Genomic DNA, 72,089 nt, shown 5'->3' on the forward strand with positions numbered 1-72,089 from the left:
CTAAATGTAAGGATAGACACTATAAATCTCTTAGAGGAAAACTTAGGCAGAACACTCTATGACACAAATCACAGAGAGATCCTTTTTGACTCGCCTGTTAGAGAAATGGAAATAAAACAAAAGTAAACAAATGGGACCTAATGAAATTTAAAACCGTTTGCATAGCAAAGGAAACCATACACAAGATGGAAACACAACCCTCATAATGGGAGAAAATATTTGCAAAAAAAGCAACTGACAAAGATTAATCTCCAAAATATACATGCAGCACATGCAGCTCATGCAGCTCAATATCAAATAAACAAACCCAATCCAGAAATTGGCAGAAACCCTAAATAGACATTTCTCCAAAGAAGATACGCAGATTGCTGACAACACATGAAAGTATGCTCAACATCACTAATCATTAGAGAAATGCAAATCAAAGCTACAATGAGGTATCACCTCACACCAGTCAGTATGCCCATTATCAAAAAATCTACAAACATTAAATCCTGGAGAGGGTGTGAAGAAGAGGGATCCCTCTTGCACTGTTGGTGGTAATGTAAATTGATACAGCCACTATGGAGAACAGTATGGATGTTCCTTAAAAAAATAAAAATAGAAGTACCATATGGTCCTTCAATTCCACTACTGGGCATATCCCCTGAGAAAACCATAATTCAAAGAGAGTCATGTGCCATAATATTCATTGTAGCACTATTTACAATAGCCCGGACATGGAAGCAACCTAATTGTCAATCGACAGATGAATGGATAAGGATGTAGATAATGGACTTAAGGACATGTGGAGGGGGAATGGCATCCTGGAACAAAGTGAGAGAGTGGCATTGACATATATGCACTACCAAATGTAAAATAGATAGCTAGTTGGTAGCTGCCACATAGCACAAGGAGATCAGCTGTGTGCTTTGTGACCACCTAGAGAGGTGGGATTTGGAGGGTGGGAGGGAAACAAAAGAGGGAGGGTATATGGCGATATATCTATATGTATAGCTGATTCACTTTTTTATACAGTGGCAACTAACACAACAATGTAAAGCAATTATACTCCAATAAAGATGTTAAAAAAGAAAAAAAATGTTAGATTAAATGTATTTTGCCAATGAGAAAAAAATTAATTTATATGGTTTTTGTGGAGATTGAATTAAATAACTACTGAGCACAGTGCTTTGAAAATTTATAGTTCCTCCAAAATGCTAATTCTTCCTAACAGTTACCATACCTCATTCAGATATACACCCTGTGTATAATGCTCTTATTATTCATTATGTATATTTCTATGTAACACTTTACATCTTATAGATAAGTTTTTGTATTTCCAGGCAATTATGAACTTCTTAGTAGAAAGGCCCTTGTTTTATTATTTTTCAACCATGTATTGTGAATCTGGTGTTGCTGTAATCTTTTTTACATGTTATTTATTCTTGTGTCCTCTGAACCTTCTTGTTCATGCTATTAAAATAGTTCATGTTCAGATCTAATTTTCTGAAACTGGTCATGCCTTTAATAGTAAAATATGTTATTTTTCATGTTAAAGTATTAGATTCTTGAGCAGTCAAGAGGAATTTTATCTAATCCATTACATTCTCTCTTATCTCTCTTTTGACTTGTGGAGTAATTTTATAATAGAGGTTTTCATATTTTCTTTTTTTATTGAGCTACAATTGACATATAATATTATATTAGTTTCAGGTGTGCATGACAAAGATTTGATGTTTGTGTATGTTGTGAAATGATCACCACAATAAGTGTAGTTACCATCGTCACCATATTTAGTTACAGAATTTTTTTCTTGTAATAAGAACTTTTAAGGTTTACTGTTTTAGCAGCCTTTAAATACATAATTTAGTATTATTAACTATAGTCAGTATATTGTACATTTTTATCCCCAAGACATTTATTTTATAAGTGGAAGTTTGTAGCTTTTGCCACCCTTCAACTATTTTGTCCACCCTCAACCCCCCTACCTCTGGCAATCACCAATATATTCTCTGTATCTATAAACTTTGTTGTTTTATTTTTTAGATTATACATACAGGTGGGATCATGCAGTATTTGTCTTTCTCAACTTATTCCACTAAATATAATACCCTGCAGGTCCATCCATGTTATTGCAAATTTCATTTTTTTTTTCCATTTGTCTGTTGATGAACACTTAGACTGCTTCCATATCTTGGCTATTATAAATAAGGCTGCTATGCATATTAGGGTATATGTAACTTTTCAAATTAGTGTTTTCATTTTCTTCAGATATACGTCCAGGAGTGGAATTTCTGGATCATACGGTTCTATTTTTAGTTTTTTGAGGAACCGCCATATGGTTTTTCATAATTGCTACACAAATGTACATTCCCACCAACAGTGTACAAGGGTTCCATTTTCTCCACATACTGGCCAACATTTGTTATTTGTGGTCTTTTGACAATAGCCATTCTGAGAGGTGTGAAGTGATATTTCATTGTGGTTTTGAGTTGCATTTCTCTGATGATTAAAGATATTGAGCATCTTTTTATGTGCCATTTGGCCATCAGTATGTCTTTGGAAAAATCTCTATTCAGGTCTCATATTCATTTTTTAATTGGGTTGTTTGTTTTTTTGATATTGATTTGTATGAGCTGTTTATTTATTTTGGATATTAGTTCTTTATCTGTCATATAATTGCAAATATTTTCTCCCATACAGTAGGTTGTCTTTTAATTTTGTTGATGGTTTCCTTTGCTGTGCAAAAGCTTTTAAGTTTAACTAAATCCCATTTGTTTACTTTTACTTTGTTTTCTTTGCCTTAGGAGACAGATCACAAAAAACATTGCTAATATTTATGTCACAGTGTGTTCTGCCTATGTTTTCTTCTAGGAATTTTAGTATTTCCAGTCTTGCATTTAGGTCTTTAATAAATTTTGAGTTTATTTTTGTATATGATATGAAAAAAATGTTCTAATTTCTTTCTTGTATATGTAGCTGTCCAGTTTTCCCAGTGCTACTCATTGGAGAGACTGTCTTTTCCCTGTTGTATACTCTTGCCTACTTTGTTTTAGATTAAGTGACCATAAGTGCCTAGGTTTATTTCTGGGCTGTCTATTCTGTTCCATTGATCTATGTGTTTGCTTTTGTGCCAGTATCATACTGTTTTGATTTCTCAAGTTCTGTAGTTTAGTCTGAAGTTAGGGAGAATGACACCTCCACCTTTTCCTCTTTCTCAAGATTGCTGTGACTATTTGAGGTCATTCATGGTGACTTACAAATTTTAAAATTATTTGTTCTAGTTTTTTTAAAAATGCTATAGGTATTTTGAGAGAGATTTCATCGAATCTGTAGAGTGCCTTGGATAGTGTGATTTTTGCAGTGTATTATTTTTTGACCACACTGTGTGGCTTGTGGGATCTTAGTTCCCTGACTAAGAATTGACACAGGGCCTTGGCTGTGAGATCATGGATTCCTAACCACTGGATGACCAGGATATTCCCAACAGTGTATGTTTCTTTTTTTTCCTGAAACATTTTAGTTTTTATTTGTAAAAGCTTGATTTAGGTCTTTTTAATATCTTTCCTGTCTCTTGTGGACTTTTTGAGCACAAGGAATAGAGCTATTCCTTTTAATGTCTTTTTTGTTTGTTTGTTTGTTTTTTGCTAATTCTGATATCTGAGTCAGTTCTTGGTTAATTTCAATTGAATGATTTATATCCTCTTTTTGAGCCTTATTTTCCTGATTTTTATTCCTGGTATATTTCATTGAATGTCAGGTACTGGCAATTTTTATTTTGGGTGCTGTGTATTTTTGTATTTCTATCAATATTTTTTACCTTTATTCTAGCATGCAGTTAAGTTACACAGAGATAGTGTTATTCTTTCAGATCTTATTTTGTTTTTAGGCAAGTAAAGCCATTACCAGAGTTGATTATTTCCTACTACTGAGGAATCCTTTCTGAGCACCCTACTCAATATCTTTTAATTAAGATTTTTTTGTTAGGAGATATATTGGTACTGTTTCTGTCTCCCTGTTGGTGTTGGGTGTTATTCTTTCTACTACTTTTGAATGGTTCTTTCCTCAGTCTCAAGTGGTTTTCTCAAATACATGAGCTGATCAGGACTCTACTGAATACTCAAAGAAGGATCTCTGCAGATCTTAGTGATTCTCTCTCTGTGTAACTGTCTCTTTTCCATTAATCTGTTCTTCAAACTGTAGCCACCTTGGCTTCTACAGATTCTCAGTTCTATATCCTCAGTTCAGGGAATCTGTCTGGCTCCACCTCAATTTACCCCTCCCACTGGTTTGGCCTGGAATCTCATAAGATATTAAGCTGGAACAACAGTCAATCTTATCTTCTTTGTTTCCTGTCTCTCAGTATTACTGTCCTTCTCGGCCTCATGTCTAATGTCTTAAGAACCATTGTTTTATATAATTTGATTTTTTTGTTGCTTTAAGCAATGGCAGTTAAATCTAGTTCATATGTCTTATTATTAGCAGAGGTATAAATCTCAAAGCCTATATATGATCTCGACAACTGTATTATTCTGCCACAGTGTTGAATAAGTTTACGCGGCTGGAAGAAGCTGAATGAGAAAAGAAGAGGGGCAATAACAGGGTCCCCTACAGCTCTAAACATTTTCAACGTTAGCAGTGAAATAAATGAGCACTAGGGATAATGAAAAGGAGATGACAGAGATGTTGAAGAAAAAGTACAGGAAGGCAAGGTTTCACAGAGATGGAGGGAAAAATAGCATTTTAAGCAGAAGTGGAAAATAATGTAATACTTTAGCTAAGTGATAGGAGAACATCATGAAAATGGATGAAATTGTCTAAGAAAAATATATTGGCCACTGGATTTGTTGATAGGCTGATGGATTGAGGGAAGCAGGGTACAAAGTAGGTTTTTAAGGATGGAAGTTTTAAAAGGGTGAATATTTTTAAATGAGGCATAATTGACATATTATTTTATATTAGTTTCAAATATACAATGTAATTTTATATATATATATATATATAGCAAAACAGTAACCAAAACAATTTAGTCATCCATCAACATACATAGTTACACAATATTTTTCTTGTGATGAGAATGGATTTTTTTTTCTGCACCACACAACTTGCAGGATCTTAGTTCCCCGACCAGGGATTGAACCCATGCCCTCAACAGTGAAAGCATGGAGTCCTAACCACTGGACCATCAGGAATTCTTGAGAATGTATATTTTTAAAAGATTTCTGCATGTGGAAAGTAGCTGGTAGAGGAAAACAATCAGGTATATGAACTTTTGCTCTTCCTAACACTGCTGATTTTGTAGATGAATGATACAGAGTGTGCATATTTCAGTACTATACAGGATGTACTCAGTGAGATAAATAATAGAATTTTTACAAAATTGTATTACTGAATGTAAGGTTTTGAAGACAGAGATGCCATTCAGCCAAAATCAGTTAACCTTTCTGGTATGTGCTACAGCACAACACACATTATTATTTTTTTAATATTTATTTATTTGGTTGCACTAGGTCTTAGTTGCAGCAGGTGGGCTTCTTAGTTGTGGCTTGCAGGCTTCTTAGTTGTGGCATGTGAACTATTAGTTGTGGCATGCATGTGGGATCTAGTTCCCTGACCAGGGATCAAACCCGGGCCCCCTGTATTGGGAGCACAGTCTTTTTTTTTTTTAATCTTTATTGGAGTATAATTGCTTTACAATGGTGTGTTAGTTTCTGCTTTATAACAAAGTGAATCAGTTATACATATACATATGTTCCCATATCTCTTCCCTCTTGCAACTCCCTCCCTCCCACCCTCCCTATCCCACCCCTCTAGGTGGTCACAAAACACTGAGCTGATGTCCCTGGAGCACAGAATCTTAACCACTGTGTCACCAGGGGAATCTCAGCACAATACATATTATTATAAAAAGAGTTCATCTTTCTATTTCCTACAAAAATAGATTTAGCAGAAACAAGGAAGTTTGCAATCTCATCGATATTTTATTAAAATAATATAACCTTATTTTTGTTCAACCTGCCTACCTCCACTTTTGATTGGGAAAAGACCATAATTTAGCTTTTACTGTATCATTAGATTTCAGTTACAGGTTTCTAGATTACAATAATGAGCTGACATATGTATTTAATTTTTATCACTCCCTAATTCCACTAAAATAATAGATGGAGAGAACATAAAAAGAAATAACAATCTCAAAACTAGAAAGTACATAGTCCAGAAGAATAGCAGAACTGAGGAAGTTAAGTCCCAAGCATCAGTGGAGAGAGCTAAGAACAAATCCTATTTATGCAATATAATAATAAAAAGGCACAGAAACTAATAGCACCTGTTACTTCTATAACTAGGGGTGAAACTAACTAAAATAAGAGGGAATATGGTAAAAGATATCTGGAAATTTAAGCCTCAGGATCCTCTACCCTACTCTACACTGACCCTTTTCTACTGCAGCGAAAGTTTGAGTTGTATTTTCTAGAAAGGATGAAACAGAGTGTTGGGACTCAGGGACACAAGCCTCATTCAAAGGCAAGGATACTGTACTGAAAACAAGGATGAAGGGACCAAAAGTGAAAGTAAATGCTAAATGTAGAAACATCAGTTTTCTTCTCCCTGTGGACTCCTACAATGCTGTCAACCAGATATTTACCTGAAGGCAGTCAATTGGAACACTCTTCCAGGGGAAGTCTACAAACCTCGAAGGCAATACCTTAATGATACTGATATAGGGAGGGCTCCCCACCCCAAATCACACCCAGATCATTTTAGAGTAAGTTCAAAGATAACAACCTATAACTTATAACTTATAACTTATAAACTTATATAGCTTTTTAGTCCTTCACTCCTAAAATGAATAGACTGCCAAAGATTATAAGACATTTGAGGAAATTCTATAATGGAAAATAGACGCTAATACACACACACACACACACACACACACACACACACAAACACACACAGAAAAAAATATTCAAGGGAACAGCCTATGTAGAGATGTGAAAAGTTAGTAAAAGAACTATCATGAATACAGGCATACCTTGGAGAAATTGTGGGTTCAGTTCCAGACAACCACAATACAGCAAATATGGAAATAAAGTAAATCATACAATTATTTTTCATTTCCCAGTGCATATAAAACTTACATTTACACTATAGTCTATTAAGTGTGCAATAGCATTATGTCTAAGATAACAATGTACATACCTTAACTAAAAGACACTTTATTGCTGGGAGTAATGTCAGCATCCTGGCAGAGTGAGACACTCCCTTTGTCTCATACCTTCAATCTACAGCTATCCATAACTCAACAAAAGTGCATCTGCCCAATACACCAGCATGCCAGATAATTCCACACATCTATACATCTGAAGGTGGGTGGACTAGAATACGTAGAGGAGGCAGAACTGGGGGAGCATCAAAGATGGTGCCTGTGATCCCTACACCCAGCTATGGTGGCTGAGCACACAGGTCCAGAGAATCTGGTAACATCAGGGGAAACAGCACACACGACTCCTGTCTCCCAGCTGTAGTGACACCCATGGCCCCAGGAAACTGGGTATCAGTGGCAGCAGGGTCTGCTGTGACCCCATCCCTCCAGTTGAGGAGGCACCCTTGACTCTGGCTCTCCACCCCCAATTGCAGTGGTGGTGCCTGCAAGCCTGACCACCCTGAATATGGCAGAGGCACTGTGACCCTGGGTCCCAACCACAATCCACTTCCCCTCTTGGCCAGGAAGCCTGTGGCTCAGCAGACCCCAGAAGTGGTGAAAGAAACAACCATCCCATAACCCCAGGTGGTGATGTCAGTGACACCACCAGCAGCAAGGCAACGAAGTCCTGAGACCCAAACTGTGACAACTAGGGCACTGGATGACACATCAGACAGAGGTGGTGGAAGGTGGAAAGCGGGATTCTCAAATATAACCAGACTAAACTTAGGCATGAGAAACGAAAAAATTGTGTTAGAGCACCACCTACTAGAAAACAAAAGAAAGCTTCTAACTTTTACCTATCGAATCATTAGAATCAAGTAAAAAACAAAAAACAAAAAAACCAAAAAACGTTACCTAAAAAAGAAAGGTGTTTGCTGCTTCAGATGCACTGACAGAGGAACAACTTCCAAGTACCATGAAGAACTACAGTAACACTGTATGACAAAAAGGAAATGGAAGTGCTCCAGCAACCAAATGTAAAGTCATGGAATATTTTTATTTAACTGATAGAGAATTCAAAATACCTGTCATGAAGAAACTCAATGAGCTACAGGAAAACTCAGAAGGAAAGTTCAATGAACTCAGGAATAAAATTAATGAACTGAAGGAATACTTTACCAAATATATTAAAAGTCTAAAAAAAGAACCAAACAGAAATTCTGGAGCTGAAGAACTCAATAAATGAGATAAAGAATGGATTAGAAACAATTGGAAATAAAGCAGATCATATGGAAGAGAGAATTAGCAAGCTCAAAGAAAGAAATCTAGAAATGATACATGTAGAAGAGGAGAGAGAATTGAGATCTAAGAAGAAAATGAAGAAATTCAATGAGAACTATCAAACTCTATTAGAAAAGGCAAAATTAAGAAAATGGGTATCCTAGAAGGAGAAGCGAGGAAGGGAGCAGAGTTTATTTAAAGAAATAATAGCTGAGAACTTCCCAAACTTGGGGAATGAAATGGGTATACAAGTCCAGGAAGCTAAGAGAACATCTAATTACCTCAATGGAAAAAGAGCTTCTCCATGACATTATATTAAAACTGACAAAAGTCAATGACAAATAAAGAATTTTAAAGGCAGCTAGGAAAAGAAAGGTTGGCAACGTACAAGTGAACCCTCCTTTAGGTTATCAGCACATTTCTCAGAAGAAATTCTACAGGCCAGAAGAGATGGAATGACACACTCAAAATAATAAAAGATAAAACCTGTTAGCTAAAATTATTCTATCCAGCAAAGTTAATCTTCATATATGGAGGAGAAATAAAGGCTTTCCCAGGCAAACAGAAGATGAGTGAGTTCATCAACATTAGATGTACTTTACAAGAAATGTTGAAAGGAGCTCTTCTACCAGAGACAAAAAGGTAAAAGTACACTAAACTCTGAGTAAGGTGACAAACAGACAAAATCAGACAATTGCAACTCTAAATGAGAATAGATTTTTAAACACTTTATTATAGCAGAAAGTTTAAAGGGAAAAATCAGTGGAAAATAACCAAAGCTACTTCATTTGGTAACAAAGTCACAACATAAAAAGGAATTATCTGAGAAAACAAAAGCATAAAAAGGGAAGAGGGAAAGGATGGAAACTGCATAGGCAAATGAAGATTAGATAAGTTCCTATCAGCAGAAGGTGGACAATTTTATCTATAAGACATTTTATTCAAACCTCATGCCAAAAACAAAACATAAATCTAGAGGACAGACACAAAACATAAAAAAGAGGAAACTGATCAAAGCATAGAAATGACAAAATTAAAATGTCAGAAACACAAGGAAAAAGAAACAATGGCCATATAGACCAATCAGAAAACAAAAGATAAAATGGCAATACTGGACATCCCTGGTGGTACAGTGGTTAAGAATCTGCCTGCCAATGCAGGGGACATGGGTTTGAGCCCTGGTCCAGGAAGATCCCACATGCCACAGAGCAACAAAGCCTGTGTGCCACAACTACTGAGCCTGCATGCCACAACTACTGAAGCTGATGTGCCTAGAGCCTGTGCTCCACAATAGGAAAAACTACCACAATGAGAAGACCGTGAACCTCAACGAAGAGTAACCCCTGATAACTGAAACTAGAGAAAGCCCGCATGCAGCAATGAAGACCCAACACATCCCTAAATAAATAAATAAATAAATAAATTTAAAAAAGGGTAATACTAAGTTCTTATTTATAAATAATCACCCTAAATGTAAATGAATTGAATTAACCTATCAAAAGACACAAGACCCAACTATATGCTACCTAGAGGAGATTCACCTCAGATCTTAAGACAAACATAGGCTCAAAGTGACAGGAAGGAAGATGATACTCCAAGAAAATGACAGCCCAGGAAAAGTGGGTATAGCAGTACCCATAACAGACAAAGTAGGCATTGAGCCAAAAAAGGTAACAAGAGACAAAAATGGACATTATATAGCAGAATAACTGAGATAGAAGAACGGATAAGTGACCTGGAAGATAAAATAGTGGAAATAACTACTGCAGAGCAGAATAAAAAAAAAAAAGAATGAAAAGAACTGAGGACAGTCTCAGAGACCTCTGGGACAACATTAAACGCACCAACATTTGAATTATAGGGGTTCCAGAAGAAGAAGAGAAAAAGAAAGGGACTGAGAAAATATTTGAAGAGATTATAGTTGAAAATATCCCTAATATGGGAAAGGAAATAGTTAAGTCCAGGAAGCACAGAGAGTCCCATACAGGATAAAGCCAAGGAGAAATATGCCAAGACACATACTAACCAAACTGTCAAAAATTAAATAAAAAGAAAGCACATTAAAAGCAGAAAGGGGAAAACAACAAATAACACACAAGGGAATCCCCATAAGGTTAACAGCTGATCTCTCAGCAGAAACCCTACAAGCCAGAATGGAGTGGCAGGACATATTTAAAGTGATGAAGGAGAAAAATCTGCAACCAAGCTTACTCTACCCAGCAAGGATCTCATTCAGATTTGATGCAGAAATTAAAAACTTCACAGACAAGCAAAAGTTGAGAGAGCTCATCACCACCAAACCAGCTTTACAACAAATGCTAAAAGAAATTCTCTAGGCAAGTAACACAAGAGAAGGAAAAGATCTACAATAAAAAAAAACCAAAACAATTTAGAAAATGGGAATAGGAACATACATATCCTTAATTACCTTAAATGTAAATGGAATAAATGCTCCCACCAAAAGACACAGATTGGCTGAATGGATACAAAAACAAGACCCATATATATGCTGTCTACAAGAGACAATGTGAATTGGTACAGCCACTATGGAGAACAGTATGGAGGTTCCTTAAAAAACTACAAGTAGAACTACCATATGATCCAGCAATCCCACTACTGGGCATATACCCTGAGGAAACCATAATTCAAATAGTGTCATGTACCAATATGTTCATTTCAGCTCTATTTACAATAGCCTGGAGATGGAAACAACCTAAGTGCCCATCTTCAGATGAATGGATAAAGAGGATGTGGCACATATATACAAATGGAATATTACTCAGCCATAAAAAGAAACGAAATTGAGCTATTTGTAATGAGGTGAATAGACCTAGAGTCTGTCATACAGAGTGAAGTAAGTCAGAAAGAGAAAGACAAATACTGTATGCTAACACATATATATGGAATTTAAGAAAAAAATGTCATGAAGAGCCTAGGGGTAAGACAGGAATAAAACTCAGACCTAGTAGAGAACGGACTTGAGGATATGGGGCGGGAGAAGGGTGAGCTGTGACAAAGCGAAAGAGAGGCATGGACATATATACACTTCCAAACTTAAGGTAGATATCTAGTGAGAAGCAGCCGCATAGCACAGGGAGATCAGCTCGGTGCTTTGTGACTGCCTGGAGGGGTGTGATATGGAGGGTGGGAGGGAGGGAGACGCAAGAGGGAAGAGATATGGGAACATATGTATATGTATAACTGATTCACTTTGTTATAAAGCAGAAACTAACACACCATCCTTTGTTGTGCAAAAGCTTTGAAGTTTCATTAGGTCTCAGTTGTTTATTTTTCTTTTTATTTCCATTATTATAGAAGGTGGATCAAAAAAGATCTTGCTGTGATTTATGTCAAACAAACAGTGTTCTTCCTATGTTTTCCCCTAAGAGTTTGATAGTGTCTGGTCTTACATTTAGGACTCAAATCCATTTTGAGTTTATTTTTGTGTATGGTGTTAGGGAGTGTTCTTATTTTATTCTTTTACATGTAGGTGTCCAGTTTTCTGAGCACCACTTATTGAAGAGACTGTCTTTTCTCTATTGTATATCTTTGCCTCCTTTGTCATAGATTAGTTGACCATAGGTGCGTGGGTTTATCTCTGGGCTTTCAATCTTGTTCCATTGATCTATGTTTCTGTTTTGTGCCAGTACCATACTGTCTTGATTACTGTAGCTTTGTAGTATAGTCTGAAGTCAGGGAGTCTGATTCCTCCAGCTCCGTTTTTTTTCCCTCAAGACTGCTTTGGCTATTCGGGGTCTTTTGTGTCTCCATAGAAATTTTAAGATGATTTGTCCTTGTTCCATAAAAAAAAATGCCATTAGTAATTTGTTAGGGATTGCATTGAATCTGTAGATTGCTTAGGGTAGTATATTCATTTTCACAATATTGATTCTTCCAATTCAAGAACATGGTAGATCTCTCCATCTGTTGGTGTCATCTCTAATTTATTTCATCAGTGTCTTATAGTTTTCTGCATACAGGTCTTTTGTCTCCCTTCATGGGTTTATTCCTAGGTATTTTATTCTTTTTGTTGCAATCGTAAATGGGAGTGTTTCAATAATTCCTGTTTCAGATTTTTCATCATTAGTGTATAGGAATGCAAGAGATTTCTGTGCATTAATTTTGTATCTGGCAACTTTACGAAATTCATTGATTACCTCTAATAGTTTTCTGGTGACATCTTTAGGATTCTCTGTGTATACTATCATGTCATATGCAAATAGAGACAGTTTTACTTCTTCTTTTCAAATCTATATTCCTTTTATTTCTTTTACTTCTCTGATTGCTGTGGCTAGGACTTCCAAAACTATGTTGAATAATAGTGGTGAGAGTGGATATCCTTGTCTCTTTCCTGATCTTAGAGGAAATGCTTTCAGTTTTTCACCATTGAAAATGATGTTTTCTGTGGGTTTTTCATATATGGCCTTTATTATGTTGAGGTAGGTTTCCTCTATGCCCACTTTCTAGAGAGTTTTTATCATAAATTGGTGTTGAATTTTGTCAAAAGCTTTTTCTGCATCTATTGAGATAATCATATGGTTTTTATTATTCAATTTGTTAATATGGTGTATCACATTGATTGATTTGCATATATTGAAGAATCCTTGCATCCCTAGGATAAATCCCACTTGATCTTGGAATATGATTCTTTTAATGTGTTGTTGGATTCTGTTTGCTAGTATTTTGTTGAGGATTTTTGCATCAATATTTATCAGTGATATTGGTCTGTAATTATCTTTTTTTGTAGTGTCTTTTTCTAGTATTGGTATCAGGGTGATGGTAGCCTCAGAGAATGGGTTTGGGAGTGTTCCATCTGCTGCAATTTTTTGGAAGAGTTTGAGAAGGATGGGTTTTAGCTCTTCTCTAAATGTTTGATAGAATTCACCTGTGAAGCCATCTGGTCCTGGACTTTTGTTTGTTGGAAGATTTTTATTAACAGCTTCAATTTCATTACTTGTGATTGGTCTGTTCATATTTTCTGTTTCTTCCTGGTTCTGTCTTGGAAGGTTATACATTTCTAAGAACTTTTCCATTTCTTTCAGGTTGTCCATTTTATTGTCATAGAGTTGGTTTTAATATTCTATTAGGATGCTTTGTATATCTGCGGTGTCTGTTTTAACTTTTCCTTTTTCATTTCTAATTTTATTGATTTGGGTTCTCTCCCTCTTTTTCTTGATGAGTCTGGCAAATGGTTTATCAATTTTGTTTATCTTCTCAAAGAACCAGCTTTTAGTTTTAGTTTTATTGATCTTTGTTAGTGTTTTCTTTTTTTCTATTTCATTTATTTCTGCTCTGATCTTTATGATTTCTTTCCTTCTGCTAACTTTGGGTTTTGTTTGTTCTTCTTTCTGTAATTCCTTTAGGTGTAAGTTTAGATTGTTTACTTGAGATTTTCTTGTTTCTTCAGGTAGGCTTGTATATGTATAAACTTCCCTCTTAGAACTGCTTTTGCACACATCCCATAGGTTTTGGATCATCGTGTTTTCATTGTTTTCATTGTCATTTGTCTCTAGGTATTTTTTGATTGCCTCTTTGATTTCTTCAGTGATCTCTTGGTTGTTTAGTAACATGTGTTTGTGTTTTTCACATTTTTTTCCCTGTAATTCATTTCTAATCTCATAGCATTGTGGTCAGAAAAGATGCTTGCTAAGATTTCAATTTTCTTAAATTTACTGAGACTTGATTTGTGACCCAAGATGTGATCTATCCTGGAGAATGTTCCGTGTGCACTTGAGAAGAAAGTGTAATCTGCTGGTTTTGGATGGAATGTCCTATAAATATCAATTAAATCTATCTGGTCTATTGTGTGATTCAAAGCTTCTGTTTCTTTATTTATTTTCATTTTGGATAATCTGTCCATTGGTGTAAGTGAGGTGTTAAAGTCCCCCACTATTACTGTGTTACTGTCAATTTCCTCTTTTATAGCTGTTGGCAGTTGCCTTATGTATTGAGGTGCTCCTATGTTGGGTGCATATACATTTATAATTGTTATATCTTCTTCTTGGATTGATCCCTTGATCATTATGTAGTGTCCTTCCTTGTCTCTTGTAATATTCTTTATTTTAAAGTCTATTTTATCTGATATGAGTATAGCTACTCCAGCTTTCTTTTGATTTCCATTTGCATGGAATATCTTTTTTCATCCCCTCACTTTCAGTCTGTATGTGTTCCTAGGTCTGAAGTGGGTCTCTTGTAGAAAACATATATATGGGTCTTGTATTTGTATCCATTCATCAAGCCTGTATCTTTTGGTTGGAGCATTTAATCCATTCACGTGTAAGGTAATTATCAATATGTGTGTTCCTATGACCATTTTCTTAAATGTTTTGGGTTTGTTTTTGTAGGTCCTTTTCTTCTCTTGTGTTTCCCATTTAGAGAAGTTCCTTTAGCACTTGTTGTAGAGCTGGTTTGGTGGTGCTGAATTCTCTTCACTTTTGCTTGTCTGTAAAGCTTTTGATTTGTCCATCAAACCTGAATGAGATCCTTGCTGGGTAGAGTAATTTTGCTTGTAGGTTCTTCCCTTTCATCATTTTAAATATATCATGCCACTCCCTTGTGGCTTGTAGTGTTTCTGCCAAGAAATCAGCTGTTAACTTTATGGGAGTTCCCTTGTACTTTATTTGTTGTTTTTCCGTTGCTGCTTTCAATAATTTTTCTTTATCTTACTTTTTGCCAATTTGATTACTATGTGTCTCAGCATGTTTCTCCTTGGGTTTTTCCTATATGGGACTCTCTGTTCTTCCTGGACTTGGGTGGCTATTTCCTTTCCCACGTTAGGGAAGTTTTTAACTATAATCTCTTCAAATATTTTCCCTGGTCCTTTCTCTCTCTCTTCTCCTTCTGTGACCCCTTTACTGTAAATGTTGTTGTGTTTAATGTTTTCCCAGAGGTCTCTTATGCTGTCTTCATTCTTTTCATTCTTTTCTCTTTCTTCTGTTCCACAGCAGTGAGTTCCACCTTTTTATCTTCCAGGTCACTTATCCCTTCTTCTGCCTCAGTTCTTCTGCTATTGATTCCTTCTAGTGTAGTTTTCATTTCAGTGTTTGTATTGTTCATCATTTCAGTTTTTGTATTGTTCATCTCTATCTGTTTGTTCTTTAATTCTTCTAGGTCTTTGTAAAACATTTCTTTCATCTTTTTGATCTTTGTCTCCATTCTTTTTCCAAGGTCCTGGATCATCTTCACTATCATTATTCTGAATACTTTTTCTGGAAGGTTGCCTATATCCACTTCATTTAGTTGTTTTTCTGGGATTTTATATTGTTCTTTCATCTGGTACATAGACCTCTGCCTTTTCATCTTGTCTATCTTTCTGTGAATGTGGTTTTTTTTCTACAGGCTGCAGGATTGTAATTCCTCTTGCTGCTGCTGTCTGCCCTCTGGTGGATGAGGTCATCTAAGAGGCTTGATGGGAGGGACTGGTGTTGGGTAGAGCTGACTGTTTCTCTGGTGTAGGAAATGGTCAGCCTTGAGGGCAGGCTGCGGACATGCCAGGCCTGCTGCTGCTGCTTGAAGGGACTGTGCCTATTTGTTCCCTTCCTTGTTCCATTCCATGGGAGATAAATTACCAGGGCCCAGAGATCAGAAAGAATGTAAAATGAGACAAGCAAAGCTACCTACCTCCTGCATGTGAAGGTTATTTTGGATGATTCTGGGTTTATGGGTTTTCTCCCAGGGAAGTTAACCTTGAGCTGAGACACTCTGCTGATAATGTAAACCACCATCTGGCAACCTTCCTTTTTCTAGTCTATATAATCTGAAACTGTAGCATAATAAAATATGCCTTGCAACCATCAGTTGTCTTGGTCCTTCTGACCCCATTCGTCGGTGCTACTTCAGTTCCTTACCCCTTCCCTTCTGACCCTGGGAGGTGAAATCCTCTTTCTCCGGCTGGTCCGTGGCAAGTGGCACCCAAACAGGGACATGAAGCATGAAGGTAATTAAAAGAAAGTGCAGGTGAGAGAACGCTTATGCAAAGTATGTGTGACCATGAGTAAAAGTGAAACTAATAGAGGTATAAGGCAATAGTCAGAAGTAAAATAAGATGGAAGAAAAGGGCTCAAAGGAGCATGAATTATTTGCTCAGGTTTTACTTTCAATGCTTAAAGCTTGGGGTAATAAAGTTTCTACCTCCCAGTTGACTGAATTTTTGCAGCATATCCATGATATATCTCCCTGGTTTCCTGATGGCGGCTCTGTTGTTATAGAAATCTGGCAGAAAGTTGGAGAAGATTTAAAAAATTATTATGAGTCTTGAGGGCCTACTCATACTCCTGTTGTTACATTTAGTTTGTGTAATCTGATAAAAGACTGTTTAAATTCTTCTCATGATAGTGGTGATTTGAATGTAAAGTCAGAAAAGTCAAAACCTTCTTCAGGAGATAAAACTGCCTTAATGGCTACTACACCACCACTTCCTAAATCTAGGGAACTTATTAATTTTGACATATCAGATGAAGAGGAATATTTCAATTTAACAGATGAGGCTTTTAAACATGAAAGAGAAAAATATCTTGAGGATTATTTTCTAATGGCTATGATAGATAAGTCAGTGAAAAAGCTTCAGATTAATAAGCACTGTCTTCCTCAAAAATCTACATCTGTAAAAATGCTCAGTCCCTTGCAGCGTGCTGTACAAGGAGCAATAAAACGTGGAGAAGATCCTATTTTCTGTTGTCCTTTCATAGAAAGACCTGATCCTAATAATCCTCAACAGGCTATTAGGGAGCATCAGTCTCTTCCTTTGAAAGTTTTGAAAGATTTAAAATCTGCTTGTGCTCAATATGGACCCACTGCTCCTTTTACTACTGCTATGGTTGACATTACTGCAGGAGAAGCTCTTCCCCCTGCTGATTGGAAGTCTATTGCACGAGCTTGTTTAAATGGTGGAGATTATTTGATATGGAAGTCTGATTTTTATGAACGGGCTACTGAACAAGCAGAAAAGAATGCTTCCCATAATATTCCAGTTGATTATCATATGCTGATTTGGGAAGGACAATATATTTCTTTACAAGATCAATTAACTTATCCCTTTGTTGCTTATCCTCAAATAAATCATTTGGCGTTACAAGCCTGGAGGAAATTACCTTCTACACACAAAACTGAGGATCTTTCAAAAATTAGACAGGGACCTGATGAACTATATGCTGATTTTGTAGATAGATTTTTACAGGTGGTGGGGAAGCTCATTGTGGATGGACCCTCTGGTACAATTGTAGTTAAGCAACTTGCTTTGGAAAACGCTAATAATGCATGTCAGGCTGCGATTCGACCTTGGGGAAAATGGGGAATATTGGAGGACTATATTCGCCTTTGTGCAGACATTGGGCCTGCTTATATACAGGGTGCTGCTATAGCTGCAGCATTAACTAAAGTGGGATTTAAAAGCAATCAAAAGAAAACAAAGACTTGTTTTAAATGCAGAAAGGCAGGTCATTTTGCTAGAGAATGTAGATCTTTTAATTCTAACCCTAGTCCTTCCTTCCATACTCAAAAACCTCCAGATGGTCGGAAAATCCCTGGTTTATGCCCTAGATGCAATAAGGGAAAACATTGGGCACGAGACTGTCGCTCACTAGCCCACAAGGATGGGACACAACTGTTGGGAAACTCCTCCCGGGGCATTCCCCGGCCCCAACAAACAATAGGGGCAATGTCTGTGTATCCTCCTCAAATTATCAATCAGACATTAACCAAGAACAAAAACATTCAATATCCTCGCTCTCCAGAGCAACACCAGGAAGCGCAGGACTGGACCTCAGTACCTCCGCCCGATATGTATTAACTCCTGAAATGGGTCCTCAGGCCCTCTCTACAGGCATTTATGGACATTTACCCAAGGGTTTGATGAGACTATTATTGGGAAGAAGTAGTGTCACCATGAAGGGTTTAACTATTATGCCAGGAGTCATAGATTCTGACTACGAAGGAGAAATAAAAATCATGGCACAAACTATTAAAAATATAATAACTATTTCTCCTGGTGATAAAATTGCACAATTGCACTTTTGCCCTTTGTACCTCATGGACAAATTTTACAACATCAAGAGAGAGGAACAAAGGCTTTTGGATCATCTAATGCTGCCTACTGGATTCAGAAGATAGGGAAAGAATGTCCAGAAATGAAATTAACCATTAATGGAAAGGTTTTTTCAGACTTGTTAGACACTGGAACTGATGTCTCTGTTATGCCACAGATGAAGTGGCCTAAATATTGGCCTGTTAGTCCTACTATTACAGAACTTCAAGGAATAGGACAAAGTTCTTCTCCTATGCAAAGTAGTCAGTTATTATTATGGCAAGATAGTGAGGGTCATTCAGGATACTTCCAGCCTTATGTTTTTCCTGGGCTATCTTTAAACCTCTGGGGCTGAGATATATTAAAAGAAATGGGAGTATTGCTTTATAGTCCAAATTCTCAAGTCTCTAATATGATGTTGGATCAAGGATTTCTTCCCACAAAAGGGCTGGGAACAAATCAACAAGGAACTGTCTATCCTATTGATGTGAAAAAAAATGATAGACAAGGTTTGGGTTTTTCTTAGGGGCCTTGGATTCTCCTCCACTCACTGCTGATCCAATTACTTGGCTAACTGATGACCCAGTATGGGTGGACCAGTGGCCCCTCACTAAGGAGAAGTTAAAGGCTGCAGAGCAGTTAGTTATAGAACTATTAAAATTAGGACACTTAGAGTCTTCCAATAGTCCTTGGAACACTCTTATTTTTATTATCAAGAAAAAATCTGGAAAATATAAGTTATTACAGCATCTAAGAGCTGTTAATAAAACTTTGCTAATAATGGGAGCTCTTCAACCAGGCCTACCCTCTCCAACAGCCATACCACACAATTATCATCTTTTAGTTATAGATTTAAAAGATTGTTTTTTCACTATTCCTTTGTTTCCTGAAGACAGAAAATATTTTGCTTTTAGTTTGCCTTCTTTAAATTTTAAGGAACCCATGAGGAGACTTCAATGGAAAGTATTGCCTCAGGGCATGGCAAATAGTCCAACATTATGCCAAAATTATGTGGCTCAGGCCTTGACTCCTGTGAGAAAAAGGTTTCCAACATTGTATCTCATACATTATATGGATAATATACTTTTAGCCACTGATAATATTTCTTTCTTAGAGACTGCTTTTCAATTTTTACAACAATCCTTACAATCGTTTGGCTTGGTCATTGCCTCAGAAAATGTTCAAAGACAATCTCCATTTTTATATTTGGGAAAATATATTGATAACCCTACCATTAGGCCTCAAAAACTGAAAATTTGAGTGATAATTTAAAAACATTAAATAATTTTCAAAAATTACTTGGAGATATTAATTGGCTAAGGCCTTCCTTAAAACTTACTACTGCTCAATTACAGCCTTTGTTTGATATTCTTAAAGTTGATTCAGATCCTTCTTCTTCATGCTCTATGACTCCAGAAGGATTTCAAGCTTTACAAGTAGTTAATAGAGCTATCTGCACAATTAACTCGAATACATACTCACCTGCCAATTTCTTTAATTGTCCAACACCTCATGTGCCTAGTGCCATCTTATGGTAAACTGTTGGAATTATTGAATGGATTCATATGAAAACTACACCCTCTAAAGTTATTAACCCTTATTATTAACTTATTATGAACTTATAATAATGCAAGGTAGAACTAGATGCTTACAACTTATAGGTATAGAACCTTCTCAAATTATTGTTCCTTATTCAGTTAGTCAACAAAATTGGCTTTTTCAACATAGTAATGAATGGGATCTTGCTCTTGCAGGATTTTCAGGTACCTTGGAATTCCATTATCCTGCTGATAAATTGATCCAATTCAGCAAACTTAACTATTATATATTTCCTTCTATAATTAGGAAACAGCCTATTCCTCATGTATCTTTGGTTTTTATAGATGGTTCTTCTTCAGGAGTGGCTACTGTAATCCCTGACGATGGAACAAAACTAATTAAACAAACTTCCTTGACTTCAGCTCAACGTGTTGAACTGTATGCTGTCATTATGGCTTTTAAACATTTGCCTTCTATATCTTTTAATTTGTTTTCTGATAGTAAATATCTTATTAGCTTATTTTTTCCGCTGGAGACTGCAACCATAGGACATACTAATGACCCTGAATTATCATCCTCTTTTCGTTTGCTTCAACAGCTTATTCATTCCCACGATGGTCCTGTTGCAGCTCTGCATATCTGTGCTTATTCTAACTTGGCTGGTCCATTGACTAAACTTAATGCAACTGCAGATGTTTTAACTCGATCTAAACATGATTTTTATCCTGTGCATTTTCCTCCCAAAAATAAAGTTAAAGTTATTCTTCCCCTCAATCTCTTCCACAAAGCAGGACATATCCCAATTTACCGTACTACTCCTTTCCATTCATCATGCTATCAAGAATGGCTAATAAATTGCATTCATTCTCTTCATACTGTTGATACTCATGGTCCATGTCCTGCACACCCTCATATTATGGTAAGCTATGATCAAACTGCTTCACAAGCAGCACAACAATCGCATGCTTTACGCCATCAGTAGGCGGCTACATTATGCAAACAATTTTCCCTTACTCGTGAAGCCGTCCAACAAATTGTTAAGCAATGCCCAAAAGGCTTACCTCACCTTCCTGTTCCACATTATGATGTTAATCCTCGTGGATTATTACCTAGTCATTTATGGCAAATGGATGTTACTTATATCCCGTCTTTTGGTAAATTACAGTGTGTTCATGTCACTATATCATTTTTTTTACATCTTTATTGGAGTATAATTCCTTTCCACTGGTGTGTTACTTTATCCTTTATAACAAAGTGAATCAGTTATACATATATTCCCATACCTCTTCCCTCTTGCATCTCCCTCCCTCCTACCCTCCTTATCACACACCTCTAGGTGGTCACAAAGCAACGAGCTGATCTCCCTGGGCTATGTGGCTGCTTCCCACTAGCTATCTATTTTACGTTTGGTAGTGTATATATGTCCATGCCACTCTCTCGCTTTGTCACAGCTTATGCTTCCTCCTTCTCATATAGTCAAGTCCATTCTCTAGTAGGTCTGTGTCTTTATTCCTGTCTTACCCCTAGGTTCTTCATGACATTTTTTCTTAAATTCCATATATATGTGTTAGCATATGGCATTTGTCTTTCTCTTTCTGACTTACTTCACTCTGTATGACAGACTCTAGGTCCACCCACCTCACTGCAAACAGCTCAATTTGGTTTCTTTTTATGGCTGAGTAATATTCCATTGTATATATGTGCCACATCTTCTTTATCCATTCATCCGATGATGGACACTTAGGTTGTTTCCATCTCTGGACTATTGTAAATAGAGCTGAAATGAACATATTAGTACATGACTATTTTTGAATTATGGTTTTCTCAGGATATATGCCTAGTAGTGGGATTGCTGGGTCATATGGTAGTTCTATTTGCAGTTTTTTAAGGAACCTCCATACTGTTCTCCATAGTGGCTGAACCAATTCACATTCCCACCAGCAGTGCAAGAGTGTTCCCTTTTCTCCACACCCTCTCCAGCATTTGTTGTTTCTAGATTTTTTGATGATGGCCATTCTGACTGGTGAGAAATGATATCCCATTGTAGTTTTGATTTGCATTTCTCTAATGATTAATGATATTGAGCATTCTTTCATGTGTTTGTTGGCAGTCTGTATATCTTCTTTGGAGAAATGTCTATTTAGGTCTTCTGCCTATTTTTTGATTAGGTTGTTTGTTTTTTTGTTATTGAGCTGCATGAGCTGCTTATAAATTTTGGAGATTAATCGTTTGTCAGTTGCTTCATTTGCAAATATTTTCTCCCATTCTGAGGGTTGTCTTTTGGTCTTGTTTATGGTTTCCTTTGCTGTGCAAAAGCTTTGAAGTTTCATTAGGTCCCATTAGTATATTTTTGTTTTTATTTCCATTTCTCTAGGAGGTGGGTCAAAAGGGATCTTGCTGTGATTTATGTCATAGAGTGTTCTGCCTATGTTTTCCTCTAAGAGTTTGATAGTTTCTGGCCTTAAGCTTAGGTCTTTAATCCATTTTGAGCTTATTTTTGTGTATGGTGTTAGGGAGTGATCTAGTCTCATACTTTTACATGTACCTGTCCAGTTATGCCAGCAACAATTATTGAAGAGGCTGTCCTTTCTCCACTGTACATTACTGCCTCCTTTGTCAAAGATAAGGTGACCATATATGTGTGGGTTTAACTGTGGGCTTTCTATTCTGTTCCATTGATCTATCTTTCTGTTTTTGTGCCAGTACCATACTGTCTTGATTACTGTAGCTTTGTAGTATAGTCTGAAGTGAGGGAGCCTGATTCCTCCAGCTCTGTTTTTCGTTCTCAAGACTGCTTTGGCTATTCGGGGTCTTTTGTGTTTCCATACAAATTGTGAAATTTTTTGTTCTAGTTCTGTGAAAAATGCCAGTGGTAGTTTGATAGGGATTGTATTGAATCTGTAGATTGCTTTGGGTAGTAGAGTCATTTTCACAATGTTGATTCTTCCAATCCAAGAACATGGTATATCTCTCCATCTATTTGTATCGTATTTAATTTCTTTCATCAGTGTCTTATAATTTTCTGTATACAGGTCTTTTGTCTACTTAGGTAGGTTTATTCCTAGATATTTTATTCTTTTTGATCCAATGGTAAATGGAAGAGTTTTCTTGATTTCATTTTCATATTTTTCATCATTAGTGTATAGAAATGCCAGAGATTTCTGGGCATTAATTTTGTATCCTGCTACTTTACCGAATTCATTGATTAGCTCTAGTAGATTTCTGGTAGCATCTGTAGGATTCTGTACGTATAGTATCATGTCATCTGCAATCAGTGACAGCTTTACTTCTTCTTTTCCAATGTGGATTCCTTTTATTTCCTTTTCTTCTCTGATTGCTGTCGTTAAAATTTCCAAAACTATGTTGAATAAGAGTGGTGAGAGTGGGCAACCTTGTCTTGTTCCTGATCTTAGTGGAAATGCTTTCAGTTTTTCACCATTGAGGATGATGTTGGCTGTGGGTTTGTCATATATGGCCTTTATTATGTTGAGGAAAGTTCCCTCTATGCCTACTTTCTGCAGGTTATTTTTATCATAAATCAGTGTTAAATTTTGTGAAAAGCTTTCTCTGCACCTATTGCGATGATCATATGGTTTCTCTCCTTCAAATTTTTAATATGTTGTATCATGTTGATTGATTTGCGTATATCGAAGAATACTTGCATTCCTGGAATAAACTCCAATTGATCATGGTGTATGATCCTTTTAATGTGCTGTTGGATTCTCTTTGCTAGTATTTTGTTGAGGATTTTTACATCTAAGTACATCAGTGATATTGGCGTGTAGTTTTCTTTCTTTGTGACATCCTTGTCTGGTTTTGGTATTAAGGTGATGGTGGCCTTGTAGAATGAGATTAGGAGTTTTCCTCCCTCTGCTATATTTTGGAAGAGTTTGAGAAGGATAGGTGCTAGCTATTCTCTAAATGTTTGATAGAATTCCCCTGTGAAGCCATCTGGTCCTGGGCTTTTGTTTGTTGGAAGATTTTTAGTCACAGTTTCAATTTCAGTGCTTGTGTTTGGTCTGTTCATATTTTCTATTTCTTCCTGATTCAGTCTTGGCAGGTTGTGCGTTTTTAAGAATTTGTCCATTTCTTCCAGGTTTTCCATTTTATTGACATAGAGTTGCTTGCAGTAATCTCTCATGGACTTTTGTATTTCTGCAGTGTCAGTTATTACTTCTCTTTTTTCATTTCTAATCCTATTGATGTGACTCTTCAACCTTTATTTCTTGATGAGTCTGGCTAATGGTTTATTGATTTTGTTTATCTTCTTAAAGAACCAGCTTTTAGTTTTATTGATCTTTGCTATCGTTTCCTTCATTTCTTTTGCATTTATTTCTGATCTGATTTGTATGATTTCTTTCGTGCTGCTAACTTTGGGGTGTTTGTATTCTTCTTTCTCTAATTGCTTTAGGTGCAAGTTTAGGTTGTTTATTTGAGATGTTTCCTATTTCTTAAGGTAGGATTGTATGCATATAAACTTCCATCTTAGAACTGCTTTTGCTGCATCCCATAGGTTTTGTGTCATCGTGTCTCCATGGTCATTAGTTTCTAGGTAATTTTGATTTCCTCTTTGATTTTTTCAGTGATCACTTCGTTATTAAGTAGTGTATTGCTTAGACTCCATGTGTTTTTATTTTTTACAGATCTTTTCCTGTAATTGATGTGTAGCCTCATAGCATTGGGTTCGGACAAGATACATGATAAAATTTCAATTTTCTTAAATTTACCAAGGCTTGATTTGTGACCCAAGATATGATCTATCCTGGAGAATGTTCCATGGGCACTTAAGAAAAATGTGTATTCTGCTGTTTTTGGATGGAATGTCCTATAAATATCAGTTAAGTCCGTCTTGTTTAATGTATCATTCAAAGCTTGTGTTTCCTCATTTAGTTTCATTTTGGATGATCTGTCCATGGGTGAAAGTGGGGTGTTAAAGTCCCCTACTATCAATGTGTTACTGTCCATTTCCCCTTTTATGGCTCTTAGTATTTGCCTTATATATTGAGGTTCTCCTATGTTGGGTGCATCAATATTTATAATTGTTATATCTTCTTCTTGGATCGATCTCTTGATCATTATGTAGTGTCCTTCTTTGTCTCTTCTAATAGTCTTTAATTTAACGTCTATTTTGTCTGATATGAGAGTTGCTGCTCGAGCTTTCTTTTGGTTTCCATTTGCATGAAATATCTTTTTCCATGCCCTTACTTTCAGTCTGTATGTGTCTCTAGGTCTGGAGTGGGTCTCTTGTAGACAGCATATATATGGGTCTTGTTTTTGTAACTATTCAGCCAATCTGTGTCTTTTGGTGGGAGCGTTTAATTCATTTACATTTAAGGTAATTATCGATATGTATATTCCTATTCCCATTTTCTTAATTGTTTTGGGTGTGTTATTGTAGGTCTTTTCCTTCTCTGTTGTTTCTTGCCTAAAGAAGTTCCTTTAGCAGTTGTTGTAAAGCTGGTTTGGTGGTGCTGACTCTCTCAGCTTTTGCTTGTCTGTAAAGTTTTTAATTTCTGCATCAAATCTGAATGAGATCCTTGCTGGGTAGTGTAATCTTGGTTGCACGTTTTTCTCCTTCATCACTAAATAAGTCCTGACAGTCCCTTCTGCCTTGCAGATTTTCTGCTGAAAAATCAGCTGTTAAGCTTATGGGGATTCCCTTGTGTGTTATTTGTTGTTTTTCCCATGCTGCTTTTAATATGTTTTCTTTGTATTTAATTTTTGACAGTTTGATTAATATGTGTCTTGGTGTGTTTCTCCTTGGATTTATCCTGTATGGGACTCTCTGTGCTTCCTGGATTTGATTAACTATTTCCTTTCCCATATTAGGGAACTTTTCAACTATGATCTCTTCAAATATTTTCTCAGTCCCTTTCTTTTTCTCTTCTTCTTCTGGAACCCCTATAATTAGATTGTTGCTGCATTTAATGTTGTCCTAGAGCTCTCTGAGACTGTCCTCAGTTCTTTTCATTCTTTTTTCTTTATTCTCCTCTGCAGTAGTTATTTCCACTTTTTTTATCTTCCAGGTCACTTATCTGTTCTTCTGCCTCAGTTATTCTGCTATTGATCCCATGTTGAGTATTTTTTATTTCATTTATTGCATTGTTCATCATTGCTTGTTTCATCGTTAGTTCTTCTAGGCTCTTGTTAAATGTTTATTGCATTTTGTGTATTCTATTTCTAAGATTTTGGATCATCTTTACTATCATTATTCTGAGTTCTTTTGCAGGTAGACTGCCTATTTCCTCTTCATTTGTTAGGTCTGGTGCATTTTTATCTTGCTCTTTCATCCTCTGTGTGTTTTCCTGTCTTTTCATTTTGCTTATCTTACTGTGTTTGGGGTCTCCTTTTTGCAGGCTGCAGGTTCATAGTTCCATTGTTTTTGGTGTCTGTCCCCACTGGGTAAGGTTGCTTCAGTGGGTTGTGTAGGCTTCCTGGTGGAGGGGACTAGTGCCTGTGTTCTGGTGGATGAGGCTGGATCTTATCTTTCTCATGGGCTGGTCCATGTCTTGTGGTGTGTTTTGGGGTGTCTGTGGACTTATTTTGATTAAGGCAGCCTCTATGCTAATGGGTGGTGTTGTGTTTCTGTTTTGCTAGTTGTTTGGCAAAAGGTGTCCAGCATTGTAGCTTGCTGGTCATTGAATGAAGCTAGGTGCTGCTGTTGAGATCTCTGGAAGAGTTTAGTTGTTTGATATTATGTGGAGCTGGGAGGTCTCTTGTTGACCTGTGTCCTGAAGTTGGTCTCCCACCTCAGAGGCACAGCACTGACTCCTGGCTGCAGCACCAAGAGCCTCTCATCCATACAGCTCAGAATAAAAGGGAGAAAAAGAAGAAAGAAAGAAAGAAAGAAAGAAAAGATAAAATACAATAAAGTAAGATGAAATAAAATAAAAAATAATTATTAAGAAAAAAGTTATTTAAAAAAATGGACGGAAAGAACCCTAGGACCAATGGTGGAAGCAAAGGTTTACAGACAAAATCTCACACAGAAGCATGCACATACACATTCACAAAAAGAGGAAAGGGGGGAAAAATCATAAATCTTGCTCTCAAAGTCCACCTCCTCAATTTCGGATGATTCGTTTTCTATTCATGTATTCCACAGATGCAGGGTACATCAAGTTGATTGTGGAGTTTTCATCCGCTGCTTCTGAGGCTGCTGGGAGGGATTTCCCTTTCTCTTCTTTGTTCTCACAGTTCCAGGGGGCTCAGCTTTGGATTTGGTCCCACATCTGCGTGTAGGTCGCCAGAGGGCGTCTGTTCTTTGCTCAGACAGGATGGGGTTAAAGTAACAGCTGCTTTGGGGACTCTGGCTCACTCAGGTCTGGGGTAGGGAGTGGTATGGAGCACGGGGCAAGCCTGTGGCTGCAGAGGCCGGCATGACGTTGCACCAGCCTGAGGTGCGCTGTGCATTCTCCCAGGGAAGTTGTCCCTGGATTCCATGACCCTGGCAGTGGCCAGCTGCACTGACTCCCCGGAAGGGGGTGTGGATAGTGACCTGTGCTCGGACACAGGCTTCCTGGTGGTGGCAGCAGCAGCCTTAGCGTCTCATGCCCGGCTCTGGGGTCCGCATTGTTAACAGCGGCTCGCGTCCGTCTCTGGAGCTCCTTTAAGCAGTGCTCTTAATCCCCTCTCCTAGCGCACCAGGAAACAAAGAGGGAAGACAAAGTCTCTTGCCTCTTCGGCAGGTCCAGACTTTTCCCCGGACTACCCCCTGGCTAGCCGTGGTGCACTAACCCCCTGCATGCTGTGTTCACGCCACCAACACCAGTCCTCTCCCTGTGCTCTGACCGAAGCCTGAACCTCAGCTTGCAGCCCCGCCCTCCCCGTCGGGTGAGCAGACAAGCCTCTCGGGCTGGTGCGTGCTGGTCGGCACGGATCCTCTGTGTGGGAATCTCTCTGCCTTGCCCTCCACAACTCTGTGGCTGCGCTCTCCTCCATGGCTCCGAAGCTTCCCCTCTCTGCCACCTGCAGTCTCTGCCCACGAAGGGGTTTCCTAGTGTTGGAAACGTTTCCTCCTTCACAGCTCCCTCCCACCGGTGCAGGTCCTGTCCCTATCCTTTTGTCTCTGTTTATTCATTTTTCTTTTGCCCTATCCAGGTACGTGGGGACTTTCTTGCCTTTTGGGAGGTCTGAGGTCTTCTGCCAGCCTTCAGTAGGTGTTCTGTAGGAGTTGTTCCATGTGTAGATGTATTTCTGGTGTATCTGTGTGGAGGAAGGTGATCTCTGCGTCTTACTCTTCTGCCATCTTCCCCTCCAGGAATCCATGTCACTATTGATACTGATTCTGGTTTCCTCTGTGCTACAGCACAGACCAGAGAGGTTACTAAACATGTTATTACTCATTTATTACATTGTTTTGCATTTATAAATATTCCTAAAATTATAAATAGAGATAATGGACCCACTTACACTAGTGCTGCTTTTGTAACATTTTGTAAATCATTACAATTTACACATATTACAGGCATTCCATATAACCCTCAAGGACAAGGTATTATAAAATGTGCAAATAGATCTTTAAAGCTAACTATTAAAAAAAAGGGGGGGAAATTATATAGAACAGCACCACATAACTTTATAAATCATGCTTTTTTATTTAAATTTTCTCACTGTTGACAAATTTGGCCACTCTGCAGGGGAGAGGTTTGTGGCTGAGCCACGATTGGCCTCTCAATCTACGAAGGTCCTCTGGAAATATCCGTTAACCAGCACTTGGCATCTTCCTGATCCTGTGTTGATTTGGGGACGTGGTCACATGTGTATCTTTCCCAGATCAGTGCCTGAACCTCCCTGGCTTCCTGAGCGCTTAGTCAAGCAAATAGATGGCTCGTCACAGCTCACAACTAGTTCAGAAGATGAAGAAGCTCTGCATCTCTCCCAAAAATTTGACAATGTTGATTCAGAAAAAGAAGAAATCACTTGCCAGGATGACTCAAAGGAGTAATGTTCCAACTTGGGGACAAACTAAACAATTGATTTCACAAGCTCAAGAGTTAGTGAAACAACAGAATAATCCTGTTACACCTGTAACTTTAGTTTTGGCTATGTTGGCAACAATTTCATGTGTTCCCTCTGTTAATGCAGCAACTTACTGGGCCTATGTACCTGATCCTCCACTATGATAACCCATATCTTGGTTTGAAGCAGAGTTTCCTATATTTTATAATGATACTGTTTATGAGCCTCTTATTGGGAATATAAAACAAATCAATATGTCTGTAAATTATACTAACTGGTTTAATACCTATCCTGTCGGTCTTAGCCCATTGAATCTGGAAACTGGTTGTGTAAAGGCTATTAGTTATGAGCATACAGATGTTTATGAGGGAACGGATCAATCAATTAGTTTGTCAGGCTCTCCAGGCATCCTTCATTTTACAGGAACCAATATTACTCTTACATGCCCGGCTACCAGCCGACGAGAGGATCTTAAGGATACCATCATTTAGTATAAAAATGGGCAACCTATTAATATTAGAGGTCAAATCTCATATGCCTCACCACTTAGGGATTCTGCTGTTACTATAGCCAAGGTTACAGGTGAAGATTCAGGAAATTATTTCTGTATGAAGCGTTTACTTGGAGGACAAGTGATACTTATAGCTGGACATAAGGTTACTATTCTTAACAGAAAATCAAAAAATCAATTTCCTCCTTTTATGACCATTAACTTTCCTAAATCCAATTTTGAACATTGCAATGCATCTTGGAATAATAACCAAATATGGTGTACTATAGATTATACCAAGGGGTCAATTCTTATCTCTTCTATTCCTGTCATAGATAGGTTTATCACATTTCTAAAGAACTGGGATATATGGAAACCAGCTCTAACTTATTCCAATACACCTGTTATAACTTGTGTTGCTCCTCCATATACACTTTTGATTGGTTCTATTAACACTGGTAATTCTTCCAAAGGAGGCTATAATATTAGCTGTGTTAATTGTATTTTTAACAGTTGTATGTTCCCTTCTGCAGGAACGCAATCTGTGCTTATACTAAAGCAACCCATGTATGTTATGGTGCCTGTACATCAGAAAGAACCTTGGTATGAAAATACTGGAGTACAGGCATGGGTGGAACTCTCTAAAGCCTTGCAGAGAAGGAGACGCTTTATTGGGTGGCTAATAGTAAGTTTACTTGCCTTGGCTGCTCTCTCTGCTACTGTGGCTACTGCCAGTCTTGCTCTTTCACAGAGTATTAATAATGCTCACTTTGTTAATCAATTATCTCAAAATACCAGTCTTGCTTTATCTTTACAAAGTCACATAGATTTACAGATTAATAGCAAGTTAGATGAATTTAAAAACGCAATTTTGGGGATTGGAGATCAGATGGCAGCATTAAAATTGAGGATGCATTTAGCTTGTCATGCAAAGTATATATGGATTTGTGTTACTCCTTATAAGTATAATGACTCTATTTGGGAATGGGAAAAAGTAAAAATGCATCTGCTCAGTGTTTGGTCAGATAATATTAGTCTTGATCTTAAGAAGTTAAATGCTGAAATTCAGGATATGCAAAATGCACATCTTGATGATATTTCACCAGAAGATGTAAATCAAACTTTACTGGATTATTTAAAGTGGTTAAACCCTCAGTCTTGGATTACTGGAAGGTTGTCAGGATTTATTACCCAGGCCATAATTTGTCTATTATTGATAATAATCTTCTCATGTCTGTTTTGTATCCTCATGCAACAATATACTACTCTCGGCACTAAGCTTCATGGAATTATTTTGCAACAAAAATTTAAAAAATAATAAAGTGGAACCTGTGGGAAACGGTCAGCCTTGAGAGCAGGCTGCAGACATGCCAGGCATGCCACTGCTGCTCGAAGGGACTGTGCCTTCTTGTTCCCCTCCTTGTTCCATTCCATGGGAGATAAATTACCAGGGCCCAGAGATCAGAAAAAATGTAAACTGAGATAAGCAAAGCTGTCTCCCCCCTGCACGTGCAGGTTATTTTGGATGATTCTGGGTTTATGAGTTTTCTCCCAGGGAAGTTAACCTTGAGCTGAGACACTCTGCTGATAATGTAAACCACCATCTGGCAACCTTCTTTTTCTAGTCTATATAATCTGCAACTGTAGCATAATAAAATTTGCCTTGCAACCATCAGTTGTCTTGGTCCTTCTGACTCCATTCGTCGGTGCTACTTCAGTTCCTTACCCCTTCCCTTCTGACCCTGGGTGGTGAAATCCTCTTTCTTCAGCTGGTCCGCAGCACTCTGGTGGGCAGAGCTCAGTGAAACTTTAATCCACTTGACTGTTGATGGGTGGGACTGGGTTCCCTCCCTGTGGTTGTTTAACTGGAGGCAACCCAACACTGGAGCCTACCTGGGTCCTTTGGTCGGGCTAATGACAGACTCTGGGAGGGCTCACGCCAAGGAGTACTTCCCAGAACTTCTGCTCTCAGTGTCCTTGTCCCCACAGTGAGACACACCCCCCACCTCTGCAGGAGAGGTGACCCTCCACCACTAGCAGGTAGGTCTGGTTCAGTTTCCTATGGGTCACTGCTCCTTCCCCTGGGTCCCGAACGCACACTACTTTGTGTGTGCCCTCCAAGAGTGGAGTCTCTGTTTCCCGCAGTCCTGCCGAAGTCCTGCAATCAATTCCCACTTGGCTTCAAAGTCTGATTCTCTAGGAATTCCTCCTCCCGTTGCTGGACCCCCAGGTTGGGAAGCCTAACGTGGGGCTCAGAACCTTCACTCCAGTGGGTGGACTTCTGTGGTGTAAGTGTTCTGCAGTCTGTGAGTCACCCACACACCAGTTATGGGGTTTGGTTTTACTGTGATTGCACCCCTCCTACCATCTCATTGTTGCTTCTCCTTTGTCTTTGGATGTGGGGTATCTTTTTTGGTGAGTTCCAGTGTCTTCCTGTCAATGATTGCCCAGTAGCTAGTTGTGATTCTGGTGTTTTCGCAAGAGGGAGTGAGAGCACGTCCTTCTACTCCACCATCTTGGTTCCTCCTCCTCTCATTTTTTGTTGAGTTGTCATTAGAATAGCAGAGAAGAATACTGCAGAGGTATTGAATTTGTCTCCACTGACTCACCACCCCACAGTGCCCACAATATCTCTGACAGCCAGAACACATGCATCTGAGAGAAGGAAATGTCCATATTAACAATTTAGTTGTGCCTCAGGAACAGAACAATGTTAACTCATCCAATCATAGATGGACCTAAGGTTTTGGCCTTATAAGCTCTATTCTGACTCACTGAGCTAACCATTGTATGCTTGTTGTCTTACTAGCTATAACTTATTGTTTTATTATTTTATTATTTGCTGGGGTTATAATATGCATCTTTATCACAACCTATTTTCAGGTGATATTATACCACTTAACATATAAGAATCTTACAACTGTATACGTCTTTTTTCCCTTCTTGGCTTTTGTGTTTGGTTGTCATTACACATGGTATATTTACATATTTGCACATTTACATATGTACATATATTCACATATTACATATATATTTACATCTGTTCTAAAGCCCATAATTCATTGTTTATATTTTTGTTTACAGAGTCAATTATATTTTAACAATATTTAAATAATTTATAAAACTGGCACCCATGTATTTATTATTTCTGGTGCTCTTCATTTCTTTGTGTAGCTTCAGATTTCCCTGTAGTGTAACTTTTTTCTTCTTGAAGAACATCCTTTAACATGTCATGTAATGTAGGTCTGCTGGTAATGAATTATTTTACTTTTTGTATGCCTACAAATCTCTTTTTTGTGGTTGTTTTTAACAGATCTATTAATATATAATTCATATGCCTTTATGGATTTGCCAATTTAAAATATAAAACTGAATTAATATTAGAACATTTTTATTATCCATGAAGGGAAATTCATACCTATAAGCCATGGTTTTCCATTTCCCCCCAATTACCCCAGGCTTGGCAACCACTAACTTATTTTCTTTATAGAGTTGCTTATTCTGTACATTTCATATAAATGAAATCATACGTGCTTTCTATATCTGGCTTCTTTCATATAACAAAATAATATTAAGGTTCATCCATGTTTATCATGTATCAGCAATTCATTATTTTATGGCTGTAAGATATTCCATTGTATGAACCTACTACATTTTGTTGACCCAGTCATTAGTTGATGGTCATTTGGGTTTTAACAATTTTTTGTTATTATGAATAATTCCACTATGAACATCCATGTATAAGTGTTTGTGTAGATATATGTTTTCATTTCTCTTTGGTATATACTTAGGAGTGGAATTACTGGATCATATGGCATCTCTATGTTTAACATTATGAGAAATTGCAAAACCATATTCCAAAGCAGCTGTACCTACATTCTCACCAGCATGTGGAAGTTCCAATTTCTCCACATCTTCACCAACACTTGTTACTGTTTTTAAAAAGTATAGCCATCCTAAGGGGTGTGAAGAAGTATCATATCCGCTAGTGGTTCTGATTTGCATTTCCCTAATAACTAATGATGTGGAGCATCTTTTAATTCACTAAAAATTAATTAAATTGAAGTATAGTTGATTCACAGTGCTAGTTTCTGATGTAGAGCAAAGTAATTCAGATATATATATGTGTGTGTGTGTGTATATATATATATATAGTGTATATATATATAGTGTGTGTATATATATATATATATATATATATATATATATATATATATATACACTGTTTTCAGATTCTTTTCCATTATAGGTTGTTATTACAAGATACTGAATATTGTTCCCTGTGCTATAGAGTAGGTCTTTATTGTTTATTTTACATACAGTAGTGTGTATCTATTCATCACAAACTCCTAGTTTATCTCTCCCCACTTTTCCCCTTTTGTAACTATAAGTTTGTTTCTTATGTCTGTGAATCTGTTTCTGCTTTGTAAATAAGTTCATTTGTATCATTTTTTAGATTCCACATATAAGTGGTATCATATGATATTTGTCTTTCTTCTACATACTTCACTTAGTATAATAATCTCTAGGTCTGTTCATGTTGCTGCAAATGGCATTATTTCATTCTTTATGACTGAGTAATATTCATATATATATATATATATATATATATATATGTACACATACATACATACATATATATCACAACTTAGGTTGCTCCCATGTCTTGTCTATTGTAAATAATGCTGCTATATACATTGTGGTGCATGTACATGTATCTTTTTGGATTAGAGTTTTCCTCTTTTCTGGATATATGCCCAGCAGTGGGATTGCTGGATCATATGGTAACTTTCTTTATAGTTTTTTAAGGAACTTCCATACTGTTCTCCATATTGGCTGCACCAATTTACATTCTCACCAACAATGAAGGGGGTTCCCTTTTCTCCACACCCTCTCCATCATTTATTATTTGTAAACTTTTTGATGATGGCTGTTCTGACCAATGTGAGATGATACCTCATTGTAGTTTTGATTTGTGCTTCCCTAATAATTAGTGATGTAGAACATCTTTTTATGTGCCAGTTGGCCATCTGTATGTCTTCTTTGGAAAAATGTCTATTTAGATCTTCTGCCCATTTTTTGACTGGATTGTTTGTTTCTTTGATATTGAGCTGTATGAGCTGTATGTATATTTTGGAAATTAAGCCCTTGTCAGTTGCATCATTTGCAAATATTTTCTCCCATTCGGCATGTTGTCTTTTCATTTTGTTTATGGTTTCCTTTGCTGTGCAAAAGCTTATACATTTTATTAGGTCCCATTTGTTTATTTTTGCTTTTATTTCTTTTACCTTGCAAGGCTGACCTAAGAAAACATTTGCTATGATTTATGTCAGTTAATTTTTTTGTCTATGTTCTCTTCTTGTAGTTTTATGGTGTCATGTCTTATGTTTAAGTCTTTAAGCAATTTTGAATTTATTTTTGTGCATGGTGTTAGGGAGTATTCAAACCTCATTGACTTACATGTAGCTGTCCAGCTTTCCCAACACCACTTGCTGAAGAGACTGTCTTTTCTCCATTGAATATTCTTGGCTCCTTTATCATAGATTCATTTACCATAGGTGTGTGGGTTTATTTCTGGGCTCTCTATTCTGTTCCATTGATCCCTATGTCTGTTTTAGTGTTGAGCATCTTTTTTCTTGCACTTATTGGCCATTGCGTACCTTCTTTTGAAACACGGCTATTCAATTCCCTTGCTCATTTTAAAAACTGAGTTGTCTTCATTATTGAAAGCTGTTTTCACTGTGTTTGGGCTGATGGATTTTTGAAAGCTGTTTTCACTGTTTGGGCTGATGGAGTATTTTCTTTCACTACTATTTTTTTTTCAGTACTATTATTCTTTCAGATGTGTTTCCTGTCTGCTAGGTTGTATTGTTTCACAAGAAATCTGCTATCATATTTATATATGTTTCTCTGTGTGTAAAGTATCTTTTTTCCTCTGGCTGCCTTGGGACATATATTTTTATTGCTAGTATTTTAAGCAATTTGATTATGATATGCATTGGTACTGTTTTCTTCGTGTTCCTTGTATTTGGGAATTATCAGTTTTTAGATCTGTGATTGATGTTTCCATCAACTTTAGGAAACTTTCAGTCATTATTTCTTCAAATATTTTTCTACCCACTTTTCAAGTTTTCCTGAATTACAGGTATACTAAGCCACATGAAGTTGTTTCAGAACTCAGTGACTCTTTGTTCATTTTTAAAAACTTTTTATTTTGGAACAAATTTAGATTCATGGGAAATTACAAAGGTAATACAAAAAAGTCTCGTGTACCCTTCATCCAATTGTCCCAATGGTTCCATCTTAAGTAACTGTTGCACAATATCAAAACAAGAGAATTAAAAATGTACAATGTGTGCATAGTTTTATTCCACTTTATCACATGTATAGGTGTGTGGAACCACCACTGTAGTCAAGATATATCATCTCAGAATGCTCCTCATGCTAAGTGTTTATAGTTATATCCATTCCATATGCCCTACCATATGATAAAATGAAATTATATAGTATATGACCTTTTGGGATTAGCTTTTTTTTTCACTCAGCATGATACAATGTGTTTGTGTTTACTCATTCACACACTGGAGGACACTTGTGTTGTTTCCAGTGGTTACCTATCATGAATAAAGCTGCTGTGAACATTTGTGTGTAGATTTTTTGTGTGAACATATGTTTTATTTCTCGAGGATAAATGCCCAGGAGTGCATTTGCAGTGTGGTATGGTAAGTGCATGTTTAGTTTTATAGGAAACTGCCAAACTATTTTCCAGAGTGATACTGATACTCTATTATTATGATTATTTTATTTTTATTTTTTTGCAGTACGCAGGCTTTTCATTGTGCAGCCTCTCTCATTGCAGAGCACAGGCTCCAGACGCGCAGGCTCAGTGACCATGGCTCATGGGCACAGCCACTCCGCAGCATGTGGGATCTTCCCAGACCCGGGCATGAACCCATGTCCCCTGCACTGGCAGGTGGACTCCCAACCACTGTGCCACCAGGGAAGCCCCTCTGTTTATTTTTAAGTCTTTCTTTCTGTATTTCATTTTGGGTAGTTTCTATAGTTATACCTTCAAAGTAAGTAATTTTTTTCTTTTGCAATGTCTAATGTTCTGTTAATCCTATCCAATGTATTTTTCATTCCAAGTACTGTAGTTTTTATTTTCAGATGTTAGATTTGACTTGTTTTTGTATATTCTATGTTTCTACTTACATATTTTAACATTTGGAGTACAGTTATAATAACTATTTTAAATATCTTGTCTGTTATCTCTGACATCTGTCTCAGTTCTGGGCCTGTTTTGATACACTGATTGTTTTCTGCATTATGGGTCATATTTTTTCTTTGCATGCCTAATATTTTTTTATTGGATGCAAACATTCTAAATTTTATCTTCTTGGGGCTCAAATTTTTGTATTTTTATAAGTATTCTTGAGCTTTGTTCAAGGATACAGTTAAATACTTGGAAACTTTTTGATCTTTTTGGGTATTCCTTTTTAAATATTTTTTTAGGTGGCAGCAGAGCCAAGTTTAGTCTAGTGTTGTTTCCCACTACATAGGTGAGACCCTTCTAAATTCTCTATGCCATGTCTTAAGAATAATGAAGTTTCCAGTCTAGATTGTTGGAACAGGTTCTTTCACTAGCTCTGATTATTATTTCCTCTAATCTTTTCAGGTGGTCCTCTCCTTATCTTCAGATAGTTTACTTACATGGATACAGTAATTAGTAATCTGAATACTTGAGGAAGACCCTTTAAATATGATTACTCTATCTCTGAACCTCTCTCTTCTCCAGCGCTCTGCTCTGTGAACCCTGGCTACTTTGGAGTTTCACACTCTCAACTTTGTCTCTTCAACTCATCACATCTGCTGAACTCTCCCTGAGTTCCTGCTCCCTGTGCTGTGGGCTTTAAACTCTCTCAGTGCAGTAAGCTGAGGCATTTATTGGGCTCACTTCATTTTTTTCAGCATCTCTTAGAAATCAGTCCTTCCTTGCCTGATGCCCAGTGAATTGAAAGCTGATGTTTGTATCTATCTATATCTATGTTTATGTCTATATCTTATGGTCTTTATTTTTGTCATTTCTGGTGGGAGAATAAAACTGGTCCCTGTTACTCCATGTTGGCCAGAAGCCATGCTAAACATTATAGAAGCACGGTGGACAGAATTAGCTTGGTTCCTTCAGCCCCTTACTTGGGCCAGATATTTTGCATACCAAGTCAGCAGCCACAAATTCACTTACTTCAGGACAAGGCTATTAAGGCAATAATTTATTATTTCAGCTGTGTTCAAATGGCATGATTGGTGCTTTTAGAGCCCAAATTCTATTATTAAGCTGCTGTGTGTCTTGTGGAAACTGAGAAAAATTGCCACAAAATAACCTCTCTTTGTTCTAATTCTGCTTTGGATCCTGTTTGACTTCATTTGATGTTGTGTTTTTCAAAGTTTCATTGTGCTCATTTCTTCTCCATTGTATGATCTCTGGTTTTCTGTTAAATACATTTTTTCTCTTGTGACCACTGAAGCAAAACACATTCAGTTGATTATTTTACTAATATCCATCACTCTGTACAACGATTCCCCCTGCCAACTTTTAGACCTTCTTATGATTTGAATGAGGAGTTTGGTAGTAGTAAATTTGGCTGTCAGGAAATTCTAAAAGTCTTGTTGAATTGACTTTTCAAAAAAACCTTATTTTGAATTAATTATAGATTTACAGAAGGTTGCAAATAAATGTATAGGGAAGTCTTATGCACCCCTCACCACCTCATACCAACATCTCACAGAACTACTGTATAATATAAAAACCAAGAAGTTGGGGCTTCCCTGGTGGCGCAGTGGTTGAGAGTCCGCCTGCTGATGCAGGGGACACGGGTTCGTGCCCCGGTCCAGGAGGATCCCACATGCTGCGGAGCGGCTGGGCCCGTGAGCCATGGCCGCTGAGCCTGTGCATCCGGAGCCTGTGCTCTGCAACGGGAGAGGGCACAGCAGTGAGAGGCCCGTGTACTGCAAAAAAAAAAAAAAAAAAAAAAAACCAAGAAGTTGACTTTGGTACATTGATTTTGCTTTTTATACATACACTTGTGCATGTGTGTGTAAGTATGTGTGTAGCTCTATGTGACTTTGTTACATTGGTAGCTTTGTTTTACCACCACCACAATAAATACATGATTTTAATTTTTATTATTATGACTTTTCCTATTTTGATAGTTCAGCAGCATTACAACTCTTACTAGTCCTGTGTTACACAACACTATCCCTTAAGTATAAAACTCATTTACACAGGATAATTAGTTGTTAGACCCAGAAGTTGAAGAAAAGGTATGACCTTTTTATTGAAAAGAATAATTTTTAAAGCTCTTTCATCTCTTCTTTCTAAAAAATAAATGTATTTATTTATGGCTGCATTGGATCTTTGTTGCTGCGTGCAGGCTTTATCTAGTTGTGGCGAGTGAGGGCTACTCTTCCTTGTGGTGGACGAACTTCTCATTGTGGTGGTTTCTCTTGTTATGAAGCACGGGCTGTAGGCACGTGGGCTTCAGTACTTGTGGCACGTTGGCTCAGTAGTCGTGTCTTACAGGCTTAGTTGTTCTGCTGCAGGTGGCATCTTCCCAGACCAGGGCTCGAACCCATGACCTCTAGCATTGGCAAGCAGATTCTTAACCACTGGGACCACTGGGCCACCAGGGAAGTCCCTGTTTCATCTCCTGCATTAAGACCTTTAAATTTTTTAAGAGGAAATTATTTCCTATATGGATTTGGAGAAACACAATATTAACTGAATGAAGATTTATGATTAGTGAGATTTGACAGTAATTTGTTCTCAATGAATGGAGCACTTGATGCATACTGGCTAACATTTGTGAATATGCAATTTAAACTCTAGTTCAGTCTTGTCCATTTAAAAATACTATACCTTTTAAGTCTCTTTCAGTCTACATGTTTCCACCCCATCCCATTCTTTTCCTTACAATTTATCTTTTGAAGATCTTGGACTATTTGACCTGTAGAGTTTCCTACAGTTTGGTGGAGGAAAGATATATATATATATATATATATATATATATATATGGGATATACTACAGTAAATTGTAGAATGCTTAGCAGCATTCCTGGCCTCTACCTGTAGATGCCAGTAGCATCTCAGTCTATAGGCATTGCCAAATGTCCACTGGAGGCAAAATTAACACTGGTTAAGATTCACTTATCTAGATTCCAACAGAAAATTTAATTATCTTAATAGTCCAATAATTCTAAAAGAATACAATGCCTCTTGGCCTTGATCAATCTGGGTTTATGTTTTCATTTATGTGATGTTATTTTAAGATCTAGCTTGAAATTTCTTTTCATTTTGGGAAAGAGTTCTTCAATTACAGTATTTAGAATTTATTCTTTTCTTTGGGAATATCTTCTTAAAGAATTATTATTACCTGTATATTTGTTCTTCTTTGCCTATAATTACAATTTATAACCTTCTATTGCCTTCTATTTATCTCTTTCCACAACTTTTTTATTTGCAAGATTTTCCTCATTTTTGCCTTCTATTTCTTTTAAAGTACAATCTACATTCTTTACTCAATATTGTGTTCCTTCTAGTTCAATCTCTTATTCTGAAATACTTTTTTCTTTTTAATCCAATACTTCACTGAATTCTGTAACTTAATTTCTCTGATTATATAATCCTAATTTACATTGCTTTATTGTTTTCAACATTTTGTATCATGTTCTTTTTAAAATTTATTTATTTATCTATTCATTTTTGGCTGCATTGGGTCTTAGTTGCCATAGGCAGGATCTTTATGGTGTGCGGGCTCTTCATTGTGGTGCACAGGCTTCTCTCTAGCTGTGGCATGCGGGCTCCAGAGTGCGCAGGCTAAGTAGTTGGGACACATGAGCTTTCTAGTGACATGGACTCCAGAGCACATGGCCTCTGCATTTATATCACGCAGGCTTAATTGCCCTGCAGCATGTGGGATCTTAGTTCCCCAACCAGGGAGCGAACCCACTTCGCCTGCATTGGAAGGTGGATTCTTAACCACTGGGCCACCAGGGAAGTCCCTATATCAAGTTATTAATGTTGTTTTCCTCCTTTGGAAATAGGAGGTTACAATTTGATTTGTTCTATCAACATGAGTTTCTGGCATACTTTTACAGTCTGTAGCAATGTATTCAGATCTTTTTTCTTAGAGCAACTTTGTGTGAATTTTTTTCATCATTCTTGGAGTATAATTGCTTTAAAATGGTGCATTAGTTTCTGCTTTATAACAAAGTGAATCAGTTATATATATACATACGTTCCCATATATCTTCCCTCTTCTCTCTCCCTCCCTCCCACCTTCCCTATCCCACCTCTCTAGGTGGTCACAAAGCAACAAGCTGATCTCCCTGTGCTATGCGGCTGCTTCCCACTAGCTATCTATTTTACGTTTGGTAGTGTATATATGTCCATGCCACTATCTCACTTTGTCGAAGCTTACCCTTCCCCCTCCCCATATCCACAAGTCCATTCTCTAGTAGGTCTGTGTCTTTATTCCTGACTTAGCCCTAGGTTATTCATGACATTTTTGTTTCTTAAATTCCATATATATATGTTAGCATACGGTATTTGTCTTTCTCGTTCTGACTTACTTCACTCTGTATAACAGACTCTAGGTCTATCCACTTCATTACAAATAGCTAAATTTTGTTTCTTTTTATGGCTGAGTAATATTCTGTTGTATATATGTGCCACATCTTCTTTATCCATTCATCCAATTATGGGCACTTAGGTTGTTTCCATCTCCTGGCTATTGTAAATAGAACTGCAATGAACATTTTGGTACATGACTCTTTTTGAATTATGGTTCTATCAGGATATATGCCCAGTAGTGGGATTGCTGGGTCATATGGTAGTTCTATTTGTAGAATTTTAAGGAACCTCCATACTGTTCTCCATAGTGGCTGAACCAATTCACATTCCCACCAGCAGTGCAAGAGTGTTCCCTTTTCTCCATGCCCTATCCAGCATTTATTTTTTCTAGATTTTTTGATGATGGCCATTCTGACTGGTGTGAGATGATATCTCATTGTAGTTTTGATTTGCATTTCTCTCATGATTAATGATGTTGAGCATTCTTTCATGTGTTTGTTGGCAATCTGTATATCTTCTTTGGAGAAATGTCTATTTAGGTCTTCTGCCCATTTTGGATTGGGTTATTTGTTTCTTTGTTATTGTGCTGCATGAGCTGCTTGTAAATTTTGGAAATTAATCCTTTGTCAGTTGCTTCATTTGCAAATATATTCTCCCATTCTGAGGGCTGTCTTTTGGTCTTGTTTATGGTTTCCTTTGCTGTGCAAAAGCTTTGAAGTTTCATTAGGTCCAATTTGTTTATTTTTGTTTTTATTTCCATGCCTGTAGGAGGTGGGTCAAAAAGGATCTTGCTGTGATTTATGACATAGAGTGTTCTGCCTATGTTTTCCTCTAAGAGTTTGATAGTTTCTGTCCTTACATTTAGATCTTTAATCCTTTTTGAGCTTATTTTTGTGTATGATGTTAGGGAGTGATCTAATCTCATACTTTTACATGTATCTGTTCTCTTTTCCCAGCACCACTTATTGTAGAGGCTGTCCCTTCTCCACTGTACATTCCTACCTCCTTTTTCAAAGATAAGGTGACAATATGTGTGTGGATTTATCTCTGGGTTTTCTATCCTGTTCCATTGATCTATCATTCTGTTTTAGAGCCAGTACCATACTGTCTGATTACTGTAGCTTTGTAGTATAGTCTGAAGTCAGGGAGCCTGAGTCCTCCAGCTCCATTTTATATTCTCAAGATTGCTTTGTCTATTTGGGGTATTTTGTGTTTCCATACAAATTGTGAAATTGTTTGTTTTAATTCTGTGAAAATTGTCACTGGTAGTTTGATAGGGATTGCATTGAATCTGTAGATTGCTTTGGGTAGTAGAGTCATTTTCACAATGTTGATTCTTTCAATCCAAGAACATGGTATATCTCTCAAGCTATTTGTATCATCTTTAATTTCTTTCATCAGTGTCTTATAATTTTCTGCATACAGGTCTTTTGTCTCCTTAGGTAGGTTTATTCCTAGATATTTTATTCTTTTTGTTGCAGTGGTAAATGGGACAAAGGTGAATATCATCATTACTGTATAGGAATGCCAGAGATTTCTGTGCATTAATTTAGTATCCTGCTACTTTACCAAATTCATTGATTAGCTTTAGGAGTTTTCTGGTAGCATCTTTAGGATTCTCTAAGTATAGTATCATGTCATCTGCAAACAGTGACAGCTTTACTTCTTTTCGGATATGGATTCCTTTTATTTCCTTTTCTTCTCTGATTGCTATGGCTAAAACTTCCAAAACTATGTTGAATAAGAGTGGTGAGAGTAGTCAACCTTGTCTTGTTCCTGAACTTAGTGGAAATGGTTTCAGTTTTTCACCATTGAGGATGATGTTGGCTGTGGGCTTGTCATATATGGCCTTTATTATGTTGAGGAAAGTTCCCTCTATGCCTACTTTCTGCAGGGTTGTTATCATAAATGGGTGTTGAATTTTGTCAAAAGCTTTCTCTGCATCTATTGAGATGATCACATGGTTTTTCTCCTTCAATTTGTTAATATGGTTTATCACGTTGATAGATTTGCGTATATTGAAGAATCCTTGCATTCCTGAAATAAACCCCACTTGATCATGGTGTATGACCCTTTTAATGTGCTGTTGGATTCTGTTTGCTAGTATTTTGTTGAGGATGTTTGCATCTATGTTCATCAGTGATATTGGCCTGTAGTTTTCTTTCTTTGTGACATCCTTGTCTGGTTTTGGTATCAAGGTGATGGTGGCCTCGTAGAAGGAATTTGGGAGTGTTCTTCCCTCTGCTATATTTTGGAAGAGTTTGAGAAGATAAGTGTTAGCTCTTCTCTAAATGTTTGATAGAATTCGCCTGTGAAGCCATCTGGTCCTGGGCTTTTGTTTGTTGGAAGATTTTTATTCACAGTTTGAATTTCAGTGCTTGTGATTGGCTTGTTCATATTTTCTATTTATTCCTGATTCAGTCTTGGCAGGTTGTGCATTTCTAAGAGTTTGTCCATTTCTTCCAGTTGTCCATTTTATTGGTATTGAGTTGCTTGTAGTAATCTCTCATGATGCTTTCAATTTCTGCAGTGTCAGTTGTTACTTCTCCTTTTTCATTTCTAATTCTATTGATTTGGGTCTTCTCCCTTTTTCTCTTGATGAGTCTGGCTAATGGTTTATTGATTTTGTTTATCTTCTCAAAGAACCAGCTTTTAATTTTATTGATCTTTGCCATCCTTTCCTTCATTTCTTTTTCATTTATTTCTGATCTGATCTTTATGATTAATTTCCTGTTGCTAACTTTGTTTTTTTTTTTTGTTGTTGTTCTTCTTTCTCTAATTGCTTTTGGTGCAAGGTTAGGTTGTTTATTCGAGATGTTTCCTGTTTCTTAAGGTGAGATTTTATTGCTATAAACTTGCTCTTAGAACTGCTTTTGCTGCATCCCATAGGATTTGGGTTGTCGTGTCTCCATTGTCATTTGTTTCTAGGTATTTTTTTATTTCCTGTTTGATTTCTTCAGTGATCACTTCATTAATAAGTAGTGTATTGTTTAGCCTCCATGTGTTTGTATTTTTTACAGATCTTTTCCTGTAATTGATATTTATTCTCATAGCATTGTGGTTGGAAAAGATACTTGATACAATTTCAATTTTCTTAAATTTACCAAGGCTTGATTTGTGACCCAAGATATGATCTATGCTGGACAATGTTGCATGAGCACTTGAGAAAAATGTGTATTCTGTTGTGTCTGGTTGGAATGTCCAATAAATATCAATTAAGTCCATTGTATTTAATGTATCATTTAAATCTTGTGTTTCCTTATTTATTTTTATTTTGGATGATCTGTCCATTGGAGAAAGTGGGGTGTTAAAGTCACCTACTATGAGTGTGTTACTGTCGATTTCCTCTTTGATGGCTGTTATTATTTGCCTTATGTATTGAGGTGCTCCTATGTTGGGTGCATAAATATTTACAATTGTTATATCCTCTTCTTGGATTGATCCCTTGTTCATTATGTAATGTCCTTCTTTGTCTCTTCTAATCGTCCTTATTTTAAAGTCTATTTTGTCTGATATGAGAATTGTTACTCTTGCTTTCTTTTGGTTTCCATTTCCATGGAATATCTTTTTCCATCTTCTTACTTTCAGTCTGTATGTGTCTCTAGGTCTGAAGTGGGTCTCTTGTAGACAGCATATATATGGGTCTTGTTTTTGTATCAGTTCAGCCAATCTGTATCTTTTGGTGGGAGCATTTAGTCCTTTTACATTTAAGGTAATTAAGGATATGTATTTTCCTATTCCCATTTTGTCAATTGTTTTTGGTTCGTTACTGTAGATCTTTTCCTTCTCTTGTGTTTCTTGCCTATAGAAGTTCCTTTAGCATTTGTTGTAAAGTTGGTTTGGTGGTGCTGAACTCTCTCAGCTTTTGCTTGTCTGTAAAGGTTTTAATTTCTCCATCAAATCTGAATGAGATCCTTGCTGGGTAGAGCAATCTTGGTTTCCGGTTTTTCTCCTTCATCACTTTAAATATGTCCTGCCAGTCCCTTCTGGCTTGCAGTGTTTCTGCTGAAAGATCAGCTGTTATCCTTATGGGGATTCCCTTGTGTGTTATTTGTTGTTTTTCCCTTGCTGATTTTAATATGCTTTCTTTGTATTTAATTTTTGACAGTTCGATTAATATGTGTCTTGGCATATTACTCCTTGGGTTTATGCTGTATGGGACTCTCCGTGCTTCCTGGACTTGACTAACTATTTCCTTTCCCATATTAGGGAAGTTTTCATCTATAATCTCTTCAAATATTTTCTCAGTCCCTTTCTTTTTCTCTTCTTCATTTTGGGACCCCTATAATACGAATGTTGGTGTGTTTAATGTTGTCCCAGAAGTCTCTGAGACTGTCCTCAGTTCTTTTCATTCTTTTTTCTTTATTCTGCTCTGCAGTAGTTATTTCCACTATTTTATCTTCCAGGTAACTTATCTGTTCTTCTGCGTCATTTTTTCTGCTATTGATCCCACCTAGAGTATTTTTCATTTTATTTATTGTGTTGTTCATTATTGTTTGTTTCATCTTTAGTTCTTCTACTTCCTTGTTAAATTTTTCTTGCATTTTTTCTATTCTATATCCATGATTATGAATCATTTTTACAATCCTTATTCTGAATTCTTTTTCAGGTAGACTGCCTAGTTCCTCTTCATTTGTTAGGTCTTGTGGGTTTTTATCTTGCTGCATCATCTGCGGTGTGTTTTTCTGTCTTCTCATTTTGCTTATCTTACTCTGTTTGGGGTCTCCTTTTTGCAGGATGCAGTTTCATAGTTCCCATTGTTTTTGTGGCTGTCCCCATTGGCTAAGATTTGTTCAGTCAGTTGTGTAGGCTTCCTGGTGGAGGGGACTAGTGCCTTTGTTCTGGTGGATGAGGCTTGATCTTGTCTCTCTGGTGGGAATGTCCACATCAGATGGTGTGTTTTGGGGTGTCTGTGGACTTAATATGATTTTAGGCAGCCTCTCTGCTAATGGGTGGTGTTGTGTTTCTGTCTTGCTAGTTTTTTGGCATATGGTGACCAGCACTGTAGCTTGCTGGTCATTGAGTGAAGCTGGGTGCTTGCGTTGAGATGGAGATCTCTGGGAGATTTTCGCCATTTGATATTATGTGGAACTGGGAGGTCTCTTGTTGACCAGTATCCTGAAGTTGGCTGTCCCACCTCACAGGCACAACCCTGACTCCTGGCTACAGCACCCAGAGCCTTTCATCCACACGGCTCAGAATAAAAGGGAGAAAAATTAGAGAGAAAGAATTAGTAGAAATAGGAAGAAAGAAAGAAAGAAAGAAAGAAAGAAAGAAAGAAAGAAAGAAAGAGAAAGAAAGAAAAAAAGAAAGAAAGAAGGGAAGGAAGGAAGAAAGAAAGAAATCAGAAAAGAAAGAAAGAAGGAAAGAAAGAAAGGAAGGAGGGAGGGATGGTGGGAGGAAGGAAGGAAGGAAGGAAGGAGGGAAGGAAGTAATAAAGAAAGAATGAAGATAAAGTAAAATAAAGTAAAATATAATGTTATTAAATTAAAATATAATTATTAAGAAAAAAATTAAAAAAAATGGACAGATAGAACCTTAGGACAAATGCTGGAAGCAAAGCTATACAGATAGAAACTCATACAGAAGCATACACATACACACTCACAAAAATGAAAAGGGGAAAAAATCATATATCTTACTCTCAAAGTCCACCTCCTCAATTTGGGATGATTCTTTGTCTAAAGAAGGGAAGGAAGGAAAGAAAGAAAGAAAGAAGATAAAGTGACATAAAAGTAAGTTATTAAAATTAAAATTAATTATTAAGAAAAAAAATTTAAAAAAAACTGGCCAGATAGAATCCTAGGACAAATGGTGGAAGCAAAGCTATACAGACAAAATCTCACACAGAAGCATACACATACACACTCACAAAAAGAGGAAAAGGGGAAAAAATCATAAATCTTGCTCTCAAAGTCCACCTCCTCAATTTGGGGTGATTTGTTGTCTATTCATGTATTCTACAGATGCAGGGTACATCAAGTTGCTTGTGGAGCTTTAATCCGCTGTTCCTGAGGCTGCTGGGAGGGATTTCCTTTTCTCTTCTTTGTTCTTACAGCTCCAGGGGCTCAGCTTTGGATTTGCTCCCACCTCTGCATGTAGGTCACCGGAGGGTGTCTGTTCTTCGCTCAGAGAGGACAGGGTTAAAGGAACAGCTGCTTTGGGGACTCTGGCTCACTCAGGCCGGGTAGAGGGAGTGGGATGGATCACGGGGTGAGTCTGCGGTGGCACAGTCCAGCATGACTTTGCACCAGTCTGAGGTGCACCATGCATTCTCCTGGGGAAGCTGTCCCTGGGTCCCAGGACCCTGGCAGTGGCCGGCTGCACAGGCTCCCTGGAAGGGGTGTATGGATAGTGACCTGTGCTCACACACAGGCTTCTTGTTGGCAGCAGCAGCAGCCTGAGCACCTCATGCCCATCTCTGGGTTCTGCGCTTTTAGCCGCAGATTGCCCCCTTCTCTGGACCTCCTTTAAGCAGCACTCTTAATACCCTCTCCTCACACACCAGGAATCAAAGAGGGAAGAAAAAGTCTCTTGCCTCTTCAGCAGGTCCAGTCTTTTCCCCGGACTCCCTCCTGGCTAGCCATGGTGCACTAACCCCTTCAGGCTGTGTTCACGTTGCCAACCCCAGTCCTCTCCCTGTGCTCCGACCAAAGCCCGAGCCTCAGCTTGCAGCCCTGCCTGCCCCAGCGGGTGAGCAAACAAGCCTCTCGGGATGGTGAGTGCCGGTCGGCACCGATCCTCTGTGCGGGAATCTCCCCGCTTTGCCCTCTGCACCCCTGTTGCTGCGCTCTCCTCTGCGGCTCCGAAGCTCTCCCCCTCTGCAACCCGCAGTCTCCGCCCGTGAAGGGGCTTCCTAGTGTGTGGAAACCTTTCCTCCTTCACAGCTCCCTCCCACTGGTGCAGGTCCCGTCCCTCTTCTTTTGTCTCTGTTTTCTCCATTTTTCTTTTGCCCTACCCAGATACGTGGGGATTTTCTTGCCTTTTGGGAGGTCTGAGGTCTCTGCTAGCATTCAGTAGGTGTTCTGTAGGAGTTGTTCCACGTGTAGATGTATTTCTGGTGTATCTGTGGGGAGGAAGGTGATCTCCACGTCTTACTCTTCTGCCATCTTCCCCTCGTCCTCTTCTCTAAATGTTTGATAGAATTCGCCTGTGAAGCCATCTGTTCCTGGGCTTTTGTTTGTTGGAAGATTTTTAATCACAGTTTCAACTTCAGTGCTTGTGATTGGTCTGTTCATTTTTCTATTTTTTCCTGATTCAATCTTGGCAGGTTGTGCATTTCTAAGAATTTGTCCATTTCTTCCAGGTTGTCCATTTTATTGGCATACAGTTGCTTGTAGTAATCTCTCATGATGTGTTCAATTTCTGCAGTGTCAGTTGTTACTTCTCCTTTTTCATTTCTATTTCTATTGACTTGAGTCTTCTCCCTTTTTTTCTTGATGAATCTGGCTAATGGTTTATCAATTTTGTTTATCTTCTCAAAGAATCAGCTTTTAGTTTTATTGATCTTTGCTCTCATTTCCTTCATTTCTTTTTCATTTATTTCTGATCTGATTTTTATGATTTCTTTCCTTCTGCTGACTCTGAGTTTTTTTTTGTTCTTCTTTCTCTAGTTGCTATAAGTGCTAAGTTAGGCTGTTTATTCGAGATGTTTCCTGTTTCTTAAGGTAGGATTTTATTGCTATAAACTTTCCTCTTAGAACTGCTATTGTTGCATCCCATAGGTTTTGGGTCTTCTTGTCTCCATTGTCACTTGTTTCTAGGTATTTTTTGATTTCTTCTTTGATTTCTTCAGTGATCACTTCGTTATTAAATAGTGTGTTGTTTAGCCTCCATGTGTTTGTACTTTTTTACAGATCTTTTCCTGTAATTGATATCTAGTCTAATAGCATTGTGGTCAGAAAAGATACTTGATACAATTTCCGTTTTCTTAAATTTACCAAGGCTTCCTTTGTGACCAAAGATATGATCTATCCTGGAGAATGTTCCATGAGCATTTGAGGAAAATGTGTATTCTGTTGTTTTTGGATGGAATGTCCTATAAATATCAATTAAGTCCATCTTGTTTAAGATACCATTTAACGCCTGTGTTTCCTTGTTTATTTTCATTTTGGGTGATCTGTCTATTGCTGAAAGTGGGCTGCTAAAGTCTCCTACTATGAATGTGTTACTGTCAAGTTCCCCTTTTATGGCTGTTAGTGTTTGCCTTATGTATTGAGGTACTCCTATTTTGGGTGCATAAATATTTACAATTGTTATATCCTCTTCTTGGATTGATCCCTTGATCATTATGTAGTGTCCTTCTTTGTCTCTTTTAATAGTCTTTATTTTAAAGTCTATTTTGTCTGATATGAGAATTGCTACTCCAACTTTCTTTTGGTTTCCATTTGCATGGAATATCTTTTTCCATCCCCTCAGTTTCAGCCTGTATGTGTCTCTATGTTTGAAGTGGGTCTCTTGTAGACAGCATATATATGGGTCTTGTTTTTGTATCCATTCAGCCAGTCTGTGTATTTTGGTGGGAACATTTAAACCATTTACATTTAAGATAATTATCTATATGTATGTTCCTATTACCATTTTCTAAATTGTTTTGTGTTTGTTATTGTAGGTCTTTTAGTTATGTTGTGTTTCTTGCTTAGAGAAGTTCCTTTAGCATTTGTTTTAAAGCTGGTTTGGTGGTGCTGAACTCTCTCAGCTTTTGCTTGTCTGTAAAGGTTTTAATTTCTCCATCAAAACTGAATGAGATCCTTGCTGCGTAGCGTAATCTTGTTTGCAGGTTTTTGTCCTTTAACTCTTTAAATATGTCCTGCCAGTCCCTTCTGGCTTGCCGAGATTCTGCTGAAAGTTCAGCTGGTAACCTTATAGGGATTCCCTTGTGTGTTATTTATTGTTTTTCCCTTGTTGCTTTTAATATATATATTTTTTGTATTTATTTTTTGACAGTTTGATTAATATGTGTCTTGGCATGTTTCTCCTTGGATTTATCCTGTATGGGACTCTCTGTGCTTCCTGGACTTGATTAACTATTTCCTTTCCAATATTAGGGAAATTTTCAGCTGTAATCTTTTCAAATATTTTCTCAGTCCCTTTCTTTTACTCTTCATCTTCTGGAAACTCTATAATTTGAATGTTGGTGCGTTTAATGTTGCCCCAGAGGTCTCTGAGACTGTCCCTAGTTCTTTTCATTCTTTTTTCTTTATTCTGCTCTGCAGTAGTTATTTCCACTATTTTATCTTCCAGGTCACTTATCCGTTCCTCTGTCTCAGTTATTCTGCTCTTGATGCCTTCTAGAGTATTTTTAATTTCATTTATTTTGTTGTTCATCATTGCTTATTTCTTCTTTAGTTCTTCTAGGTCCTTGTTAAATGTTTCTTGCATTTTGTCTATTCTTTTTCCAAGATTTTGTATCATCTTTACTATCATTATTCTGAGTACTTTTTCAGGTAGACTGACTAATTCCTCTTCATTTATTAGGTCTGGTGGGTTTTTACCTTGCTCCTTCATCTGCTGTGTGTTTTTCTGTCTTCTCATTTTGCTTATCTTACTGTGTTTGGGGTCTCCTTTTTTCAGGCTGCAGGTTTGTAGTTCCCGTTGTTTTTGGTGTCTGTCCCCAGTGGCTACAGTTGGTTCAGTGTGGTGTGTAGGCTTCCTGGTGGAGGGGACTAGTGCCTGTGTTCTGGTGGATGAGGCTGGATCTTGTCTTTCTGGTGGGCAGGTCCACATCTGGTGGCATGTTTTGGGGTGTCTGTGGACTTATTATGATTTTAGGCAGCCCCTCTGCTAATGGGTGGTGTTGTGTTTCTGTCTTGCTAGTTGTTTGGCATAGGTTGTCCAGCACTGTAGCTTGCTGGTCGTTGAGTGAAGCTGGGTGTTGGTGTTGAGATGGAGATCTCTGGGAGATTTTCGCCATTTGATATTACATGGAGCTGGGAGGTCTCTTGTGGACGAGTGTCCTGAAGTTGGCTTTCCCATCTCAGAGACCATCACTGACTCCTGGCTGCAGCACCAAGAGCTTTTCATCCACATGGCTCAGAATAAAGGGGAGAAAAGGTAGAAAGAAAGAAAGAAAGAAAGAGGATAAAAGAAAATAAAGTAAGATACAATAAAATAAATTTATTAAAATAAAAAATAATTATTAAGAATTATTTTTAATGTTAAAAAAATAACAAAAAAACCCCGGAAGGATAGAACCTTAGGACAAATGGTGAAAGCAATGCTATACAGACAAAATCTCACATGGAAGCATACACATACACACTCACAAAAAGAGGAAAAGGGGAAAAAATAAAAATCTTGCTCTCAAAGTCCACCTCCTCAATTTGGGATGATTTGTTGTCTATTCAGGTATTCCACAGATGCAGGGTACATCAAGTTGATTTTGGAAATTTAATCTGATCCTCCGGAGGCTGCTGGGAGAGATTTCCCTTTCTCTTCTTTGTTCACACAGCTCCCTGGGCTCAGCTTTGGATTTGGCCCCGCCTCTGCATGTAGGTCGCCGAAGGGCGTATGTTCTTTGCTCAGACAGGACAGGGTTAAAGGAGCAGCTTATTTGGTGGCTCTGGCTCACTCAGGTCAGGGAGAGGGAGGGGCATGATGCAGGGCGAGCCTGCGGCAGCAGAGGCCGGCATGACGTTGCACCAGCCTGAGGCGCGCCGTGTGTTCTCCCAGGGAAGTTGTCCCTGGCCCCTGGGACCCTGTCAGTGGTGGGCTGCACAGCCTCCCTGGAAGGGGGGTGTGGATAGTGACCTGTGCTCGGACACAGGCTTCTTGGTGGTGGTAGCAGCAGCCTTAGCGTGTCATGCCCGTCTCTTTGGTCCGCATTGTTAGCCATGGCTCGCGCCCGTCTCTGGAGCTCCTTTAAGCAGCACTCTTGTTTCCCTCTCCTCACACACCAGTAAACAAAGTGGGAAGAAAAAGTCTCTTGCCTCTTCAGCAGGTCCAAACATTTCCCCAGACTCCCTCCCGGCTAGCCGTGGTGTTCTAACCCCTTCAGGCTGTGTTCTGACCATCAGCCTTCTCCCTGCCATCCGACCAAAGCCCAAATCTCAGCTCCCAACCCCCGCCTGTCCCGGCGGGTGAGCAGACAATCCTCTCGGGCTGGTGAGTGCCAGTCGGCACCGATCCTCTGTGTGGGAATCTGTCCGCTTTTCCCTCCGCACTCCTGTTGCTGTGCTCTCCTCTGTGGCTCCGATGCTTCCCCCCTCTGCCACCCACAGTCTCTTCCTGCGAAGGGGCTTCCTAGTGTCTGTGTGAAACTTTTTATAATAATCATATGAAGTGAGTTTTTCTTTCCAAGAATTTAAGTTAATTTTCACAAAAAGAATTTTTTTCCATTCAGCCTAAGTTCATCAGCAAATATGGTGTTTATTTGTAATTAAAAATAAAATATCTAATACAATTAGCATATTTAGGCTTCAGAGCAAACATAACTGATCTTTGGCAAGAATTTCAAGTAGGAGAAATAACATGTGTAAAGGCACATGGAGAGGGTAAAACATTTTGTGAAGCACAGATTTGCTAAGTATGGAGCATTATCTTTTTATTCCTAAATCTTATATTTTACTAAATTTTTAATATTTTTATTTTATATTGGAATATAGTTGATTTACAATGTTGTGTTAGTTTCAGGTGTACAGCAAAGCATTCCAGTTATACATATATCTTTTCTTTTTCAGATTCTTTTAGCATATAGGTTATTACAAAATATTTTTATATTAATTTTTAATGGAGTGTAGCTGCTTTACAATGTTGTGCTAGTTTCTTGCTGTACAGCAAAGTGAATCAGTCATACATATACATAATTCCACACTTTTTTAGATTTCCTTCACATTTAGCTCACCACAGAACACTGAGTAAGTTCCTTGTGTTATCAAGGAGGTTCTCATTGGTTATCTCTTTTATACAAAGTAGTGTATATATGTCAGTCCCAATCTCCCAATTCATACCACCACTCTCTACCCCCTTGGTAACCATAAGTTTGTTCTCTACATCTGTGACTCTATTTCTGTTTTGCAAGTAAGTTCATCTCTACCATTTTTCTAGATTCCACACATAAGCAATATTATATGGTATTTGTCATTTGTAACTTACTTCACATTGTATTACAATCTCTAAGTCCATCCTTGTCTCTGAAAATGGCACTATTTCATTCTTTTTTATGGCTGAGTAATATTCCATTGTATATATGTACAACATCTTTTTCATCCATTCCTCTTTCAATGGACATTTAGGCTGCTTCCATATCCTGGTTATTGTAAATAATGCTTCAATGAACATTGGGGTGCATGCAGCATGCATACTTTCATATTATGGTTTTCTCCAGATATATACCTAGGAGTGGGATTGCTGGATCATCTGGTAGCTCTATTTTTAGTTTTTTTAAGGAACCTCCATACTGTTCTCCACAGTGACTGTACAAATTTACATTCTCACCAACAGTGTAGGAGGGTTCCCTTTTCTCCACACCCTCTCCAGCATTTATTGTTTGCAGATTTTTTTTACTTGCATGGCTGTAGTTTATTTAAAAGTTGTCACACTTCATGTATACACAGTGATGATTAACTTGATCCATAAAAATAATAAATGTGCAGATTAGCATACAGTGGAAGTAACCCCTCTGTGGGAATATTGGCTACTTTTTAGAATTGGTACTGCAATCGAGTTGATCCTTAGGTTCTGCTAGCATCTACTTGGTTCTGTGCTTTGATTTGTTGAATTCTCTTTTTCCTTTCATAGACCTTTTCAAGTAAGTGGCCCGTTAAATGGGATTTTGTGACCAGCACAGACTGTGCCTCCTTCTGCATGATTCTATCCAAATCCCAAGACAGTTGGGTGAAATTGCATTCTTTGGGGCAGTAACATTGAGCTGAGTATCAGGAGCTCCTTCCAATTTGTAAGTTATTCACCTTCTTAAGTAACATATTTATTCTTTTGTATTTTAGAAATTAATTTAAAAACCACAGAACTGTAGTTTCTCACATTAGATCTCCCGTAGGCAGGTAGGTATGGGATTTTTGATATTTGAAACCTCCATAGGCAGTGGCTTCTGTAACCGTGGGTTTCGGGAGAGAGGACAGTGCAAAGGAAGGGAAATAAATCTCTATCTGCATCCAGAACCCCACGGTTCCTAAGATGTTGGGAGGGAAGGGAGACTGCATGGTTTAGTGAGGGAGGAAATAAATCTCCAGCCAGATAAATCCTTTGTAAAAAAGAAAATGACTTTTGTAGGTGCTTCTCTTAGTTCTTTTTCCTAACCTAATTCTGTCATTGTAGCCTTCATTTCAGTAGCTGTTGGTAAATAGTTGACACAACTATCATTTTTTTAACTGTTTCCTTTTACAGCTTTGGCATTCTTCTACTCTTCCAAGGCCTGGATGGTGATTTCTCATAAGCTTACAGCCAGGTCAGAGGTTTGTACTCTCTGCTTATGCCCATCACTAGCTCCACACACTCCTGTCCATTTTCTTTCATATTCTTCCCCAGTGCCTTTTCTTTTCTTAGTTTTCCTTAATTAAATTTTATTGGCGTATGGTACCTTTACAATGTTGTGTTAGCCTCCACTGCACAAAAAATGAATCATCCATACACACACAGATATACCCTCCCTTTTGGACATCCCTCCCACTTAGGTTACCACATTATATTAGTTAGAGTTCCCTGTGCTACACAGTATGTTCCCATCAGTTGTCTATTTTATACATAGTATCAATAATGTATATGTGTCAATTCCAGTCTCCCTCACCACCCCTTTCCCCCCTGGTATCCATACATCTGTTCTCTATGTCTATGTCACTATTTCTGCTTTGCAAATAAGATCATCTATGTCATTTTTCTAGATTCCACATATATGCGTTATTATATGATATTTGCTTTCCTCTTCCTGACTTACTTCACTCTGTATGACACTCTCTAAGTTCACCCACGTCTCTACAAATGATCAAATTTCATTATTTTTCATGGTTGAGTAATATTCTATTGTATATATGCACCACAGCTTCTTTATCCGTTCCTCTGTCGATGGGCATTTAGGTTGCTTGCACATCCTGGCTATGGTAAATAGTGCTGCAATGAACATTGTGGTGCATGTGTTTTTTTGAATTATGGTTTTCTCAGGATATATGCCCAGTACTAGGATTGCTAGGTCACATGGTTGTTCCATTTTTAGTTATTTAAGGAACCTCCATACTGTTTTCCATAGTGGCTGTATCAATTTACATTCCCACCAACAGTGTATGAGGGCTCCCTTTTCTCCACACCCTCTCCAGCAATTGTTATTGGTAGATATTCTTGATGATGGCCACTCTGACCTGTATGAGGTTTTTTATTCACATTTCTGTAATAATTAGTGATGTTGAGCATCTTTGCATGTGTTTGTTGGCCATCTGTATGTCTTCTTGGAGAAGTGTCTGTTTAGGGCTTCCCCCCCTTTTCATGGTGGGGCCGTTTTTTTTTTTTTGATGTTGAGCTACACGAGGTGTTTGTATGTTTTGGAGATTAATCCCTTGTCAGTTGTTTGGTTTGCAAATAATTTTCCCCATTCTGAGGGCTGTCTCTTCATTTTGTTTATGATTTCCTTTGCTGTTCAGAAGCATTTAAGTTTATGCCCCCATTTTTTTAAACATCTTTATTGGAGTATAATTGCTTTACAATGGTGTGTTAGTTTCTGCTTTACAACAAAATGAATCAGTTATATATATACATATGTTCCCATATCTCTTCCCTCTTGCATCTCCCTCCCTCCAACCCTCCCTATCCCACCCCTCCAGGCGGTCACAAAGCACCGAGCTGATCTCCCTGTTCTATGCGGCTGCTTCCCACTAGAAGGGTAAGCTGTGATAAAGCGAGAGAGAGGCATGGTCATATATACACTACCCATTTATTTTTGTTTTTATTTTTATTGCTATAGGTGGTGAGTCAAAAAAGATTTTGCAGTGATTTATGTTAAAGAGTATGCCTATATTTTCCTCTAAGACTTTTATAGTATCCAACATTAGATTTAAGTCTTTAATCCATTTTGAGTTTATTTTTGTGTATGGTATTAGGGAGTGTTTTAAATTCATTCTTTTACATATAGCTGTGCAGTTTTCCAGAACCACTTATTGAAGAGACTGTCTTTTCTCCATTGTATATTCTTGTCTCCTTTGACATAGATTACGTGGCCATAGGTGCATGGGTTTATCTCCGGATTTTCTTTCCTGTCCATTGATCTATATTTCTGTTTTTGTGCCAGTTCCATACTGTTTTGATCACTGTAACTTTGTAGTGTAGTCTGAAGTCAGGGATCCTGATTCCTCCAGCTCTGTTCTTCTTTCTCAAGATTGCATTTGCTATTTGGGGTCTTTTGTGTTTCAATTCATGTTGTAAAATATTTGTTCTAGTTCTGTGAAAAATGCCTTTGGTAATTTGATAGGAATTGCATTGAATATGTAGATTGTTTTGGGTAGTATAGTCATTTTCACAATATTGATTCTTCCAATCCAAGCACATGATATATCTCTCCATCTGTTTGTGTCTTCTTTGATTACTTTCATCAGTGTCTTATAGTTTTCTGCATACAGGTCTTTTGCCTCCTTAGGTAGGTATATTCCTAGGTATTTTATTCTTTTTGATGTGATGGTAAATGGGATTGTTTCCTTAATCTCTCTTTCTGATCTTGTTAGTGTATAAAAATGCAACAGATTTCTGTGTATTAATTTTGTATCCTATAACTTTACCAATTTCATTGATGAGCTCTAGTAGTTTTCTGGTAACATCTTTAGGATTTTCTATTTTTTACTTATTTTTTTTCCAGTTTGTGCTATTTTATTTCTTTTTTGTCACTGATAGCCATGGCTAGGACTTCCAAATATATGTTGAATAAAGTGGTGAGAGTGGACATCCTTGTCTTGTTCCTGATATTAGAAGAAATGCTTTCAGCTTTTCACCATTGAGTATGATGTTAGCTGTAGATTTGTCATACATGGCCTTTATTATGTTGAGGTCTAAACCTACTTTCTGGAGAGTTTTTATCATAAATTGGTGTTGAACTTTGTCAAAAGCTTTTACTGAATCTATTGAGATGATATGGATTTATCCTTCAGTTTGTTAATATGGTGTATCACATTGATTGATTTGCATGTAATGAAGAATCCTTGCATTCCTGGGATAAATCCCACTTGATCTTAACGTATGATCCTTTTACTGTGTTGTTGGATTTGGTTTGCTAGTATTTTGTTGAGGATTTTTGCATCTATATTCATCAATGATATTGGCTTGCACTTTTCATTTTTTGTGATGTATTTGTCTGGTTTTGGTATCAGGGTGATGGAGGCTTCGTAGAATGAGGTTGGGAATGTTCCTTCCTTAGCAAATTTTTGGTAGTTTCTGAAGGTTAGGTGTTAACTATTCTCTAAAAGTTTGATAGAATTCACCTGTGAAATCATCTGACCCTGGACATTAGTTTGTTGGAAGATTTTTAATCACAGTTTCAATTTCAGTACTTGTGATTAGTGTGTTCATATTTTCTATTTCCTCCTGGTTCAGTCATGAAAAGTTGTATCTTTGTAAGAATTTTCCTAATTTTTCCAGGTTGTCCATTTAATTTGTGTATAGTTTCTTGTGGTAATTTCTTATGATCCTTTGTATTTTTGTAGTGTCCCTTGTAACTTCTCATTTTTCATTTCTAATTTTATTGATTTGAATCCCCTGCCTTTTTTCTTGATGAGTCTTTCTAAAGGTTTATCAATTTTGTGTATCTTCTCAAAGAAACAGCTTTTACTTTCATCTTTTTTTTTTCTTAACATCTTTATTGGAGTATAATTGCTTTACATTGGGTTAGTTTCTGCTGTATAACAAATTGAATCAGCTATATGTATACATATATCCACATATCCCCTCATTCTTGCATCTCCCTCCCACCCTCCTTATTCCACCTCTCTAGGTTGTCACAAAGCACTGAGCTGATCTCCCTGTGCTATGTAGCTGCTTCCCACCAGCTATCTATTTTACATTTGGTAATGTACATATGTCAGTGCTACACTCTCACTTTGTCCCAGCTTACCGTTCCCCCTCCCCATGTCTTCAAGTCCATTATTTACATCTGTGTCTTTATTTCTGTCCTGCTCCTAGGTTTTTCAGAAGCTTTTTTTTTTTAGATTCCATATATATGTGTTAGCATACAGTATTTGTTTTTCTCTTTCTGTCTTACTTCACTCTGTATTACAGACTCTAGGTCCATCCACTTCACTACAAATAACTCAATTTCATTTCTTTTTATGGCTGAGTAATATTCCATTCTATATATTTGCCACATTCTATATATGATAACCGTATGTGGATTCCCTTGTATGCTATTTGATTATTTTGCCTTGTTGCTTTTAATAATTTCTCTTTGTCTTTAATTGTTTTCAGTTTGATTAATATGTGTCTCAGTGTGTTCCTCCTGAGTTTATCCTGTGTGGACTTGGGTGACTGTTTCCTCTCCCAAGTTCAGGAAGTTTTCAGCTATTATCTCTTCAAGTATTTTCTCAGGCCCTTTCTCTCTCCCCTCCTTCTGGTACCCCTATAATGTGTATGTTGGTGTGATTAATGTTGTCCATGAGGTCTCTTACACTGTCCTCATTTCCTTTCATTCTATTTTTTTAAATTCTGTTCCATGGCAGTGATTTCCACCCTTCTGTTTTCCAGCTCACTTATTCATTCTTCTGCCTTTTATTCTGCTATTGATTCCTTCTAGTGTATTTTTTATCTCTGTTATTATAGTCTTCAATACTGTTGTCTTTTGTTTATGTCTTCCAGCTGTTTGTTAATCATGCCTCATATCTTCTCAGTCTGTTCCTTCATTCTTTTTTGGAGATCTTGGATCTTCTTTATTATTATTACTCTGAGTTCTTTTTTTAGTAGATTGCCTATTTATACTTCATTTAATTGTTCTTATGGGGTTTTATCTTATTCCTTCTTCTGGAACATATTCCTCTGCCATCTCCTTTTGTCTAACTCTCTGTGTTTGCAGTCTTCATGCTACAGGATACAGGGTTTTTGCTCCTCTTGCTTCTGTTGTATGCCCCATGGTGGGAGAGGCTGATCTAGAGGTTTATGCAGGCTTATTGGTGGGAGGGACTGTTTCTTTGCCACTGTTGTGCGGATCTGGATCTTGTCCCTCTGGTGGGCAGGACCGTGTCAAGAGGTGTGTTTAGAGGTGGCTGTGGGCTCAGGAAGACTTTAAGCAGCCTGTCTAATGATGAGTGTGGCTGTATTCTTGCCCTGTTGGTTGTTTGGCCTGTGGTGTCCCAGCACTGGAGTCTAGAGTCTGTTGAGTGGGGCCAGGTCTTTGTGTCAAAATGGCAGCCTCCAGGAGAACCCATGACAATTAGTGCTCCCTGGTATCTTCACCACCAATGTCTTTGTCCCCACAGTGAGCCACAGCTGCTCATCACTTCCCCAGGATTCCCCCCTAGAGCAGCAGGTAGGTCTGGCTCAGGTTCCTATGGACTCACTGCTTTTCCCTGGGTCTCAGTGTGTGTGAAAAGTTGTGTGCACCCTTCATGAGTGGAGTCTTTTTTCTCCCAGTCCTGTGGATTTCTTGCATTCAAGCCCTGGTGGCCTTCAAAGCCAAATGCTCTGGGGGAGGGGCAGTCTTCCTCCTGATGCCAGATCCCAGGCTGGGGAGACTGATGTGGGGCTCATATCTCTCACTCCTGTGGGAGAAGCTCTGTGATATAATTATTTTTCAGTTTGTGTGTTGACCATCTGGTGGGCATGTGATTTGATTGCATTGTGAACATGCTCCTTCTACTGTCTCATTGCTGCTTCTTTTTTGTCTTTTGATGTAGAACATCTTTTTTGGTAGGTTCTTGTCTTTTTTGCCTGTGGTTGTTCAGCAGTTAGTTGTGATTTTGTTTTTGTGAGGGGAGGTGAACTCACATCTTTCTACTCTGCCATCTTTCTGGAGCATTTTCTTTTATATAAACTTGGACATGCCCTTGGTCTTGTTTTCTATTAATAGCTTGAACAATTATCTCAAAATCATTAATAAAATATTAGCAAACCCGATTCTACAATACATCAAAAAATCATACACCATGGTGAAATCAGCTTTATCACAGGGATGCAAGGATGGCTCAATATCTGCAAATCAGTAAATGTGATACACCACATTAATAAACTGAAAAGTAAAAAACCATGACTATCTCAATAAATGCAGGTAAAGCTTTTGACAAATTTAAATATACATTTATTTTAAAAATTCTTAACAAATTTGGTATAGAAGGAACATACCTCAACATAATAAAGGCCATACGTGACAAATCTACAGCCGACATCATACTCAATGGATAAATCTGGAAGCATTTCCTCTAAGGACAGGAACAAGACAAGGAAGCTCACTCTCGCTATTTTTATTCAACATAATATTGGAAGACCTAATCACAACAATCAGACAAGGAAAAGAAATAATAGGAATCCAAACTGGAAAGGAAGAAGTAAAACTGTCATTGTTTGCAAATGACATTATACTTTATATTGAAAATGCTAAAGGTTACCACAAAAAACAGAAATCATCTATGAATTTGATAAAGTTGCAGAATTCAAAATTAGTATAATAAAATCTATTGAATTTCTGTACACTAACAAGAAAGTATCAGAAAGACAAATTAAGGAAACAATCAAATTTAAAACTGCATTAAAAAAATGAAATACATAGGAATAAATCTGGGTGCAAGATGGATAAATTAGAAGTTTGGGATCAACAGATACAAACTACTATATATAAAATAGATAAACAACAAGGTCCTACTGTATAGCACAGGAAACTATAGTCAATATCCTATAAAAAAAACCACAAAGGAAAAGAATATTTTATATATATATGAATTACTTTGCTGTGCACCAGAAATGAATACAACATTTTAAATCAACTATAGTTCAACAAAAAATAAAAACAAAAAAGATTGTCACCTGCCATTTCAGTAAACAAAGATGTTGTAGCCATGAAGCCATCAGCCACTGTAGCCACCCCTGGCCATGTGCCCTGAGGGGAATTCAGAATGGAGCAAAACAGGATACTGGCCTTAGATAGTTAAGATGCATATCAAAGGAATAATTTCAATGAATCCAGTCTCTTGCATTTTCCCATACAAATAAACGCACTAAAATCATTAACTTGAAATGTCTTTTTTTATGATTAACAGTAATCTTTTTATGTTTCACTATATTTTTTTTCAGCAAAAACTCTTTTTATTCTTGTTTCCCACTTACCTCTTTGGAACATTCCTTTAGAGCTATCTGAAATGCTGCCTTCCCTGGCTGTAGTCCTCAGTAATGCCTAGAATAAAAAAAAAAAATTCTGAACTTTTAGGTAGTGAGTATTTTTTTTTAAGTTGACAGTACCCTAAAAAGCTGAACTCTTTCTCAAAATAGATTTGAGCATGTATTGCTGGAATGTGTGGGCCTTTTCCCCAAGGTATGTCTGCCCAAGGATTTATAAAGTCTGTGATGTGCACATTCCTGGGCCTGAGTGGTGGCCAAGAGGTGGATGTTTTCTAGTGGTGTAAAAGATTTGTACATATATGTTGGAGTATCTATATTATATGTGGTAGTACTCTTGTTGTGCAGGATGGCTAATTTGGTATTGCCTTGAACACTTGAAGGTCTCTTCTGACCACACCTAAGGGAAAGCCACTGTGTTTTAAGGAGAGAGGTAAGTTAATGCCCGTTTTTTTATACACAAGTACAATCCTTGGATTGTACATGATGCCCCTGAAAATAAAGTGTTGTTTACAATTGTTGTCCCCCTCCAAGTGGGACCAACATCAGTTAGGGGCACAGGTCGACAGGGGTTCCAATGTGTTCTCCTAGTTGGCTTTGTAGACCTTAGGTTTCTCTGTTCAGTTTGAATAATTACACTTAGTCCTTGTTTTTGGAGGAACTTTTTGAGGGTAGTCAGCCCAATCTGTCCTGTTTGTCCATGCCACCCACAAAGTGGAATTCATTTGTCCCATGAAATGACTGAGAATGGGAGTGGGGAGAACATCTGGGGGTGTTGACAGGGGTTTTGCATTGGAGGTACAGAAGCTAAGGTCAAACTCTGCTATTTCTAATAGACTTCACAGTGAGGTTAATGGTAATAGCAATCTAATCGTGATTAGAACTCTCTGGCAGGGGATGGAAGACCTGTATTCATTTAATTTAAGGCACTTGCAATAGTTTTGGAAAGTTGCACCAAAATGTTTCCCTTTATTAGAAATGCCCCAGGGATGCACCAGAAGATAAATATCATTAATGATCCTCCCTAACCCATACTTCTCAGGGTCTACAGTGTTTTCTTCCCAGGTGCCAGGTTGTTGTTCTCACTCTATTATCACAAAAAAATCAGTGCATCCCATTCCAGTAGCTACAACTGTACCTTGCTTCCAATCATCCCCTACTCACACACAGACTATTTGTCTTGAAGGATTAAGTGCAAGACAGTCAAGGGCATTTTTAATATCTATTTTCAAAATAGGTCTGCATAGTGCCCAATTCTTTTCATCTGATTATTACCTAAGTGGCAAAAAGAAGATGCTCCCTTTCTAAGGACAGCTACATTTAATGACCAGACTGCTTTACTAAGCTATATGGACCAGAGAAGTACAGACAAAATTCTCTTTGAATCAGTTTTTGAAGTGGCCATGGCAATCCTCAATAACATTAGATTCCTGTGATAGAAGGTAGCATGTAAGTTCTATTACATTCCTTCACCATAGTCTAATTGTTGAGTAGCTTTGGCAATAAAAGGTGCATGATTGTTAGTCTGTAAATGGTCTGGAAAGACAAAAACATGACACAGGTTAGTTTCATGGGCTTCAGTGATGTAGCTAGAGTCAGATGAGTATGCTGATTCACTGTCATAGATTGTGGCAGAAGACATGAGGTTTCTGGGTCAGAGGCAAAGGAGCCAAATTTCATGTTCCTGTTGGAATTTTCTGCGAGAAAACTCCCTATGAGTTTCTCACACTCTGCCTGTCTTGTGAGCAAAGACACTGACAGCTTTGTTGTGGACTACCTTTTCAAGGATGTTTGTATAGCAAGGAGCCTTAGAAGATATAGTGTCTCCTTGTGGCAAAGGAGAAAGATGTGTGTACTGATCATCATAATAAAAATAATTTCTTCTTTCAGGGACAAAGACTAGGCAAGTTTCCTTGAAACCGTTTTAAAAGATAGGTGTTTCCTAAGCTCAGGGTTCCTTGGCTATGATGCAAACCCATTACATGCACTATAACAACCTGAGTCAACCTCCATAATGCCCCAGTGGACCTAGGGGGGCAATGGGAACAAATACAAACATGATGCTCATGCTACCTTCTCTTCCTTGAATAATAAAGTCCTCTCTCTCTTTTTTCTGTCAGTATTCCTGAAAAGTGGCAGTCTAACTTAGCTTGCAAGTAGAGTAAATTCCAGGTACTTCACGGTTCTTGACAGACTTCTGAGGCTTTTTGGATGACTACACTTTGGCCAAGGGAAAGTTAAATCTTGTAGACCTTGGGCATCTAGGATACTCTTTTCCGTTGACTCCTTTTATTTGGACTGAAAATGCCTTCTTCTTTGATTACAGATAGAAGAATCAAGGTGAGGCACAGAGAGGGGAAGTAGGTTTAAGGGAGAGAGAAAGTTATAGATGTCCTTCAGGTTTCCATTAGATGACTCAGACCAGCTCACCAAGGTAAAAATGGTAGCTCTGATAAAGAAAGAAAAAGTGTCAGTTTGACTGGTATACATTTTATACCTTACCTCTGGGAAGTGAATGCAGTGAATAGAATGGAAGAAAGTGAGGAGTCCTCCAGATGGTTAGAGTAGAATGACCACTAAGATACTTTTCATCACTGTAAGTCTTGAAGTTGACATTTGTTTTAGTATTTATTGGGAGCTATAATAAAATAACACAGATTGGGTGGCTTATAAACAGCAGAAATTTATTTCTCACAGCCCTGGAGGCTAAGTCCAAGATCAGGGTGCCAGCAGATTTAATGTTCAATAAGAAATTCCTGGTTCTTAGACAGCCATCTCTTTACTGTGTCCTCACATGGCATAAGATGCTAGGAAGTTCTGTTACATCTCTTTTATAAAAGCAGTAATCCCATTCATGAGGGTCGGCCCTCATGACCTAATCAACCCAGAGGCCCCACCTCCTAATACCATCAACTTGGGGGTTAAGATTTAAAAATATAAATTTTGGGGCAACACAGACATTCAGACCACAGCATTTTACTCCTGGCCTTCAACATTTATATCCCTCTTGCATGCAAAATACATTCATTCTATCCCAATAGCCCCAAAAGTCTTAAATAATTCTAGCCATAAACTCAAAAGTTCAAGTCCAAATTCTCATGTAAATATCTAAATTAAGCATAACTAAGACTCAAATTATAATTCATCCTGATTAAAATTGCTCTCCAGTTCTGAACCTAAGAAATCAAACATGTTATATGCTTCCAAAATACAATGATGGGACAGGCATAGATTAAACACTTTCATTCAAAAAGGGAGAAATAAGAAAGAAAGGGGTTGACAGTTTCCAAGCAAGTCCAAAACCCAACAGGGCAAACAACATCAAATCTTAAGACTTGAGAATAAACTTCCTTAACTTGATGCTCTGCCCACCAGGTCCACTGGGGAAAAGGTTCCACCGTTTGGATACAATAGTGTGCGTCCCCACTTCCTGACACACTGGGGTGTCTCCACACCCATGGCATTGCTGGGTGCCCACACCCACAGCTCCACTGGGCATTGCCTTAGTGAGGTCTTACCTTCACATTTACCCTCTAACTGCTCATGTGCTCAAGCCTCTGGGTGGCTCCATGATTTGAATTCTCTCCTGAACAATTCTTTTCATGCCTTTCAATATGAAGAGGCTAAGAATTTTCCAAATTGTTAAGTTCTGATTCCTTTTGGATTAACAATTTCACACTTAAGTACTTTCTCTCTTTGCATTTTACTATAAGCATTCAAGAGAAGGCTGCTTCTTCATCTTTTGTTTAGAAATTTTCTCATCCAAATGTCCAAATTCATCATTCACAAGTTCTACCTTCCACAAAATACTAGGGCACAAACACAGTTCAGCCAAGTTCTTTGTCACTTTATAATAAAGATTGTCTTTCCTCGAGTTTCCAATAACATGTTCCTCATTTCCATCTTATATCTTACCATCCATATTTCTATCAACATTTGTTAATGACGACTTAGTTATTCTCTGAGAAGGTTGAGGTTTTCCCTACAGCTCCTCTTTTCCTTCTGGGCTGTCACCAGAATTGCCGCTAGAGTTCTGTTCACATCATCATAGGCTTTTTAAAATATGCACACCCAAATTATTCCAGCTGCTACCCATTACCGAGTTCCAAAGCCACTTCCACATTTTTAGATATTTGTTCTAGCAGCACTCACACTTCTAGATACCAATTTTCTGTCTTAGTCCATTCAGGCTGCTATAACAAAATACCACAAAATCAGTGGCTTATAAGCAACAAAAATTTATTTCTTAAGTTCTGGAGGCTGAGAAATCCAAGATCAATTTGCCAGCAGATTTGGTTTCCAGTGAAGACTTCCTGGTTCATAGACAGTTGCCTTTTTGCTGTCTTTTCACATGGTGGAAGAATTCTGTGAGGCCTCTTTTATAAAAGCATTAATTTCACCTAATCGCCTCCTAATAATATCACCTTGTGGATTTTAATTTCAACATATGAATTTGGATAGGAGACACAAACATTCAGACAATAGCAGATTTTCATTACATATTTTCAACACTTGATTATGAATATTTTCAAATATACAGAAAATTTGAAAGGACACCACAGTGAAAAACCAAATAGCCATCACTTAGAGACTACAGTTAACATTTTAATATATTTGCTTTAGTACATATCCATTTCTCATTCTTTTATCCATTCATCAATTCAAATTATCTTTGATGCATTTGAAAGTAAATGGCACATATCAGTATTTTTGCTCCCAAACACTCCAGCATTTATATCATTAACTACAATTCAATATTTAGTTAAGTTTTTTCCTTTTAAGTCTGTATTAGTTTTCTATTGCTGCACTAAAAATTATCACAAATTTAGAAGCTTGAAAGAATACCTGTTTATTAGATCACAGCTCTGTAGGTCAGAAGCCCAGCATGGTATACCTGGATTCTCTGCTCAGGGTAATAAAACACTGAAATCAATGATAAAACAGACCAAGTTCTCATCTGAAGCCTCTGAGGAAGAATCCACTTCCAAGCTCATTCTGGCTGTGGCTGAATTCAGTTCCATGCAACTCTTAGACTGAAGTCCCAGTAATTACTAGCTATCAGTCAGGGGCTGTTATCAAGTCCCAGAGACCACCCATATTACGTGTGATGTGACCTTCACTATTCAGCAGGAGAGAATATCCCTTGCACCAAATCTCTTTACTGCTTTCATTCTTTCTGACTCCTCCATTGTTTACATCTAGACCCAGATTTAAAGAGACCATGTGATTAGGTCAGGCCTACCTATGTAATCTCTCTTAAAGTCAACTACTATATGATATAACCTAATCACAAGAATGAAAGACATAATATTCGTATTTCCAAGGATTATATAGTTCATGTACATCAGGAAGCAATGAATTTTGCATATCATCTTAAAATTCTGCCTACCATAGAAGTAAAATTTACATGACTTAAAAGATAGATCATGAATGTATCATTCCATGAATTCTAACAATTGCATTCACCCCATGAAGTTCCCTTATGTTTTTTCTCAGTAAATACCTACTTACACATCCCTCAGATAAAACCATTATTCTGATTGTATTCTATCAGATTAGTTTTGTTTCTTCTAGGTCAGAAGTTGGCAAACTCTACAGCTCATGGGCTTAACTTTACACACTGTCTACTTTTGTAAATAAAGTTTTATTGGAATATGGGCATGCTTATTCATTGACTTATTGTCTATGACTGCTTTCTCACTACAACAGGAGATTTAAGTTTTTGCAACAGAGACCACATGGCCCACAAAACTTAAAACATATGCTATCTTACCCTTTACAGATAAATATTGTCAATTCTTATTCTAGATTTTCATATGAATGGAATCTTACAGTATGTATTTCTTTGTGAAAGGCTTCTTTCACTTACCATGTTTTTGAGATTCTTCCATGTTGTTGCATCTGTCAGTAGCTAGTTTATATACTAATTAATAGTACTCTATTGTAAGGCTACACCACAGTTTATTTATTCTTCTACTGTTGAGCACTTGTCCTTTTTCCAGATTTTAACAGTTATGAATAAAAATACTAAAAGCATTTTGGTATACATCTTTTTGTGGATGCATGCTTTATTTCTCTTGTGTAAATACATAGCAGTAGAATTGCTAGGTCATAAGGAAAACATATATTTAGTTTTATAAGAAACTGTCATAGTCCTGCCTACCAATGAACATAGCTCCCAGTTCCATCTGACCAGGAAGCCTAAGCAGAACACCCAGGAAGCTGTGTAGCCCATTTTAGAGCCCCATGTACAGTAGCAAATGAGCATAGAACCCAGCCAACATATCTGTCCATCTGCAGCACAAAGCCAGTGGAATTGTCTGACCAGGGAGCTCGGTGGGCAGTTCTACCTGATTTGGGTACTCAGACATTGAGCAGTAATGGCTGTGGAGCTTGTTTCATGGACCTGCCTGAGCAGGGAAGCAAAGTTGCAGCCTTATCCAACTGCTGAGTGTAACATCAATCCCCACCTGGCTAGGAACTTGACCAGAGAATCCAGGTGACCACAGAGCTCATATTACAGCTGTGCTTGGGCAGGAAACCAACCCAGTTTTCCTATCCAACTGTTCTCAAATAGTGGCATCCTTCTGACTTCAGACTTCAGGTAGTGGCCTCACCCAAACTGAGGCATGAATTGCAAGACTAATCTGGTAAATGTGCTACCCAGTGACCTGTCCAGAGCCCCAAGCTGAGTGAAGAACCATCTCTGACAGAGTAAATCTGTAAAATCCTGAAGAGGAGACCACTTATTCATATGAACATATAACAATGCAAGGAATCAAGGATCACAATGAATTAGATAAACATGACACCACCAAAGGAAACTAATAAAGCTCCAATAAGTCAAATGAAGGAACTGACCTTATGAACAGAATGATTCTCTTAAAGAAGTTTAGTGAAACAGAAGAAAACACAGATAGACAAATAAAATTAGAAAAACAATGCATGAAGAAAATGAGAAGTTCAAAAAGAAATAGAAATCATTAAAAAACCCCAAAATTTTAGATTTGAGGAATACAATGACATAGAGAGCTTCAAGAACAGACTCAATTAAACAGAAGAAAGAATAAATGAACTAGAAGAAAAGTCATTTTGAAATTATCCAGTCAGAGTATCAAAAAGAAGGCAGAATGAAAAAAAAGTGGACTTATGTGATATTATCAAACAAAACAATACATGCATTACGAGAATTCCAGAGGGAGAAAAGAAAGATAAAGGGACAAAAGGTATTATTTAAAGCAATAATGGCTGAAAACTTCCCAAATGTGGGGAGAAAATAGACATCCAGATTCATGAGGTATGAAAGGCCCCAAATAGTTTGAAAATGAAGGGAGCTATATTGAAACACAATTAAATTGTCAAAACTCTAAGAAAAAGAATTTTGAAAGAAGCAATAGAAAAGTGACTCATCACATACAAGGGAACCCTCATAATAGTATGAGTGGATAATTCAATAAAAACTTTTATGCCAGGAGAGAGTGGGATGATATATGTGAAAATATTGAAAGAAAAATATTGTCCACAAATGATGTTATACCCATCAAAACATTCCTTCAAAAATGAGAGATAAAGACTTTCCTGAAAAAACAAAACTAAGGAAGTTTATCACCACTAGACCTGCCTTACTAGAAATGTTAAAGGGTGTTTTTCAAGAAAAAAAAATGTGAATTAACAACATAAAAACATGAATGTATGTATAAAACTCACTAATAAAGGTAAATATATAGTAGTCTAAGTCAGATTCCCTAATATTGTAATGGTGGTGCTCTAGTTTAGCAACTAGTTTTACAACACTAGTTTAAAAGATTTTTTTTAAGTTATTAAAAATAACAATAACAACAATTTGTTATTAGATACACAAGATAAAAATATGTAAATTGTAACATCAATAACAAAATGTAGCAGGGGGAGTAAAAGTTTAAAGTTTACATATATTATCGAAGTTAAGTTGTTATCAGCTTATAATAAGGCATTTTATATATATATATATGTGTGTGTATATATAATTTATATAATATATAATTATATATACAATTAATTTTATATAAGCTTCATGGCAATCACAAAGGAAAATCTGTAGTAAATAAACAAAACATTAAGATAAAGGAGTCTAAGCATACTGCTATAAAACATTATCAAATGATAGGGTTTCCCTGGTGGCGCAGTGGTTGAGAGTCCACCTGCCGATGCAGGGGACATGGGTTCGTGCCCCGGTCCAGGAAGATCACACGTGCCACGGAGCAGCTAGGCCCATGAGCCATGGCCGCTGAGCCTGCGCATCCAGAGCCTGTGCTCCACAATGGGAGAGGCCACAACAGTGAGAGGCCCATGTACCACAAAAAAAAAAAAAGTTATCAAATGATAAAAGAAGACAGCAAGATTGGAAGGAACAAATGAACTATAAAACATGCTGAAAATAATAAATAAAATGGCAATAGTAAGTTATTACATATCAATAAGTATTTTAAATATAAATGGATTAAATTCTCCAATAAAAAGACATATAATGTCTGAATGGATAAGAATATGAAATCCAACAATATGCTGCATTTAAGACACTCACTTTGGTTTTAAAGAACACATAGACTGAGAGGGAAGGGATGGGAAAAGATATTTCAAGCAAATGATAACCAAGAGAAAACAGGGTTAACTAAACTTTCATCAGACAAAATACACTTTAAGTGAAAAATGGTAACAAGAGACAAAGAAGAGACAAAGACAAGAAGATAAAGAAGATCAGTCATAAGCAGGAAGTAACAATTGTAAGTAATTTTGCACACAAAAGTTTAGCATCAAAATATATAAAGCAAATACTAACAGAACTAAATGTAGAAGTAATCAGCAGTACAATAATAGTTGGAGACTTTAATACACAACTCTCAACAATGGAAAGATCATCCAGACAGAGAATATATAAGAAAATAGCAGATTTGAAAATCCCTATAAACCAAACAGATATATAGAGAGCATCCCATCTAATAACAACAGAAAACACATTCATCTCAAGTACGTATGGACCATTTTCTAAGGTAGATCATATTTTAGACCACAAAACAAGTTTTAGTAAATTTAAGACTGAAATCATACCAAGTATTTTTTCCCACCACAATTGTATGAAACTAGAAATAAATAAGAGGAAGAGGACTGACAGGAAGATGGCGGAAGAGTAAGACACGGAGATCACCTTCCTCCCCACAGATACACCAGAAATACATCTACACGTGGAACAACTCCTACAGAACACCTACTGAAGGCTGGCAGAAGACCTCAGACCTCCCAAAAGGCAACAAACTCCCCACGTACATGGGTAGGGCAAAAGAAAAAAAGAAAAAACAGAGACAAAAGAATAGGGATGGCACCTGCACCAGTGGGAGGGAGCTGTGAAGGAGGAAAAGTTTCCACACACTAGGAAGCCCCTTCACGGGCGGAGACTGCGGGAGGCGGAGCGGGGAGCTTCGGGGCCGTGGAGGAGTGCACAGCAATGGGTGCGGAAGGCAAAGCGGGGAGATTCCTGCACAGAGGATCGGTGCCGACCGGCACTCACCAGCCCGAGAGGCTTGTCTGCTCACCCCCGGGGAGGACGGGGCTGCGAGCTGAAGTTTGGGTTTCCGTTTCGGACGGAACGCAGGGAGAGGACTGGGGTTGGCGGCTTGAACACAGCCTGAAGGGGTTAGTGCACCACGGTTAGCCGGGAGGGAGTCCGGGGAAAAGTCTGCACCTGCCGAAGAGGCAAGAGACATTTTCTTCCCTCTTTTTTTCCTGGTGCGCGAGGAGAGGAGTTTAAGAGCGCTGCTTAAAGGAACTCCAGAGAAGGGCGCGAGCCACAGCTAAAAGCACGGACCCCAGAGACGGGCGGGAGACACTAAGGCTGCTGTTGCCGCCACCAAGGGGCCTGTGTGCGAGCACAGGTCACTCTCCACACCCCTCTTCCACGGAGCCTCTGCAGCCCGCCACTGCCAGGTTCCCGGGATCCAGGGACAGCTTCCCCGGGAGAACGCACGGCGGGCCTCAGGCTGGTGCAACGTCACACTGGCCTCTGCCGCCGCAGGCCCACCCCGCACACAGTGCCCCTCCATGCCCCCCCACGCCTGAGTGCGCCAGAGCCACCGAATCAGTGGCTCCTTTAACCCCGTCCTGTCTGAGCAAAAAACACACGCCCTCCAGCGACCTACATGCAGAGGCAGGGCCAAATCCAAAGCTGAGCCCCTGTGAGCTGTGAGAACAAAGAAGAGAAAGGGAAATCTCTCCCAGCAGCCTCAGAAGCAGCGGATTAAAGCTCCACAATCAACTTGATGTACCCTGCATCTGTGGAATACCTGAAGAGACAAGGAATGATCCCAAATTGAGGAGGTGGATTTTAGGAGCAAGATCTATGATTTTTTTCCCCTTTTCCTCTTTTTGTGAATGTGTATGTGTATGATTCTGTGTGAGATCTTGTCTATATAGTCTTGCTTCCACCATTTGTCCTAGGGTTCTATCCATCCATGGTTCTTTAAAATTTTTTTTCTTAATAATTAATTTTAATAACTTTATTATTCTTTCTTTCTTTCTTTCTTTCTTTCTTTCTTTCTTTCTTTCTTTCTTTCTTTCTTTCTTTCTTTCTTTCTTTCCTTCCTTCCTTCCTTCCTTCCTTCCTTCCTTCCCTCCTTTAGACAACGAATCATCCCAAATTGACGAGGTGGTCGCTGAGAGCAAGATTTATGATTTTTCCCCCTTTACCTCTTTTTGTGAGGGTATATGTGTATGCTTCTGTGTAAGATTTTGTCTGTATAGCTTTGCTTCCAACATTTGTCTTAAG

Source organism: Aethalodelphis obliquidens, unplaced genomic scaffold (assembly GCF_003676395.1).
Source record: "Aethalodelphis obliquidens isolate GAN/ISIS:26980383/991018 unplaced genomic scaffold, ASM367639v1 scaffold106, whole genome shotgun sequence".
NCBI lineage: Eukaryota > Metazoa > Chordata > Mammalia > Artiodactyla > Delphinidae > Aethalodelphis > Aethalodelphis obliquidens.